Below are 72,089 nucleotides of genomic sequence, written 5' to 3'. Positions count from 1 at the left end.
TTACAAACAGCAAAAGTACCAATCAAAATCTGATTAGGGCCAAGTTTAAAAGGGGCTTTTCCCTACATACTGCAATTTAATAAAGTTTGTTTGAAGACTCAACTGATAAAAATTCTTCTGATCAATCCTCTGCTAATTAAGACATACTCGTGAGGAAAAGCGGTAATATGAGGTAAGAGAACATATTGGGGAGCATTTAGGTGAAGATCATTGGAGGGATAAAAGAAAGGTAATGTTGTTTCCAGAGTATGGTACAGACCACCTGGACAGAAGGAAAATATTGATGAGGCATTCAGGAAACAGACTGCAAACCTGCAATGGAAGTATGATGATGTAGTGACATAGAATTTCAGCTCTCTGGATACCTGCTTGTAGTTTTCTCTCTGTCAAAGGGAGAGAAAGTAATGCATTCCAGATACCTTAATAATAACTTCATTTTTTTTTTTGACGAATGGAGGGGATAACAAGAGTATATGGGACCATGTTTCTTTCATCAAAAAGGGACTTATTACAGAAGGAGAAATACTGGGAATATCGAGGAGGAGTGACTACTCCATCTTAGATATTTTGATAGAAATAAAAATTTCTTTCAAAAGAAAGGAAATCTGAGCACACTTTGGCATGCCTACTAGATGCTGCGAATGTTGTTGCAGTGTTCAGAGACAGAATAACTAGGATGGCATGACCCAAATTTAATACAGAACATTGACACAAAGAAGATAAAAACTCTCAAGAATGAAATATCTAGTGTAGATACAAATAATTCCCATGAAAATTAAAAAGGAAGAGCTATTTAGAGATACCTTTAATAAATGAAAATTGAATTGAATTGATACATGGGAAACTCACCTCTTATTTACTTGATCTTATTTTTAAATGACAGAATGCTCAAAATCCTTTACAAATACAGATTGGCACATATTCTGCAACTTATAGCCTTAGAGGGTTGCCTGGGACCACATGCACATATACATATATGCATATGTGTGTATATACACATGCAGATAAATTCATGTGAACAATGTATGTATTACATATGTAACCTATGCATTTGCACATGCTGCCCTTCCATGTATATATGCATGCACATTATGTATTGTATAAACATATGTATATGTATACATTTTCAAGTCTGTGTTTCTATATATATAAGTATTATATGTATGTATGTATGTATGTATGTATGTATGTATATGTATGTATGTATGTGTGTATGTATTCTCAGGCCAGTCTCTAAGACTCTAAGTTGCAGAACATATGCCAACTCTATTGGTAGAGGGGTTTTTTTTGTTGTTGTTTTGTTTTGTTTTGAATTTTGAATTCACTATACTCGTAATTTCCAGTAGTCTGTCAGTTAAAAAAAATGAGCAAGTATACAAGCTATAGACATATTTACTTATTTCTGAATTTATTTATATGTGATCTGTGTGGTAGACTTTTGGAAGAACATGGACAAAAGAGACTTATGAAAGATGTATAGGGATTGATGATTTGTGATCTGCATCATTAGAGAGAACTCCTGAATTGATGAGATCACAGATTCATTTGAGGATACATGTCCTAATAATTGTGTGTGTTGTAAAACACAGCAATAAAAATCAAAGTAAATACTGTTAATGAGAGCAATATAATTGAGTAAGCTGTACTGTTTTTAAAGAATTTGGTTTAAAATTTTCTAATACAGCAACTTGAGGTTCTTGTTCTAGGTTGAGTTTATTTCGGTATTTGGTTTCAATGGCTATATTTCTGTGCATATGAGATAATGGCTACTAGAAAGGACATGGAAATGTGGGGCTACCATGTGTTCCATGTATGCTAACTTACAATATTAACTGCAATCAAAGCTAACTCTTTTTCATTACCTCTGATGATTTTGATGTATAATCAGTTAATCAACAAATACTTAGTGCTTGCCATGGCGGGGGCGGGGGGGGGGGGCCTGCACTAGATGCTGGAGATACAAAACAAAGCAGACACCAAACCAAACCAAACAAACCATTGGCCCTGCTCTCAAGGAGCTCATGTTCTAAGGCAGAAGACATCATACAAATAACTATGTAAGTCCAAGACATCTGTGATGTAAATAGTAGGTAATTTTAGAGGGAATAAGGTGGGGTGTACACAGAGAAATACCTCCTGCCGTAGTTAGTGTTTGACTTGTGTCTAGATGACACCCAGAGAAGCTCAGAGTTAGAAGGAAAGTGGTAAAGAGTTCAAGGCATAGGGGACAGCGAATGCAAATGTGCTCAGTTCTGTGTGAGGAACAGCCAGTAGACTGGATCACAGGACACATTTAAGCATAAGAAGTCAAGAATAGTGGAAAAGGGCCAGATTAGTAAGGGTTTTAAATGCAAACTTTAAGATTTTATACGTGATCCCAGAGGTGATGGAGAGTCCCTGAAATTTAATGAGTAAAAGAACAACATGACCAGATCTATGTTTAGGAGAATTATTTAGGCAGATGACTGGAGGATATGTCAGAAGGGGAAGAAACTTAAGCCAGGAAAAAAAAAAACGAAATAAAACAAACAAACAAAAAACCAGAAGGCTATTGCAATAGTCCAGATGAGAGGTGATAATGATCTGTAAGAGGATGGTGGCTATGTAAGTGAAGAGAAGGGGACATACAGGACAATTATGGTAAAAGCAGAAATGACAAGATTTGACAACAGAAGGGCCCCAAAGTATAGATCTTAAAGCTGAGCAATGAAAATATTACCTAGGTAATCTGTTGGGTGGCTTCCAAGTATAAAATCACAAAGACCAAATTGTCTGTACTGCTTTGCCCATGAATTGTTTCTGCTTTGCTTTAGTATTGAGAGACTCAGAAATGATTCTTAGGGGAAATGGAACACACATTATTCTGGATACCAGAAGCAACTACTCTTATCCTACACCAGACTGGTGAGCTCTGGTTGTGTATTATTGAGGGTATCATTAATTGCAAGTGAAACCAAGGACAAACTAATGTTTGTATTCCTTTATTTCCATGCTGATAGGAGCATAGCCATGAAAACTTATTTGATTAGAGTGATTTTTTTCACTTATAGACTTTGGTGAAAACAGAACATCTGGCCTCTTCTCTCTGGAGCAGTTCAATAAACTCTCACAAGTCTCAAACTCAACTATAGAAGATGAGGGTAAAGCAATGAATATAAAGGAGTGGGCATTGTCCTATAAGAATAGGATCAGGCATATAAAAGCATAGAACAAGCTGAATCTGGTGATGAATGTTCAGTACAACAAAAAAAAATGTGGAGATTTTTTGTCTGATTTTTTTTTGCTATATTGAGAAAGAGAACGATCATAGAATGGAAAGGACTTATCTACTTAGGTAGATAAGAATGATAATAGATGAAAGAGAAGGCAGGACTACTCAAATTATGTTTTCTTTACAAGGAGAATATTTTATTGCTTGGAAAGAACAGATAATAAAGGGTTAATAAGGAGTTATAACCCAATGTAATTCATGAGTAAAAAGAACAAACACCTGGTTTCCCTCCTTGAGTACAAGTTGTTAGGCATAGGCACACTACATATCAGGATGCTCAAAAAACAGGTGGATATGATTATTGAACCTTTGCCAGGGATCTATGAAGGATCCCTGAGAATGGAGGAGGTGTCATTGGAATGGAAGAGAGAAAATATATGTTTTTGGATTTCCAGAAAAGGGAAAAGAATTTGGAGGATTCAAATGCTGGGAAATAAGTTTCACGCATGTTCCTGGAAAGATTCTAGAATATAAGGTTAAAAGGAAAGTTTGTAAACACCTAGAAACAAAATATTCAGAACAAGTCTTGTCTTGCTAACTTCATTCATTTCTTTGACAGGATAACTATAGTGGTAGATCAGGAGAATTCTGGCCAGAATAGCTGCCTATATTTCATCAAAGAGTTTAACAATCTCCAGTTTTATCCTTCCATAATTTAGGATTAAGAAACTTTTCCTTATAATTCTATACAATGATGAATCCATTGTCTCCATCAGTATGGAATGAAAATAATATTTTGTTTACCAATCCCATGTGATTTTTATCTAAAACTGATCTGACCAAAGTAAAGACCAATGGAACCACTTCCTCCACCCCCCCACCTTTTTTTGACAACTAGAATAATAATAATAATAATAATAATAATAGCAATAACAATAGTAATAATAACAAAGTTAATATTAGCTCCTTTGGCTACCATATATTTTAGATGTTGACTCACTGCTCCATTTTTCTACTGCTGCTCAGCTTTCTTTCATTGCCTATCCATGTTCTCCTTGTCTTATACCTTTTTAATTGACTTGGAAAAAAAAATACATGCAATGTATTGTTTCATGAGAGGATTGCTTTTATCATAGAGTAATACATTTAAATCTGGAAAGGATCTTAGATTTCCCCTGGTTCAACTTCATCATTTTACACATGAGAAAACTTGGGCCTACAAAGATTAAGTAACTTGCCCAACACCACAGAGGCAGTGAAAGGGAGATTTGGGATTTTAGCCTATGTCTTCCGACTCTGTATACAGCTTTCTTTCTATTGTACTCTACTGTGTCATTATATCTATATCTAAAAGAAAAAGAATCATCAGGCCTTCAAGGTGCTTGAACTTCAATATTAAATTTCAACTTCAGTAAAGTTAATTAAGGGCCCTCTGTGTGCTGAGAGCTATTGTGAGCACTGGGCAACCTACAGAGGTCCTTGTTCTAATGATCTTAAAAATCTAGTAGAGAAATATGATATACAAATGAATGGCTACAGTAAAATTATTCATGGTAGCTTGAGAAACAGGAAAGGTATAAAAATTTATGTTTTAAATCAGAACTAGGAAAAGATTATTACCAGCTTGGGGAATAAGGTAAGTTTTCATAAAGAGGATAGGACTTGAGCTTGTTCTTAAGATGTGAACAGGTAGAGATGAGGAAGAGGGCATTTTTAAACATCAGAAGTAGCATAAACAAAAGCAAGTTGGATTTTCTCATACTGATAACCTTGCTTGGACTTTTATCTCTTCTCCATCTATTTAGCTCTTATTCGTGTAAATTCTTCTTTGCCCTAGTTAAGTCATATGAGGAATGTCGTGCTCCATTCTCAATGCCACTTTTTAGGAAAAGCATTGACGTGCTGGAATAAATACAAAGGAGAACAATGGGGATAATGAGAAATCTGAGAAACAATTAAAGCAACGGGGTTTGTTTAAGCCTAGAGAAGAGAAAAATAAAGAGAGGCGTGATTGTCCCTTTTAACTATTTGAAGGGCTATCATGTGCAAAAAAAGATTACGCTTAATCTACTTCATTCAACAGAGCAAAATAAGAAGCAGTCAGTCAACAAGCATACATTTATTACCTACTATATGTCAAGCACTCTACTAAGCTCTAGGAGCAGAGGTGGGAAACCTTCAGCCTTGAGGCCACATGTGGCCCTCTAGGTCTTCAGGTGCAGCCCTTTGACAGAATCCAAACCTCACGGAACAGCCACAGGTTCCCCACCCCTACTAGGGTATCCCTAGATAAGAAAGTTTTGTGTGTGTGTGTGTGTGTGTGTGTGTGTGTTTTAATACAAATTTATTTGTAGTTTTCAACATTTACTTCCACAAGATTTTGAGTTCCAAATTTTCACCCTATCTTGCCCCTCCCCCCACCCTAAGATGGCATGCATTCTGAGTACCCTTTCCCCTTCTATTTTCCTGTAGGGCAGGATAGATTTCTGTACCCCATTTCCTGTATTTCTTATTTCCCAGTTGCATGTGGAAACATTTTTTTTTAAACATGTGTTTTTAAAACTTTGGGTTCCAAATTTTCTCCCTTCCTCCCACCCCACCCACCCTCATTGAAAAGGCAGGCAAGTCAGTACAGGCCATACATGTGCAGTTATGCAAAACACTTCCATAGTAGACACGTTGTGAAAAACTAACTCTATTTCCCTTAATCCTATCCTGCCCCCTCCCCATTTATTCTATTCTTTCTTTTGACCCTCTCCCTCCTCAGAAGTACTTCCTTCTGATTACACCTTTCCCAATCTGCCCTCCTCTCTATCCTCCCCCTGCTCTCTTGTCCCCTTCTCCCCCTATTTTCTTGTAGGGTAAGACAGATTTCCATACCCAATTGAGTGTGTATGTTATTCCCTCCTTAAGCCAAATCCTGTGAGAATAAGATTCCCTCATTTCCTCTCACCTTCTCCTGTTTTCCCTCCACTGTAAGAACCTTTTCTTGTCTGTTTTGTGTGAGATAATGTACCCCATTCTACTTCTCCCTTTCTCCTTCTCCTAGTATAATCCTCTCTCACCCCTTAATTTTATTCTCCAGATATCACCCCCTCATCTTCAACTCACCCTGTGCGCTCTCTCTCTCTCTCTCTCTCTCTCTCTCTCTCTCTCTCTCTCTCTCTCTCTCTCTATCTGTACATACATATAATTTTTCCCCTCCCACTACCCTAATACTGACAAAGGTCTCATGAGTTATAAATATCATCTTTCCATGCAGGAATGTAAACAGTTCAGTCTTAATAAGTCTCTTATGATTTCTCTTTCCTGTTTACCTCTTCATGTTCCACTTGAGTCTTGTATTTGAAAGTCAAATTTTCTATTCAGCTCTGGTCTTTTCATCAAGAATGCTTGAAAGTCCTCTATTTCACTGAATGACCATTTTTTCCCCTGAAGGATTATACTCAGTTTTGCTGGGTAGGTGATTCTTGGTTGTAATCCTATCTCCTTTGCCTCTGGAATATTATATTCCATGCCCTGTGGTCCCTTAATGTAGAAGCTGCTAAATCTTGTGTTATCCTGATTGTGTTTCCACAGTACTTGAATTGTTTCTTTCTGGCTGCTTGCAATATTTTCTCCTTGACCTGGGAACTCTGGAATTTGGCTACAATATTCCTAGGAGTTTTCCTTTGGGGATCTCTTTCAGGAGGAGATCTGTGGATTCTTTCAATTTCTATTTTGCCCTCTGGTTCTAATATATCAGGGCAGTTTTCCTTGATAATTTCTTGAAAGATGATGTCTAGGCTCTTTTTTTGATCATGGCTTTCAGATAGTCCAATAATTTTTAAATTCTCTCTCCTGGATCTATTTTCCAGGTCAGTTGTTTTTCCAATGAGATATTTCACATTGTTTTCTAATTTTTCATTCTTTTGGATTTGTTCTACTGTGTTGTGATTTCTCATAAAGTCACTATCTTCCAATTGCTCTATTCTAATTTTTAAGGAAGTATTTTCTTCAGTAAGCTTTTGGACTTCCTTTTCCATTTGGCCAATTTTGCTTTTTAGGGCATTCTTCTCCTCATTGGCTTTTTGGACCTCTTTTGCCATTTGGGTTAGGCTATTTTTTAAGGTGTTATTTTCTTCAGTATTTTTTTGGGTCTCCTTTAGCAAGCTGTTGACTTGTTTTTCATGATTTTCTTGCATCACTTCATTTCTCTTCCCAGTTTTTCCTCTACTTCTCTTACTTGCTTCTCAAAATCCCTTTTGAGCTCTTCCAAGGCCTGGGACTGATTCATATTTTTCTTGGAGGCTTTGGATGTAGGAGCTTTGACTTTGTTGTCTTCTTCTGGTTGTATGTTTTGATCTTTGTCATCAAAGTAAGATAATATCATCTGACTCTTTTTGCGAGGTTTGCTCATGATCCCAGCCAACTACTTGAGTTTTAAACTCTTTGTTAAGGTAAGAGTCTGCTTCCAATGTGAAGAATGTACTGTCCCAAGCTTCAGGGGTTTGTACAGCAGAGATACTTGCAGAGACCTGTAAGTTTTCAGTTCTTCCAAGGTGGTATGATAAGGGTCGAGGTGTTAACTCTTTTCCTGGCCTCCGCTCTGGTCTTGGAGTGACCGGCCACAAGTAGTCTTTTCTCTCTTGGAACTGTTAGGAGGGTTTTCTCTTCACCACCATTGCAAGCTCCACCAGGCCAGCTTTCCTCCGCCATCCAGAACTGTGACCCGGATCCAAGCACGGGCAGAGCAAAAGATTTCTGCCTCAGCACTGGCAAAGAGATCCCTGCAGTCCCCCTCTGATCAGCCACTTGATTCCCCCTCAGTTAGGGGGCCGAAAGCTCAGGACAGAGCCACCACCCCAGTGCCCGTGCTCTGCGCTCTGGAACTGGCTCTGACCTAGCTCTTTTCTCACTGAAAAAACAGACTTTTCCCATTGACCTTCTAAGTCGTCTTTGGCATTCATGGATTGAGGAGTCTGGAAACCACCACAGCTGCCTGTGATTCGTTCCTGTGAGGCTTGCTCCAGGTTTGTTGAGGCCTGCGCGCCCGTGCCAAACTGTGCTCCTCTCCCCACCCGGTGTGATACGCCTTCCCAATCAACCATCCAGGCTGTCTTGGGCTGGAAATTTGTTTTACTCCTTTTCGGTTCTGCTGCTTTAGAATTTGTTTAGAGACATTTTTTTACAGGTATTTGGAGGGGTTTGGGGGAGAGCTCAAGCAAATCACTGCTTTCCCTCTGCCATCTTGGCTCTGCCCCCCCAGAAAAGAAAATTAACAGATGAGAAAATTACAGACAGCCCTTGTTCTCAAGAAGCTAATGTTAGAAAGTCTAATTAGGGAGATAACCTGCAAGGAGTTACACACAAACAAACTATATGCGGGATGGATTGGAAATAATTGGCAGAAGAAAGATGCTAGCATTAAAGGGAATTTTGAAAGACATCTTTCAGATGGGATTTTAGCTGAGACTTGAAGGAGATCAGGGAAGCTGGGATACAAAAAATATAGGAGGGAGAGAATTCCAGGCATGATGGACAGCCTGTGAAAAATAAAGATTTTGGAGATGGAGTGTCTTGTGAAAGAAACAGCCCGGAGGCCAGGGTCTCTGGATCAGGGAATACATAGGATAAGTGAGGAGATTATAAATCAACTTTGTCCTTTCACTGTTTTTTCCCCTTATAATTCCATAAGTCACGGTTCTTGGTCTCTGAACTTAGTTCAGAATTCAGCCAGCCTATGATGAGTTAATTTTAGAAATCCAGCTCTCTTGCTAATCACTGATTTATTATTGCCTCAAGGAATTTGATTGACTTTGAGGGATACATGTGAACACAAGGGAGCTGGGCCTAATATCTTTACACCAGCAAACTATCCTTTAAGGTGGGAAGGGGCTTTGAACACCAAAGAAAAGATTTTACATGTGCTCCTGATTGTGATTGTTTATTGAATTAGGCAGTGTGGCAACAGGGAAGGGCATAGGTGATATTAGACCAATACCTCAGGAAGATAAATTGGAGTGGGAGCAATTTGAGATAAGGAGACCACCAACCAAAAAACTATTACAACGGGTAAAAGGTACAGAAATATAAACATCAGCTCGGCACAAGGATGAACTTCTAAATAAATACAGCTGTGTAAAAGTGGAATGGGTGACAAGAGATGGTTCCTCATCACTGGAGGTCTTTGAAGAGAGGAGAGATTTGTCACTTGTCTGTGATGACGAAGATGGGATTCTTGGTTAATATAAAGGTTGTACTTCATGATATCTAAGGGCCTGTCCAACTATGAAGTTCTTTTTCTTTGAGTAGTCCAAGAGAATGTCTGAGAGAATGCCAACATCATTTCTGTATTCATCCATGGTAACTCAACATGGTAACACAAATTGTTTAGGTGCTTATCTCAGAGGAATCATAGTTAGAGTAAAGCAATCAACTTGTGTGCCTCACCACAGGAGAACTAGGTAAGAGAAGTCCAAGCTGGAACAAGGGGCAGTTGCAGCACTTTTTACAAGAGGAAGAATGTGAGCATGGACATATGTCACAAAAGTTTGAATAGGCACCCCTGCCTCTGCAGCATCACACTAAGTTAATTTGGTTGCACTACAAAATATCTTTCCTATTTTACCCAATATTGGTGAGTTGTGCAGTACTAGAATCCATATTGCTTACCTCTCAGCCCAGTGCTTTTTTTGCATATAAGAAAGTACCTCTGATAATTTATAATATAACTTGGGTGGTCACATATATGATGAATTGCTTTGCATTCTCTTTAATGAAGAGAAAGAAAAACAATTACTTGTAGAAAAAAATGTGATAAGGAAATTATGCTGTACAGTAGTGGAGTTAAGAATCAATTCCTAACACTTAAAACCAATGCACACAAGTACATTATGAATGCAATCAATGAATATATTTACCTGTGAAACACATTAGTCATTTGAGAACAGAGTGATATACTTGTATGTGCAAAGAGGAAATTATGAAAAAGCTTATCCCTGCTTCAGCATCCTTACCTACAGGAGAAAGGGCACTTGATAGCTTGTCAGAGGGAGAATGATATACATCTCCTAGAACAGCTCAGAATGGGCAGCAGAGTCGTTAAAGGAAACAACGGAAAAAACTCCATCCTGTTTTTCCACAGATTCCAAAGATAAGATTTGTCTTGGTCACCAGAAGATACATTTTGCTTCTTTGCCAATTAATTTGGAAGTCACTAATCTATGTATTGTCCTTTCATTAGATGAATGTACAAATGACTGCCTCATTTGCTCCATTGCTGAGCAGAACTTTGTCTTGTTTTACATAGGGCTGTCAGGAAGGTGACTTCCAGTTTGACAAATTATTCTTTGTTTTATTACATTTAAGAAGCTGTGATTCACTCTGCTGTGTAATTAGGAGAAGCTGAATATTTTCTATTCTTTGAGAGTATGGCAGAATTGTGAACAAATTGCCTCTTTCACCCTGTCTCTACGTCTGCAGTCCTCATTAGCTGTAAGTCAGTCTCTCTGATAAAATGATCCTTTTATTCATAAGAGGCTGCCTTTTGTCTTGGATTTCAATATTAAGTAAAGGGTCATCCCCGTCTCTGTTTCCTGGGGAATATGTTATTCAAAATATTTAGGTTTCTATTAGAAGAGAGTTGATGAATAATCACTTATAAAATAATAGAATAAATAGGTATATTAAAAGGGGGGAAGCAAGGTGATGCAATGGATAGAACATGGGGCCTAGAGTCAGGAGGATCTGAGTTCACATTCGGCCTTAAACACTTACTAGTTCTGTGATGCCAGGTAGGTCATTCAACCCTGTTTGCCTCAGTTCCTCACGTGTAAAATGGGGGTATACCAGGGAAGGAAATTACCAGCCACTGCAAGTATCTTTGCCAAGAAAACCCCATGGACAAGCCCATGGGTTCATGAAGAATCAGACATGACTAAACACCTGAAAAACTGAACAATAACAATGACAACAATGTTAGTGAAGAGATAAAAAAAACACATCCTTGATAAAAATGATAGTGACAATAATCAATCAAAGCAACAATTAGGACATGGATCATGTTAACATTTGCAAAGTAATTTGCATGCACTATCTCAATTGACCCTTACAATAATTCTACCCAGTTGATAGTAATTTTATTTCCATTTTACACAGAAATTAATTTGCATGGCTTGATTTTTTTTTACACCTCACTTGATCTCATATTTACTTCTAAATATATTTATTTATCTCCACTTTTATGACATGAAAACTGTGGATTTCAAGCTGAATCACTTGAGTTATGAATCATGTCTTCATAATTTCGAAGATTTAGAATGGGGAAAACTTAGAGATCATCTGATACAAGCTCATTTTATAGCTGAGGAAGGTAGAGCCTAGAGTAGTTTAATAACTTGTTCAGCATCTCACAGGTACTAAATGGCCGAGGTAGAATTTGAACTCAGGGCCTCCGAATCCAAATCCAGTGTCCTTCCCACTGTACTATAGTCCATCACCAAAACTAGATTTGTTTTTCATTATTCATATTTTAAAAATATGATTTATTGCTATCTTTTATCTTTATTTTACATTCGCTTAACACTCTTTCCTCCAGATTGAACCCTCTCCTTTGCAAAGGAAAATATCTGAAGACAACAAATACAGAGATCAATTCTGAAAATGGAGGGCCACAGCCAAAATAGGAGAATAGAGGAAGCAACCCAACTGAACACTTCAAATATTCCCTTCTAAACATCTTTAAAATAACAATTAAAATTCGATTGTGGAGTGGCATAGTTAACAGATGGTTAGTTTTAAGCTCAAGGTAACTTAGGAATTTTCCTGAGAAGTCTGTCACACTGGGGTAGAGATGAGTCCATCTTCGAGTTCCTGTAACAACAGTGAAAAGCCTTTGGATATGGCTGTAACAGCTGCAAAGGGATTGGACAAGTTCTCAAAAACAGATTAAAGAGAACCCTGAGCAGTCCCTGGGCAGAGGACCCAGCAATGTTGGCAAGTCCATTGCTTCTGTGTGGTTCTGTTCTGGGTCACAGTTCCTGGAAAAAGAAGAGTACTTTTCATTGGTCACAAGAGGACAGGGGCCCCAGTCACAGTTTCAGGATAGAGAAGATATTATTAGCACTTGAGGCTCCAGGAGAGAAGCAGACCTGGTCACAGTCTCATGGCCAAGTGCTTGTGTCTTCAGGAAAGCAGGAGCCTTTCATGTATAACAATCAGAGCATAGAACAGGACCACAGTGACCACACATTACCCAGGATAGCATGAACTTGGAAACAATGAAAACTTGCAGGCTCCCAGAACTAGCTCTGAAAACAGCAGTGTAAAAATCCCTAAAGCTTGGGGCAGTACTTTCACACCCCCAGGTGAGCAAAGCCCAACTTTAACAAAAAATTCAAAGTGAAGAAATAGGCTGGGAAAATGAGCAAACAACAACCGAAAAACCTGACCATAAAAAGCTACTATGGTGACAGGAAAGATCAAGACACGAACTCAGAAATGTGAAAACAACTATAAGCAAAATCTCAGAAAAAATGCAAAGTGGACACAAACCTAAAAATAATCCCTAAATGAGTTAAATAAAGAAATTAGTAGTCAAGGAGAATTGGAAAAAAAAATTAGAATGGTGAAAGAAAATTATTAAAAAGAGAATTAATTGCTTGGTAAAGGAGGCACAAAAATACTGAAGAAAATGACAGCTTAAAAAATAGAATTGGTTAAATGGTAAAAGAGAAACAAAATGCACTGAAGAATAGAACTACTTGAAAAGTAAAATTAGCCAAATGGAAAAAAAGGTAAAAAAATTCTAACTGAAGAAAATAATTCCTTAAAAATTAGAATTGGGCAAGTGGAAGCTAATGACTTCATGATATATCAAGAAATAATAAAATGAAATCAAAAGAATGAAAAAATGGAAGAAAACATGAACTACATCAGAAAAGTAACTGACATGAAAAATAGATCATAAACAGATAATTGAAGAATTATAGGAGATTTTGAAAGTCATGATAACAAAGAGCTTGCACATCATATTTCTTTCTCTTTTTTTTCCCCCAATACCTTACAAGCTTTATTATGCATAAAGCAACTACCAAACTTCAGACACAGAATCTAGGAGAAAATCCTTCCAAATCTAACTCTCTTAAATGATAGAAATGTCTCCTTGCTGGGATAAAGGAGAAACTCTTCTTACATCACAAAGTCACACCACATCCCATTACTGAAGGAGTGGGCTTCTTGGCAGCAAAAAGAGAAAGTCCACATATGTCTTCATCCATTGCCTGACATTCCCTTCCCACACAAAATCCATCACGTCCTTGAAAACATGGCTGGCTCTTCATTTGGATTGATTTCCTTGAGTACTGAAGGAAGTTCCAAGAATGAGCCTTGATTCCTTCTTAACTTTCCTTCCACCAAAACATTCTGTTGCTTTTTTACCCCTAAATTTCCAGCAACCAGTATTTTTTAATTTTTTTTTTTTTATTTTTAACATATGTTTTTGAAACTTTGGGTTACAAATTTTCTCCCTTCCTCCCTCCCCACCCACCCTCTTTGAAAAGGCAAGCATCTCAATACATGCCATAGATGTGAAGTCATGCAAAACACTTCCATAGTAGTCCTGTTATGAAAAACTAAGTATATTTCCTTTCATCCTATCCTACCCCCCCATTTATTCTGTTCTCTCTTTTGACCCTGTCCCTCCTCAGAAGTGTTTGCTTTTGATTATCCCTCAGTCTGTCCTCCCATCTGTTAACCCCCTGCTCTCTAGTCCCCTTCCCCCCCCCCTTTTATTTTCCTGTAGGGTAAGATAGATTTCTATACCCGATTACACATCATATTTCAAGAGATTATAAAGCAAAATGGCCCAGATATCTAAGATCCAGAGAGTAAAACAGAAATTGAAAGAATCCACCAATTATCTCTTGAAAGAGATCCCAAAATAAAAATTGAGGAATATTTTAGCCAAATTGACTTATTCAAGTCAAAATGAAAATACTTCAAGTAGCCAGAAAGAAACCATTCAAATACCATGAAGGCACAGCCAGGTTCACACAAGATTCAGCAGCTTCCATGTTAAAGTATTAAAGGGAGTGGAACATGATATTCCAGAAGACAAAATAGCTAGGATTACAACCAAGAATGACCTACCCAGCAAAGCTGAGTGTGATTCTTCAGGCGAAAATGGACATTTAATGAAATAGCAACTTTCACGCATTCTTGTTGAAAAGATCAGAGTAGAATAGAAAATTTGACATCCAAACACAAGAATTAAGAGAAGTATAAAAAGGCAAACATGAGAGAGAAATGGTAAGGGACTTAGTACAGTCAAATTGTTTACATTCCTAAACAGGAAAATGATACATGTTCTCCTAAAAAATGTATTGTTATTATGGAAGTTAAAAAGGAGTCTACATAGGCAGAGGACATAAATGTGAGTCAATTATGTTGGGAAGATCTCAAATAAATAAAGTATAATAAATACGCATGCACTGGGACAAGAGGGAGGAGAGCAGAAGGATGGGGAAAGTTGGCTCACACCAAAGAGTCACAGAAGGAAGAGCTTTTACAGTGGATTTGGAAAATGGGGGTGGGAGGGGGAGGAGTGACAGCAAACACTTGAACTTCACTCTCATCAGAATTGGTTCAAAGACAGGAGGATGTATGTATATGTCAATTCGTTAAAGAAATCTCTCTTACCCAATTGGGAAGTAGGAGAAGAAGGGGATAAGAGAAAGGAGGGGTGATAGAAGAAGGTAGATTAAGGGAGGCAGTGATAAGGAGCAAAACCGACTGTTCAGGAGATACTGGGTAAAAAGAGAGAGAATGGGATAAACTGAAGAAAACAGGATGGAGGCAAATACAATTAGAAATCCTAACTATGAATGTGAATGAGATAAACTCACCCATAAAACAGAAGTTGAAAGCAGAATGGATAAAAACCCAGAATCCAACAATGTGCTATTTACAAGAAACACTTGAAATAGAAACACAGAGAAATCGAGGGAGAGTTAAAATAAGAGGTTGGAGCAGAATCTATTATGTTTCTTCTGATGTTAAAAAAAAAAGACACGGTTAACAATCATGAAAGGCAGCTAGGTGGTCAATAGAGTGAGCACTGAGGCTGGAGTCATGAAGACTTGAGTTCAAATGTGACCTCAGACACTTACCAGCAGTGTGACCTAGGGCAAATCATTAACCTCTGTTTGTCTCAAACCATTGCAGAAGGAAATGGCAAACCACTCCAATAGCATTGCCAAGAATACCCATGGGCAGTATTGGTGTGCGATGGTCCATGGAATCAAAAAGAGTCAGACACAACTGAATGACTGAATAAGAACGTGCAATCATTATCTGAGACAAAGGAAAAACAGAAATAGATCTAATTAAAAGAAATAATCAGGGAAACCACATTTTGGTGAAAGTCATCCTAGATAGTGAAGTAATATAATTTTCATATTTTTTTTTGATAAAGATCTATTCTCTCAAATATATGTAGGAAACTATCAAACTTGTAACAATAAAAGTCTTTCCCCAATTGATAAATGGTCAAAGGATATGAATGTGCTTTTTTTTTTCAGAAGAAATCAAAACTATATATAATTATATGAAAAAAAAATCTCTAAATTCTATTGATTGGAGAAATGCAAATTAAAACAACTATGAAGTACCACTTCACACCTATTGGACTAACATGATAGAAAAGGAAAATGAAAAATGTTCATTGAGATGTGGAAAAATAGGGACATTTAATGCACTATTGGTAGAGTGGTAAAATGATCCAACTACTCTGGAGAACAATTTGGAATTATGCCTAAAGGGATCTAAAACTTTGCCTAGTCTTTGACCCAGGATTCCGCTATTAATTCTGTATCCCAGAGAGGTCAAAGTAAAAGGGAAAAGACTCATATGCACAGAAATATTTCTAGTAGCTCTTTGCAGTGACAAGAAATTGGAAATTGAGGGGATCTCCATTAGTAGGAGAATGGTTGAACAAGTTGTGGTAGATGACTTTGATGGCATACTGTTGTGTACAGTGAAGTGAGCAGAACCAGGAGATCATTTAACATAAGTACCACCAATATTATTATGATGATCTACTGTGAAAGACTTAGCTATTCTCATTAACACAGTGATCCAAGACAATTCTAAAGGACTCACAATGTAAAATAATGTCCCCCTGCAGAGAAAGAACTGATTAACTGTGAGTGCAAATTGAAGTATTTTTTTCACTTTCTTTATTTTTTCTTTTCTTTTTTCTTTTTTTTTGCAATATGGCTAATATGGAAATATGCTTTGCATGACATCACATGAATGATATCATATTGCCTGCCTTCACAATGGGTGGAAGAGTGACTAGAGAGAGGAAGACAATTTGGAACTCTAAATTTAAAAAAAATGGCATTAATTAGTTGAGTGATTTGTTAATGATCCTTTAAAAAACGATAGTATACATCATATATGCTAGCTCTATGGAATGGGAAGGGTAAGGGATAAAAGAGAAAAATATAATGATTTTAAAAATACAAAAAGACTTCATTCAATAAAGACTTATTTTTTTTAAGTCTGAAAATGAATACAATATTTTTTTTTCCCTAGTAGTTCCCAGCTTCTCTGCTGTGAGGGAAGATATGACTTTCATTATCTCTTTGTGGGGACTTTCATTAAATTTCCTTTACTCAGAGTTCAACTTCCTTTTAGTGATCAGTTAGTTCATTTACATTGTTGTGATCATGAATATTGTTCTTTTCATTCTATTTATTTCTATCTCTATTAGTTAATACAACTTTTCCTATATTTTTTTCAGAATTCCTCATAGGAATAGGAAAAGAGATAGGAATAAATATAAGGATAGAGATAAGGTTAGGAATAGAGATAGCAATTAAGCCTGTGATTCCACTCCTGTAGAAAATTCTCAGGGAGGAAACTCTCTCTACCAAAAGAGGCAACTTTTCTGAAACAGAGCTGCTGAGAGGTGAAATGACTTGCCGTAGTTCAAAGAGGTAGTATGGGACAGAGACATCATTTAAATCTATATTTTCCTAACTCTGTCAGTCAGTTTCTATTCACTAGAACATCTGCCTGACTTTCCAATATCCATAATTTTATTATACAATAAGTTTTTATTATAGTCATATTAAAGAAGTTTTTGTAAGTTTTTTCATCCTTTTGAACTTTTTTCAGTTTAGGAGTACATTATTTCTAATTCTTTGTTTCTATAAGGTATGTTGCTATAAATATTTTGGTACATATTAGACCTTTGTTTCTCTCTTTGACCTTATTTCTTCGGGTATTGTGACCAGTAGTAAAGTCCTTGGATCAGTTTGTATAGATTTTAGTTGATTTTCTTGTATCTGTCAAAAATTTAAGTGTGAATTAGATAGCTACATTGTGTTAAAATTATGGAGAATATTTAAGAATTATAGGAACTACTCCCTGCCTTTGAAAAGCTTGCAGTTTTTAAGGATGATGAATTTAATATGCATAAGCAATTAGAGAAAAATGTAAGACTACATGATGAGTTTCATGCTTCCAATACTATTCAGTCTGATGACAATGGGCTCCTCACTGTTCCACAAACAAGTCATTTCATCTCTAGGCTTCGGCAATTCTTTCTGTGTTTTTTTTTTCCTATTCCTAGAATACTCTCCAATTTCTGCATGACTTCCTTAAAGTCCCAGTTAAAATCCCATCTTCTACAGGCAGACTTCCCAAAAATCTCTTAATTCTAAAGCTGAGCCTCTGTTAAATATTTCCTATTTATCCTGTATATAACTTGTTTGTACTTGTGTGTTGTCTCCACCATTAGAGTAGGCTCCCTGAGGGCATGGAATATCTTTTTGCCTCTTTTGTATCCCTAGCCCATGTATATCCCTAGTACATGGCCAGAGTAGGTCTTTAATAAATGTTTATCAATCAATATCAATCAATAATTGATTGAATCATGGGATCAGAGAGTTAGGGTTGAGAGGGACCTTAGAAAACTTATCCAACTAGTCTATTTTACTTATAAGGAAATTGTGACTTAGAAATTAGGTGAATTGCCCAAGATTATATACACATTACAGTTTTCAGAATGATTTAGTTTAAGGTAGACGGGGAAAATTTTCATGAAATAAAGAATAGGTTAAAACTGAATAGGAGCAAGGAGGGTATTTTATTTTAAGAGCATATCTACCAAGAGAGTTTTATTTCTCCCAAAATAAGAGGCAGCATGCTATAGAAAGATTGAACCTTCTCTGTAAAATATGTAGGGAACTGAGTCAAATTTATAAGAATATAAGTCATTCCCCAATTGATAAATGGTTAAAGGATATGGACAGGCAGTTTTCAGATGAAGAAATTAAAGCTATAGCTACTTGAAAAAAATGCTCTAAATCACTATTGATTAGAGAAATACAAATTAAAACAACTCTGAGGATACCACATCATATCTATCAGATTTGCTGGCATGACAAAAGAGGAAAGTGATTAATGTTGGAGAAAATGTGGGAAAATTGGAACACTAATGCATTGATGATGGAGTTGTGAACTAACCCGAGCATTCTGGATAGTAATTTGGAGCTATGCCCAATGGGCTATAAAACTGTGCATATCCTTTGATTCAGCAATATCACTTCTAGGTCTGTATTCCAAAGAGATCATAGAAAAGGGGAAAGGACCCACTTGTACAAAAATATTTATGGCAGTTCTTTTTGTAGTGGCCAAGAATTGGAGATTAAGGGGATGCTCATCAGTTGGGAAATGGCTGAACACATTACAATGTATGAATGTAATGCATACTATTTTTTCAATAGGAAATATGAGTAGGTGGACTTCAGAAAAACCTGGAAAGACTGACATGAACTGATGCTGAGTAAAGTGAGAACATCGTACACAGTAACAGCAAGATTGTGTGATGACCAACTTTGATAGACTTAGCTCTTCTCAGCAATGAAATGATCTAAGACAATCCCAACAGACTGTTGGTGGAAAACGCTATCCACCTCCAGAGAAAGAACTAAGGAGTCTGAATGCAGATTGAAGCATACTATTTTCTCTCTTTTTTTTTCTTTCTCATGGTTTTTCCCTTTTCTTCTGATTCTTCTCTCAAAATGTGACTAAAGTGGAAATATGTTTTAAATCATTATACATGTATAGCCTATATCAGATTTCATGCCATCTTGGGCAAGGGTTAGGGGAGGGAAGAGGAAAAAAATAGAACTCAAAATCTTATAAAAGTGAATGTTGTGGGGCAACTAGGTGGGACAGTGGATAGAGCACTGGCCATGAAGTCAGAAGGACCTGAGTTCAAATCCAGTCTCAGACAAAATACTTGATACTTACTAGTTGTGTTACCCTGGGCAAATCACTTAACCCCAATTGCCCCCCCCCAAAAAAAGTGAGTGTTGAACACTTAAAAAATAGACAAATTAAAAAATTATTGAAAAAGAAAGATTGAGCTTAGTCCTAGCTCCATCAGTTGCTGTACTTCTCTGAGCTCCATTTCACCAAAAGGGGGGAGGGGAAGGAAGAAAGAAAGGGAAGGAGGGAAAAGAAAGAAAGGAAGGAAAGAAGAGGGGAGGAAGGAAGGAAGAAAAGAAAAAAAAGAAAGAAGTTTGGAGTAAATGATTTCTAAGGTTACTTCCAAATTTAGCATTCTGTAACTCAGTGATTTTTATACCATAGGAAATTCCAACATTATGATTTGAACAAACTTAACTTTTATTTTCAAAGATGTGACGAGTCAGGGAATTCATTCTCTCTTTTTCCCAACTTTTGATCTATTAGTTTTGCCAGTTCTTTTTTTTTCTTTAACCATAATTTTCTTGAGGTAGTGTGAGGCTTTAGATCTGAAGTTAAATTAAACAAACAAACCAACCTACAAAATATCACTTAGGGAAGGGATTGTCAACCTATCACTCACATGTTAATTTTCAGCCTTGCAAAGATGAATAACTCATAGCTAGGGTCATAGTCTCCCTTTCCTTCTGTTTCTGAGACTCCTTTACCCCCTCCCATTACTTATTGTTTCTTCTTCCACCCCCAAGAATCCAGGTACTTCTCTACCCTTTGAGAGGATTAGCACATGGTCCCAACACATGCTGATGCTCAGTTGGGGGGAAGCATATATACAGGAGGGAAAAAGAAAAAAAAAGTGTTCAGCAAACAAAAAAAAGGGTTTCCTTTTCATTTTTTTAAGTGGGTGAACATCAATTTGTTGTGTCATATGAATCTTGATGATTACTGATAAATGGATCTTTCAGTGAACTCTTATCATTTACTTTTCATCATCATTGGATTTCGCAATTAAAGAAAAACCCCACAGCAATTGCTTGTCAATTGTTTTCAGTTTCAGCTTCCTTGCCGCAATGAGCAGTCCTTCTTTTCCTGTCAATCACCTTTTGTAACCTGAAGAAAAGGGAAAGTTACTGACTGACACCAAGGAGAATTTCTTTACATTCCATTCTCAGTATCCGAGGGGTTCTGGGATTTGAGACTATCAAATTAGTGTCAATTTGAGGTATTTCTAAGAAGAGGAAGAAAAAAAAATGCGAGATTACCTGAATTCATCTTGCATGTGGACCACTGTTAACTCCCAATCACAGAGGCTGTCACTCACTGAGAAGGACACTATATTTCAATGACTGGTATCTCTTTAATTACAAAGATGAATAATCCATCTCTCTTCTTTCAGGCTTCAACCCATGAAATGAAAGGGTTGAATTTGAAGCATCAACAAAAAACAGAGTTTGCAGCAATTTCTATTACTAGTCTCTTTTACTATTGTCTGAAAGCAATATTTCCTTACTGACAAAGGAAAATGAATGAAGTCTGGAAATGCTTTTTTTCTAAGCTTCAGTGGCATTTAACAGCATTCCTTTCACCTTCTAAGGCTTTGAGGTTGTGAATAGCTTCAGAGATCGATGGTCTATTCCTCATAGGCTTCCACCCACCTTAAAAAGAGAGAGAGGAAAGAAAACACCCCCAAATTGTAGCCAGTGCAGGGAACTTGAGAGTTGCATATTATCAGAGAGCCAGTGAAGGTGGCGCTTGTCCTTTATTTCAATCAAAGAATGGAATAGGAAATTGATTGTTCTTGGCACTGTTGGGACTTAGAGATCTAAAAAGTATTAGAGTTCATAATCATAGATTCAGTTTTTAAAGAGAACTCATTGGTTAGTTTTTCCATTCCTCTCATTTCATAAAGAATGGAACTTAGGTCCTAAGTAATTAAATGGCTGATCCAATGTCTCACAGGCTATAAGGGCAGAGCTAGGATTTGAACTCAGATCCCCTGACTACAAACCAGTCACATAGTTGTTATCCCCAAGGAACTTGGAACTCCTCCTCTTCCTCCTTCTCCTCCTCTTCCTTTTCCTCCTCCCCCTCCTCTTCCTTCTTTTCCTCCTCCCCCTCCTCTTCCTTCTCTTCCTCCTTCTTTTTCTCCTCCTCCTCCTCATAGGGAAATATTTAATGTACACAATTAAAATACTTGGAATTATGAATATATGAGGGGAATACAAGAGGCAGCATATTGCCATGTATAGAGAGCTGTTATTAGAATCAGGTAGATGAGTTCAAGCTCTCTCCAACATATATTGACTACATAACCCTGGAAAAGTTATCATCTTTCATTTAGTATAGGGCCCTGTAAGGTCTGAAAGGCAGATGCTATCATTCCCTTTCAAAGCACTAGAAGAGTCAGATTACCTGACCAGTTACAATAAATCTGTACTCAATGGAGATGAAACATTAATAATGAGTAGTCTTGTTGCTACTGTCCCGAAATGTTGTTTTGGTGAGGCAATTGGGGTTGTGACTTGCCCAGAGTCACACAGCTGATGAGTATGATGTGTCTGAGACAAGATTTGAAATCAGGTCCACCTGACTGCAGGGCCACTGCTCTATCCACTGCATGATCTAGCTGCCCCTGTCCCAAAAAGTCTTGTAAACTAACCTCTCTACTAATTGTAGTCGTTTGATGATATTTTATTCCTAAACATTACGTTTTCTATGTGGGAATAAAACTAACTTTTCCATAACCGATTTGTGTTTGCATCTGGGTACGTTATTTTTTCTCTTCTCCCTCCTTATTGGAGAGCACCCACAGAAAAGAGTAAAAAAGGAATTGTTACTCAGGAATCTGAGGTGTGAGGGAAATTAAAGCACATATGGCCTAGTTCCCCCATTGAGGAGACAGACAGGGGAATCAACAATGATTTGTCCAGTACAAACCACTGGAGTTGAGAAAGGATAAGGTTTAGCAAAAATTTTCCTCTGTCCTCACCTTAGTGATTCCCTGTTAGATTCTTCTTTTTTTTAAAAAAAATGATATTTTATTTGTCTCCCATCACATCAAAACAATTTTCAACATTCGTTTTTAAAATTGACTTTCAAATTATCTCCTTCCTTCCCCATCTAGCTTATTGAGAAGGCAAGCAGTTTGATATAGTTATACATGTGTAATCATGCAAAACAGATTTCTATATTAGTCATATTATAAAAGAAAACATAGACTAAAATAAAAACCCAAGAAAATAAAGTTAAAAAGTATGCTTTGATCTGTATTCAGACTTCATTAGTTCTTTCCTGGGGATGGATAGCATTTTTCATGATAAGTCCTTCAGAGTTGTCTTGCATCAATGTATTGCTGAGAATAGCTAAGCCATTCACAGCTTATCATCTTACTAGATTGCTGTTACTATACATAATGTTCTACTGGTTCTATTCCTTTCATTTTACATCAGTTCATGTAAGTCTCTACAGGTTTTTCTGAGAGCATCTAGCTCATCATTTATTATATCACAATAGTATTCTGTCATAAATCGTACATCACAAATTGTTCAGCCATTAATAGGCATCCCCTGATTTTCCAAATCTTTGCAACCAGAAAAGAGCTGCTATAAATATTTGGGCATAATTCCAAATTGCTCTGCATCAGACCTGCACAACCTGTGGCCCGCCAAGTGATTTCAGGGGGTCCATGAAAAATGTAGAAGAAAACATGCTCTACATTTTTCATGGGCAGCCCGAAATCCTTTGGCTTGCCCATGGGCCGTAAGCAGCCTACGGGCTGCAGCTTCTGCAAGCCTGCTCTACATAATGGTTGAATCAGTTCACAACTCCACCAATAGTACAATAGCATCTCAATTTTCCCACATCTCCTCCAACATTTATCATTCTCCTTTTCTGTCCTATTAGTCAATCCATTCATTGTGAGGTACTACCTCAGTATCATTTTAATTTGCCTTTCTCCAATCAATAGTGATTTGGAGCATTTTTTAATATGACTATAGAAAGCTTTGATTGCTTCATCTGAAAACTGGCTTCATATTTTTTCACCATTTGTCAGTTGGGTAGTGGCTCTTATTTTCATAAATTTGATTCATTTTTTAATGTATCTGAGAGATGAGGCTTTTATTAGAGAAACTTGCTTTACTTTTTTTTTCACAGTTATGACTGCTAAATGTATTTCCCTCCATCCTATTCCCTGCCCCCTGATTTTTGTATTCTATCTCTCCTTTCACCCTGTCCCTCCTCAAAAGTGTGTACTTCTGACTATTGCCTCCCCCAATCTACCCTCCCTTCTATGAGCATACCTCTTTCTTTTATCTCCTTACCTCCTACTTTAGATAGATAGATTTCAATACCAAATTGACTATGTACGTTATTCCCTCTTTGAGCCAATTCTAATGAAAGTAAGGTTCTGGTGTTCCCTGCTACCTCCCTCATGTTCCCTTCCATTATAATAGCTCTTTCTTGCCTCTTTTATGTGAGATAATTTAGCCCATTCTACCTCTCCCTTTCCCGTTCTCCCAGTGCATCCCTCTTTATTATCCCTTAATTTTATTTTTTAATATAAATTTATTTATTTTTAGTTTTCAACATTCACTTCCACAAGTTTTTGAGTTCCAAATTTTTGCCCCATCTCACCCCTCTCCACACCCCAAAATAGCATGCATTCTGAATATCCCTTCCCCTAGTCTGTCCTCTCTTCTATATCTATGTCCTTCTCTTATCCCCCTTCCCCTTCTGTTTTCCTGTAGGTCAGGATAGACTTCTACACCCCATCTCCTGTATTTCTCATTTCCCAGTAGCATGTGAAAACGTTTTTTTTTAAACATATGTTTTTAAAACTTTAGGTTTCAAATTTTCTTTCTTCCTCTCTCCCCACCCACCCTCATTGGAAAAGACAAGCAACTCAATATGGGTTATACATGTTTAGTTATGCAAAACATGTCCATAGTAGACGTGTTGTGAAAAACTAACTCTATTTTCCTTAAGCCTATTCTGCCCTCCCATTTATTCTATTCTTTCTTTTGACCCTGTCCTTCCTCAGAGTTATTTCCTTCTGATTACCCCCTTTCCCAATCTGCCCTCCTCTCTATCTTCCCCCTTCTCTCTTGTCCCCTTCTCCCCCTATTTTTCTGTAGGGTAAGACAGATTTCCATACCCAATTGAATGTGTATGTTTTTCCCTCCTTAAGCTAAATCCTATGAAAATAAGATTCACTCATTCCCTCTCACCTTCTCCTGCTTCCCCTCCACTGTAAGAGACTTTTCTGTTTTTTTTTTTGTGAGGCAATTAACCCCCTTCTACCTCTTCCTTTCTTCTTCTCTGAGTATAATCCTCTCTCATCCCTTAATTTTATTCTCCACATATGACCCCTTAATCTTCAACTCACCCTGTGCCCTCCATCTATCTATCTATCTATAATTACATATAATTTTTTTTCCCTTCAACTACAACTAATACTGACAAAGGTCTCATGAGTTATAAATATCATCTTTCCATGCAGGAATGTAAACAGTTCAATCTTAATAAGTCTCTTATGATTTCTCTTTCCTGTTTACCTCTTCATGTTCCACTTGAGTCCTTTATTTGAAAGTCAAATTTTCTGTTCAGCTCTGGTCTTTTCATCAGGAATGCTTGAAAGTCTTCTATTTCACTGAATGACCATTTTTTCCCCTGAAGGATTATACTCAGTTTTGCTGGGTAGGTGATTGATTCTTGGTTGTGATCCTGACTCCTTTGCCCTCTGGAATATTAAATTCCATGCCCTGTGGTCCTTTAAGTAGAAGCTGCTAAATCTTGTGTTATCCTGATTGTGTTTCCACAGTACTTGAATTGTTTCCTTCTGGCAGCTTGTAATATTTTCTTCTTGACCTGGGAACTCTGGAATTTGGCTATAATATTCCTAGGAGTTTTCCTTTGGGGATCTCTTTCAGGAGGAGATCTGTGGATTCTTTCAATTTCTATTTTGCCCTCTGGTTCTAACGTATCAGGACAGTTTTCCTTCATAATTTCTTGAAAGATGATGTCTAGGCTCTTTTTTTGATCATGGCTTTCAGATAGTCCAATAATTTTTAAATTCTCTCTCCTAGATCTATTTTCCAGGTCAGTTGTTTTTCCAGTGAGACATTTCACATTGTCTTTTAATTTTTCATTCTTTTGTATTTGTTTTACAGTGTCTTGATTTCTCATAAAGTCACTATCTTCCAATTGCTCTTCTAATTTTTAAGGAAGTATTTTCTTCAGTAATCTTTTGGACTTCTTTTCCATTTGGCCAATTTTTCTTTTTAGGCATTTTTCTCCTATTGGATTTTTGGACCTCTTTTGCCATTTGGGTTAGGCTTTTTTTAAGGTGTTATTTTCTTCATATTTTTTGGGTCTCCTTTAGCAAGCTGTTGACTTGTTTTTCATGATTTTCTTGCATCACTCTCATTTCTTTTCCCAGTTTTTCCTCTACTTCCCTTACTTGCTTCTCAAAATCCCTTTTGAGCTCTTCCAAGGCCTGGGACTGATTCATATTTTTCTTGGAGGCTTTGGATGTAGGAGCTTTGATTTTGTTGTCTTCTGGTTGTATATTTTGATCTTCTTTGTCACCAAAGTAAGATAGTATCGTCTGACTCTTTTTGCACTGCTTGCTCATGATACTGGCCAATTACTTGAGTTTTAAACTCTTTGTTTAGGTAAGAGTCTGCTTCCAATGTGGAGAGTGTACTGTCCCAAGCTTCAGGGGTTTGTATAGCTGTTTTCAGAGATACTTGTAGGGACCTGTAAATTTTCAGTTCTTCCAAGGTGGTATGATAAGGGGCAAGGTGTTTACTCTTTTCCTGGCCTGTGACCACAAGTACTCCTTTCTGTCCTGTAACTGTGAGGAGGGGCTCCTCTCTCCAGCCACTACAAGCTCCACCACGCCAGTGCTTCTCCTCACCCCAGCACCGCCATCCAGAACTGTGACCCAGATCCAAACATGGCAAAGCAAGAGATTTTTGCCTCAGTACTGGCAAAGAGATCCCTGCAATCCCTCTCTGATCATCCACTGGATTCCCCCTCAGTCTGTGGGCGGGAAGCTTGGGAAGCAGCTGCCCCTGCCCAGGGCCACGCTTTTGGGGAATGGAGCTGAAACCCCACCTTCCTCTCTGAGCTCTGCAAAAACTGACTTTTCCCACTAATCTTCTAAGTTGTCTTTGGCGTTGGTGGATTGAGGAGTCTGGAAACCACCACAGCTGCCTGTGATTCAGTCCTCTCCGCGCTGTGCTCCCAGCCTGCTTTGATATACCTTTCTGATCAACCATCCCGGTTGTCTTGGGCTGGAAATTTGTTTTACTCTGTCTTTTTGTGGATTCTGCTGCTTCAGAATTTGTTTAGAGCCATTTTTTATGAGTATTTGGAGGGGTTTGGGGAAGAGCTCAAGCAAGTCATTGCTTTCACTCTGCCATCTTGGCTCCCCCCCCCTTAATTTTATTTTTAAAGATATCTTCCTTTCATATTCAACACACACCTATGCCCTCTGTCTATATATATTCCTTTTAACAGTCCTAATAATGAGAAAGTTCTTATGAGTTACAAGTATCGTCTTTCCATGTAGGAATGTAAAAAGTTTAACCTTATTAAGTCCCTTATGATTTCCCTTTCCTGTTTACCTTTTTATGCTTCTCTTGAGTATTGTATTTGGAAATCAGATTTTCTATTCAGCTCTGATCTTTTCTTCAGGAATAATTGAAAGTCCCCTATTTCATTGAATGTCTATTTTTCTCCTGAAGGATTATACTCAGTTCTGCTGGGTAGGTAATTCTTGGTTGTAATCATGGCTCCTTTGCCCTCCAGAGTATCATATTCTAAGCCCTCCAATTGTTTACTGTAGAAGGTGCTAAATCTTGTGCTATCCAGATTGTGTTTCCACAATACTTGAATTGTTTCTTTCTGGCTGCTTGCAATATTTTCTCCTTGACCTGGGAGCTCTGGAATTTGGCTGTAATATTCCTGGCAGTTTTCATTTTGTGATCTCATTCAAAAGGTGATTGGTGAATTCTTTCAATTTCTATTTTACCTTCTGGTTTTAGAATATTAGGGCAGTTTTCCTTGATAATTTCTGATGACTACACTCTTTTTAAAAAAATCATGGTTTTGAGAAGTCCAATCATTTTTAAATGATCTCTTGTGGCTCTGTTTTCCAGGTCAGTTGTTTTTCTAATAAGATATTTCACATTGATTACAAAATGTAGAATAGATCATTTTGATCATATGAAATTGAAAAGCTTTTATACAAATAAAACTAATGTAACCAAGATTAGAAGGAAAGTAGAAAGCTGGGAAACAATCTTTACGGCAAGTGTCTGATAACAGCCTCATTTCTAAAACATATTGAAAACTGAGTAAAATTTATGAGAATACAAGCTGTTACGCAATTGATAGATGGTCAGAGGATATGAACAATCAGTTTTCAGATGAAGAAACCAGAGATATCTATTGGTATATGAAGAAGTGCTCTAAATCACTTTTGATTAGAGAAATGCAAATTAAACAACTCTGAAATACCACCTCACACCAATCAGGTTGGCTAATATTACAAAAAAGGAAAATAATAAATGTTGAAGAGGATATGGGAAAATTGGGACACTAATGTACTATTGATAGAGTTTGTGAAGTGAACCAACCATTCTGGAGAACAATAAATATGAGGGAGGGTGCAGTCCAGGGTTTTTCTGTTTTTCTTTTTTCTTTCTATTTCCTCTTTCAAAATCTAGCCTAACAAGGACATTTCTGACCCTAATGAAAGTATTCACTCCACCCAGACCATCTTATCTACGTGAAATTCTGACCCTACCACTGTTAATTGCCTGACTCAGGGAGAGGGGCCTGGGTGGAAGATGTGAAGGATAGATCTTTTTGTATAGATTGCCTGAGGCAGGAATGGTCTGGCTTAAGATGAGTCTCTTGGTCTAAGAGTGACATGATCCTTATTAGAATAGTCCTTCTCATTATAATAATCATTCTCTCTTTAATTGTTAACCATTCAGAGATAGTTTCCACTTGTTGGGAACACCTACTCTTCCAAGGGTGTAGAAATGTTCAGTGGCCCCCAAAGTTCATCTCTGGCTTCTGAGGGTACAATTGATCTCATTTCATTAATTATTTGCAAGCCATAATTAATAAAATGATCAGTGGTTGCCCAGAAACTATGTCTCTTAGACTTTTCATACATGACAGTTTACTAGAAACCAATCAGGGTTTATTGAGTTTCACCAACAAGGGAGCCCTATCTGTGGAGGTGGAGACTTTCCAAAAGAACAAAAATACAAAGTTTACATAAGTTTCAATTTGGGCAGGTGGTGACTTGAGTATGGGGTACCTTAGGATTGGATGAGGCCTGTTGCTGGGGTCTGTCAAGGTAAGAATAGGGTTTGTGTTATCCCTTGTGTGGATAAGCTTGTGCCTGGGCTAGTAACAGGAAAAGCTCTTCAAGTTAGTTATCTCTTATAACTTTACCCTAATAGATAGGACTGTCCTAGCTATTTCAGTAGTAAGGAAGGTGTGGTTTGTATTACATACAGGGTCAGGAGAACTTTTAGAGGAACTACAAACAAAATGAAGTTGCTTTAGCTTTCTCAGCTATCATTTTAGTAGATGGTTTTCATCAGTTACTGGGAATACCATACAACAATCACCTAGTAGCCAACATTTTGGTAATGAACATTTCTGAGCTTAACTGTGCTGTTCATCAGACTACAGACATTTCAATCTACCTCTGATTCCATTCTCAAAGCCTTTCCAAACTGACAGAGCTTTTATTTTACTTTTGTTGCCTTTTAGAGAATTGAGTCTTCTCCACAACATGATAATGCATCACAGGAGTACTTTAGTAAAAGAAATTATTAAGTAAATATACATTTTTAATCAAATGGTTCTAAAAGCCACTATACTGGTCATCTTCATCTGGAAAAATAAGGCAAAAACTTATGCTCACCTTGCTCAAGAGGGAGTACTGGCCAAATTCTGCATAATTCTCACAGAGTCAGTGACCAGCTACACCACATCTCTTCCTCTTCCATAAAGGACATACTGTGCTGATTACCTTAAGAGGTATCATCAGTATGGATTTACCAAATTACAATTAGCGCTTAGGACACAATTTGCCAGAAGACCCAAAATTTTCATGATTGTCCTATATCTCAGTAAGCCCTGGGAACATGTTCTTTGTACAGTAAGATGCCCTTCTACCATGTGAACAGACAAGTATGCTTGTATATTACTGTTTTACTCTTTTCCATAGAATAGATAAAAAGGAGAAAGAACATGTAAAAAAAAACATCTTCCCTGTGACTTTTAAAGCACGCATTGTTTTCAACCTTTGTTGGCAGAAACACTGCACAAATAACATCAGAGATCCTGGAAATTTTAATGTAAATATTTAGCCCATTACTATTTGTAGTAAAATAAGACACTGCCTATATCTCAATTTTCCACTAAAGCCCTACTGATATGCTTGATTATGTTTTGATGATAAACCTAGGTTTATAAAGGCTTTCACAATGGCCCAGAGGCCCTGGCAAAACTCTTTCAAAGTGAAAAACCTTCTAAAATTGAGGCAGTGGTAGAGTGTACATCTGTGTTATGCATCCCAGTCTAGCTAAATTCTCCAAGAGCCGATCATCAGGTTAGGCACAGCACTTCTCAATGACTTTCTAATAAGTCATTGCCAGTTATTTTTTTTTCATATTTCTAAAATGAAACAATATTTGAGAAGACTTAAATTCACCTTGATTATGCTAAATTCACCTTCCTCTGTGTTTTCCTACATTTTGCTTAAACAACAAATCACAGAATTTCCTCTAGGCATTTTAAGCCCCTAATAAAGAATTAGAAATGAACATTGCTTGATTGTCAATAAGAAAATATGCAAAAAACTAAGGAACCAAACTTGGGTAATAAACCAAACTTGGCTGCCTCAAAACCTTGAGCACAAATAGCAGAACCTGTAATCACAATGTTCTTTTTAATAGATCTTCAAGCACATTTGAACCACATTAAATAACCCAACTATCCCATGGAGTCTAGTTTTACTCCCTTTTTTGCAGATAGAGAAAGGAAAATCAAGTGTGGGTAAGCTATTGATTATATAGGGATTAGAAGACTTGACTCAGCACCATTTTTAACACTAACATTCAGCATGCTTTTTGTGTCCAATCAATATTATTGCTATCAGATAATAATGGGCCTGATCTCCTAGGGAGCAGAATATTCCTTAGAACTAATGAACTCAACCCTGTGAAATAAATCAAACTATCTCTTGGACCTAAATGATGAATTAATAATCTCTAGATAACTATATTCCAGTTTATTGTTATGGATATAGTCAAGTGAATTTCATCTAGAATCTTTTGCAAGCAGGTTTTCCTAAAGGAAACAAATACAATTTAGCTCTCAAACACTTAATTATTGTACTGTATCTTTCTCTAATCTCCTATTCCCTTTGCTATAAAGAACAGCCATGAAAAAGGTAAACATTTCATATGTATAGTGGCAAATCAAACTATTCCAAAGTCATCTGTATAGTCAATTAGGAAGACAAATAACAGCTACTGTATTTTTGCCATCTGCTTTTCTCAGTGACTCTTTCAATTAATTTGGAACAGGTCTTTGGTGAGAGCAAATGTCTCTAAAGAAAATGTTTTTCTTCTTAATTATAGACATTTTGTTGCTTTATATATGTACCATGTGAAGCTATACTGGGTTAAATTCCAAATGTGATACAGTTTAAAGCTCTCGGAATTTGGAGGGATTAGACAGGGGATGTCATTTCAGGCAGATAATTTGATCTAAATTCTGGAAGACTGAAAGGTTTGTAGTTCGCAAAAAAAAAAAAAAAAAGAAGCTAGTACTTTCATTATGTAATGGTTATTCTTTGGTGGGAGGGAAATAATGCTTCTTTCAAACATACCAGAAAATATGCTATGAAAATTATGTTAATGTAGTTACCCTAGAAGAATTCCACAATGTATTTCCATATAGGAAAGAATGGTGAATGAAAAAATCAAATAATTTGTGAGAATTCTACAAACTGTCTTAGAATATTTTATGGAAGTTAGTCCCATTACTGATAAATTTCCAACAACTTTTTAAAACACTGCTGAGAACCTTAATTAAGGGTAGGTAAACTATAGCACATTAAATTATTACCCACATTTTTGTTTCTCTAATACATTGGCTACACTTGTTTTAAAAAGTGAATATCTTTTCAAGGACCTTTCAAAGTCTTTGAAATAAGAAAAAAATAACTATAACCTCAATTCCTTCAATCTTTGAAAAGTGACAGCAGACATAAACAGTAAAAATAAGTGTAATCCCTTTGTCCAACCTAGCAGAGAAAAAGAATAGTGTTGATTAAATGAGAAAAGGTGATTTGCCCAACAGACCACGTTCAGTTGTGATTCTGTCTCCAAGGCCAATTTTACACAGAGTAGTCACCAGTAGTGCATGTTTTGAATGGTATAAGGAAGGTCTTTTCCAAAATGGGTAATCATAAGGTTTCTGGTTTTTCTTTTTCTTTTCCTTTTTGAACCTTTTTTTTTTAAACCACAAGCATTTATTTTCTCTCCTACCTCTACCTACCCCAAAAGGGAAAAAAATAGAGAAAGAACAACAACTACAACCACAACCACAACAACAATAACAACAACAAACCTGATCACAATTACACACACATCAGCTAAACAAAAATCCCCATTTTCCCCTTGTCCAAAAATATTGGTCTCAAACTGTACCTCAGGTCTATCATCTCTCTGCCCAAATGTAGCCACAATGCTCCATCAGACTTCTGGAACTATGGTTGTTCCCTGTACTGATTAGAGTTTTTAAGGCTTTCAAAGTCATTTGTCTTTACAGTGTTGTCATTATTATAAAAATTATCCTCCTGGTTCTGCTTACTTCAGTCTGCATCAGTTCTTAATAGCTTTCTCAGTTATCTCTGAAACAATTCCTTTAATCATTTCTTTTTGTAATGCTATTATATGACTATACCATATACCATTACATGAATATACCATAATTTATTTAGCCACTCTTAAATTAATGATTAACGCTTTATTTTCTAGTCCTTTGCCAATAAAAAAAAAGTATTATTATTAATATTATTGGTTTTGGTACATGCAGATACTCTTCACCTTCTTTTGTTCTCTTTGGGACCTCGGCCTAATCCAAAGTGGTAGCACTGAATCAAAGGGTATAAAGAGCTTGATGACTTTGGGGGCTATTATTCAGAATTGTTTTCCAGGATATGTGGACCAATCAGCTACAATAATAAAGTTATAATTAGACTTGGAGCTGGACTTCAGAAATCATCTAGTCCAGTCCTTGCATTTTATAGGTGAAAAAATTAAGGCCCAGGGAGGAGAAATGACTTGCCCGACATCACACAGACAGTAATTATCCAGTGGGGATTTAACTTCCGTCTCCAGATCTTTCTGTCTTTCTTCTTTACTTCTTCCCAGCCTCTTCTCTACCAGCATCCCAGCTTCCTGAAATCCAACCATTTAGAATTAAGCACTAAATATTAACGTGTATCTTCTTTCAAAATGACATTAGGAGAAAGAGCACATTAAATTATTATCCCCCATTAACATATTAGAGTGAATTGTTTCATCAATTCTTTTCTCAGTAGCAGAGAGTAGAGCAAGGGGCATCTGGAGAAGAGGAAGTTTATGGAAGAGAAGATAAAATAATGAATGGGAGACTTCTTTAAAAAAAGGAAGCCCTCAGTGTTTTATGCTTCATTTGTAATAGCAAAGGAAGATGAGGAGGGGCTGAAGAACTAATTCACAATTTTGCCTCAGGCCTGGTTTCTGTATGTTCTGAGCAACAGGATTTTAAATAGCCTTGAACTTGATTTCCATACAGAACTAAATTATCTCTGAAATTCTCTAGGCCCAATAATGTTATTGGTCACTGACAGGCTAATAGATGTTGAGGCTCCTGCTTCATGAATCCTGGACCTTTTCAATATGGCAGGAATCTGTGGCACGTCCAATATAATCTATATGAGGATACGACATCGTGCCATCTCCAGTGAAATTCAGCAGGAAAGAATTTTTATGTGACTGCTTTACCCCCTGTCTCTGTCTTTGTTTCTTGAAACTGTGTTTCATTTATACCTAAGATTAGCATGTGAGGTCACTGAGAAGATGTTTGAGTTTCAGAAATCTTCATTCCTAGAGGTCAATAGACCAATTAAGTTGGGCTCACCTCTCATTTGTTTCATCAGTGTTTATCCTTAAACTAGAAGAAAGCTGCATTGTAATTTAAAGGTTAAGGCCCAGTGGAGCATATGGTGAGCCTGAGAAATATAGCTTAGCAGCTGAAATTACAAAAAGCCAAGTAACATCAGCAATTGTGTCTCTTCAATATGGATGCTCTTTGCCTTATCATGCTAATTATCACAGTTCAATGATTTCAACAAAATGATTCCATAGTATTTAGACCTCTTTTTTTTTTTTTGGAGTGCAGTTTGTTTCACAGTCTCCTATAAGTTTTCTAGTTGATAGAATGCATTATTCCTCTGAGTTACAGTTCTGATATGGTGAGGTGCAGGGAGATTTTCATATGCTTGTTTATTCAACAAAACTTCGTTAAACACCTCTTCTTCCTAGTGTATGCTAATGGTCTTTAAGACAGATTTTATGATAAACAATACATGATCTTTGTCATCATGGAGCTTTTATAGATCTATACAAAAAAAATCCAAAAAAAACAACAAAAAACAATAACATGTGGCCACTTCATATAATAAGTACAGAGTGATATGGTAGCTCAGAAAAGTAAGAGATCCTTTTTAACCCAGGGGAACAGGGCGGGATCCATGAAAGAAATGACATTTGAGCTTGAAGTGGGAACAGACAATGATACACCTGTTTATACAAATGGACAGAGTGTTAGGCACAGAATTAAAAAGGAGGAGGTCTAATAGGAGAATAAGCTGAATTGCTTTCCAGAAATTGAAAGATTAATTTAATTCCATTGGAAAATTAATTTCCAGTGGAAATAAATTTACTCTATGACTCTCTTCCTAGTTTTGTGTTCTTAGCATAGTGTAGTATAGAATAAACTGGCCATAGGGTGAGAAAGATTTGGTTTCAATCCTACCTAGGGTATGACCTCTAGTGGGCCCATTCAACTCTCAGTGACTCAGATAGTCCTCTAAGAACATCAATTGCATTACAGTTGTGGATCAGAATTGGCAGTAGAAGCTCCTCACTGGAAATTACTTGGGAAGTTTCTTATATCAATGAAATGATACATCTGGTGAAAAACAACCCCTTTCCCTCCCAACCAAAAAAAAAAAAACAAAAAAGAAAGAAGGAAGGAAGGACGCAAGGAAGTAGAAGACAAGACATTGTGCTATGTGCTGCACATACAAAGACAAAAATGAACAGCAGCTATCCCTAAGTAATTTGCATTCTAGGAAAACTTAAACAGATATGGGACCTCTGTTTCTTCTTCACATGCAAAACCAGCCATCATCATTTATGGGAACACAGATTATTTACCACATAAAAGAATACTGTGTTATGCAACCATAGAATGTCGGAGGCAAGAGAAACACTACAGACAAATCATCTAGGCCAAACTGTGAAGGCTGGATATGTCAGAGGGCCCCACTTGAGGACCTAGAGGGCCACATGTGGCCTCAAAGCCACAGGTTCACCTCCCCTGATGGGTCATGCCTTACATTTTGCATATCACTGCCAATAAGTCGACTGATGCAGTTCAGAAACAATGTATTCTCCAAATCTAAAGAAATTGCTAAAATAAGTGAAGTATTTTTCTCTGTTAATAGGATATACAATGTCTCTTTTAATCTCTCATTCTGAGATCCAAAAAAGGTCTCTTTGCCCTAATTTCCCTCCTCTTGTCTATTTAGTAACAAACTCTGTTTGTTATATACCATTTTTGCTGTCCTTTTATCTGATTTTTTTTCTATTTCCTGACTATTATGTGTGTGTGTGAAGGTCAGGGGTTAGCTATGGCAAAACAAACAAAAAAAAAATAAGACAGAAAACATACAGATGTTAGGAATTTCCCCAGTTAGGGGCTCCAAGTTATTTTAATTATAATAACTTTTTTTTCTGATGTAAATTCCATAAAACCGAGAAAAGGACCACAAGGATCTGAAGAACATTATGTTGTCTCAAGGATGAAAACCAAGATAATTACTATAATAGGTGTTGCTTATTAAATCTTCAGAGAAAGGAGGTCAGGAAGTGACCTGAAAAAAGATCATTCCCTAAACCAAACTCATGAAGGACACAAGAGAGGCATAGGAAAGATCCAGCTTTGTTTCAATTCTTCTAGAAGGATAAAGTGAAAAAGATCTAAGATAAATCATCCAACTTTATACTCCACAGTGACATCCACCTTTGAAAAAGTCATTCAGTTACACTGTGAAGTGGTTTCTTTATCACTCAGCTTCCATCCTGTTACCTCCCCAAATCAACTTAGACGAACCAGTTTGGCTTTTCTCCCCCTCCATTGCTGCCTGGGTACAGTTAGCTTGGTAGACAGCATAAATTCTGATAGGAGGCATATGGCAGACCTGCTTTTCTTTCACTTTTTGACTCTCTATGTCAGTGCCTAGCCGGCTACTTAATTTCTCACCAGTATCTCACCCTAACTAAATGAGATCTTCGGGCAGCCCTTTGATTTCCCATAGCACAAAGATGACTCTTTAGCTAGGTATGCTGCCTTAACCAAGATAGTTTTACATGCAAAATATATTCATAACATTCCTTTTTGCTATTCTGTATGTATATTTTATGACTGGGCGTTATGCAAAGATTAAAAACAATTCTCTCTATCTCTGTCTCTCTCTTTCTCTTTTCGTTTTCCCCTTCTCCCTCTCTCCTCTCTTTCTTTAATTACATAAGGAACATTCCATAAGGACTAAGTTCTCTGGATACATGTGCTTGGTTTATGAAGGATCATAACTCTTCTATGTCTGTGGACCACCAAAAATTGAATCAATTGAGACTTGACAATAATCTTTTATGTCCCTACAGTATTCTTTAATTAGTGCACTGTGGGGGTTTCAAACCCCAAGGTTTATTTGTCACATTGTGCAGTATGCTGCTTGAGGACTCATTACAAATTAGGAAATAAAATGCAGAATTAATTTTGTCTTGAAAACCCAAGATATTGATATTTTGCAGTAATATGGGCAAAAGACAACTATAGAGCTACAATTAGTGTAAACATTTCACTTCACATTTATTATTTTGAATGATAACATTGAATAACAAGCATGACATTAAGAAAATAAAAAAAGTAGATAGAAAGTGAGTTTTCTTTATATTACAGAATTCAAAGCACATAAAGGAACTTTACATTGTTCAGTTGTTTTCAGTCCTTCCTGACACTTCTTGAGTATGTTTGGGGTTTTGTTGGCTTTCCATTTCCTTCTCCAGGTAATTTTACAGATAATGAAACTGAGGCAAACAGAGCCAAGTGACTTGCCCAGGATCACATAGCTAGTAAGTGTCTAAGGCCAGATTTGAACTCAGGAAGATAAGTCTCCCTGAATCCAGTCCCAGCACTTGATCAATTGTGCCACCTAACTGTCTAAAGGTGGCTTAAGAGAGAGATAAACATGGTGAGGAGGAGAAGAAGAAAAAAAGAACAAGATGGTTTCTGTCTTGAGGAAATATTCCTGTTATCTGATAATTCCTAAATACAGTTATTGCTTTTCTACTATCACCTGACAATAGACTGTCTTTCATTTGGTTATGACACCAGAGTTATGTTTTCTCCATATATTTTCAAATGATGCCACTGTAACACATGAAAGCAATATGCTTGTATTTTGATGTATATGTGTTCTAAGCACAATGGGTTTCCTCTCTGGGAATGGATATTATTAGAAAATAAGATATGGACTGATAATGGAGCGTTATGTCATCTTTACCCTGCCCACTACCACCTTTCGCAGCACTAGGGGGTAGTACTAAATTTTAAATTGCCAGAGTGACTTTTGCAACCTAAATTAGAATCCAGCTTTGACTTGTACAAAGGAAAATTATTAGAATAGAGTACTTGGGAAGGTCTAAAGTTAAATCGTCTCAATTCATTTCCTAGTAGACCTTAGACCTTATTGCACATTCACCAGAAAACTGTCATATTGCAGTCTAGCTAACTCTGGAGGGAGTAGGGTCTGAAAAGGATGAAGAATGGTGAATTTTTCTCTTGTAGGCAATCTTTTCCAATAAGATTTAAGTTCTTGGTGTTGTAGTGAGAGATTGCTAATATTCATCTGTCTGTCTGTGCTTACAGAAGCTTTTATTGTCATTAATATTTAACATTGGCTGAGGACCAACATTGCCTTAGGTGCTGAACACAACATACAGTTAGTCATGGTCTCTGTCCAGCTGGATTCTTTCCAAGAATCCCAGCTGAGAAATAAAACTTGTTTTTATAAATGCAGAGACAAACAAGATGTTTGGGAAGAAAACGTGTTTTATTTCTGGACTTTCAGAGCACCATTAGAATTAAATTTTGATTAGTTTTCCATTTAAAACTTGAAACATCTGACTAATTTACTAATTTATATATATCTATATATCTATATATCTATATATCTATATATCTATATCTATATCTATATCTATATCTATATCTATATCTATATCTATATCTATATCTATATCTATATCTATATCTATATCTATATCTATATCTATATCTATATATATATATTGACTTTTTGGTTATATGACTTGACTGTTCTCTGTCATTAGAAAGTTTGCTTTCAAATTGCCAGAGGAAGATGTTTTGAAATTTGTGTGGCTTCATGAGTTTCAGAAAATCCCATATATAGAGGTGCCAGAAAAGATTTTACATGTTTATTTTTGGGAAGCTGGCCAACAGAAATTCACACTCATATTCTGATGTAATTTATCATCTTGATAAATATTCCAGAGCATCCTTGCAAAATGTCCAAGTAAAGCTAGGTTCTTTTTCTTTTCAACTGTTCTTTCAAAGATGTAGCAATCACTTTCTCACAAAAACCAACACGACATACATATTACCTGATCTGCTTCTCCACTATCACTGCAAAAAAAAAATCTATTTACATGTTGCTTTTTGCCAGTTTCCTTTATTAACTGATATGAAGCAGAAAGAAAACAATCCATTGTTAGGCATGAGTGTGGTTTTAAAGTAAATGGAGATATGAGAAGATATAGGAGGTATGGAGATAGGAAAATATAATGGAGATGTGACAAGCTTCCTATAAATAAACAGAAATTATTTGTTAATAATTAGCCAGTAAGGGGAAAAATAGAGGAGTCATCAAAGTCATGTCTAAGATGTGTCTCCTGAAGCTTTCTGAGGAACATTCAGAATAGATTTTCCCATCTTCTAGGATATATTTGCAAAATAGATTTATAAAATCATTCCCAAAGGCCCCAGATCTAAAGTTAGAGTAGTTGGAAGATACTTTGTTTTGGTGAAAATGAATAAGATATAACTTTTGGATTGGCTTTAATGTAATTGTATTTGGGCAGGGCCCAAATTTTAGAGTTCCTATGCAATCTAGCTTTGCCATACACTACTTTTTATTGGTTGTAGTTTGGTTTTAAAGATGAAAGGGATCAGGGAGCACCATGGATAGAGTTTTGGAAGTGATCTTATAGGTCATCTTGTCTAGCAGCCTCATTGTTTTTGAAATGAGGGAACTAATCCTCAGAGAAGCTAAATGGGTTGTTCAAGTTAACATAAATAGCAAATGGCTAAAGAAAATAAGGAAAGTCAAAAAATATGAAATTAGCTTTTCAGAATGGTTATGTTCTTGAAAAGTGACTTTTTAAAACTTTGGTATTTTATCTTTTCCCCAGTTACATGTAAAAAACATTTTTTTAATATTCATTTTAAAAACTTTGAGTTCCAAATTCTCTCCTTTCCTTCCTCCCCATCCCCTCTCATTGAGAAGACAAACAATTTGATCTAGGTTATACATGTGTAGTGGTGCCAAAATCTTCCATAACAGTCATGTTGTGAAAGACTAACTGTATTTTCCTCCATCCTGTTCTACCTCTCATTTATCTGTTCTCTTCTTTCACCCTATCCCTCCTCAAAAGATTTTGCTTCTGATTATCCCTCCATCTGCCCTTCCTTCTACCACCCCTCCTTCTCTCATACCCTTCCTTATACCTTTCCTGTAGGGTAAGATATACTTCTATACCCAAAGAAGTGTGTGTTAGTCCCTCCTTAAGCCAAATCCTATAAGAGTAAGGTCTGTTCATTCTCTCTGACTTCCTCCATCTTCCCCTCCACTGCAAAAGCTTTTTTCTTGCCTCTGTTATATGAGATAATTTACCCCATTCTAGCTCTCCCTTTCTCTTTCTCCCAGTACATTCCTTTCTCACTCGTTAATTGTCTTTTTAGATATCATCTCTTCATATTAAACTCATACCTGTGCCCTCATCTATAATGAGAAAAGTCTTATGAGTTACAAATATCATCTTTACATGTAGAAATGTAAACAGTTCAACTTTAATAAGTCCCTCATGATTTCTCTTTCCTGTTTACCTTTTCATGCTTCTCTTGAGTCTTGTATTTAAAAGTCAAAATTTCTATTAAGCTCTGGTCTTTTCTCATGAATGCATTAAATTCCTCTGACTCATTGATGTCAATTTTCCCTCTCATGGATTAAACTCAGTTTTGCTGGGTAGGTAATTCTTGGTTGTAATCCTACCTCCTTTGCCCTCTGGAACGTCATATTCCAAGCCCTCTGGTCCCTTAAGGTAGAAGCTGCTAAATCTTGTGCTATCCTGATTGTGGTTCCACAATACTTGAATTTTTTTTTTTCTGGTTGCTTGTAGTATTTTCTTGGGAACTCTGGAATTTGGCTATAATATTCCTGGGAGTTTTCCTTTGGGGATCTCGTTTAGGAGGTGATCAGTGGATTCTTTCAATTACTATTTTACCCTCTGGTTCTAGACTATCATGGCAGTTTTCCTTGACAATTTGTTGAAAGAGTATGTGTAGGCTCTTTTTTGATCAAGACTTTCAATAATTTCAAAATCATTTTTCCTGGATCTATTTTCCAGGTCAGTTGTTTTTCCAGTGACATATTTTACATTGCCTTCTATTTTTTTTTTCATTCTTTTGGTCTTGTTTTAAAATTTCTTGATTTCTGAATAGAGTCATTAGATTTCATTTGCTCAATTCTAATTTTTAAGGAATTATTTTCTTCAGTGAACCATGGCCAATGTCTATTCAATGGCCAGTTCTGCTTTTTAAGGCATTCTTCTCTTCATTGACTTTTTGAACCTCTTTTGCCATTTGGGTTAGTCTATTTTTAAGGTGTTATTTTCTTCAGTATTTTTTGGGTCTTCTTTAGCAAGCTGTTGACTTGTTTTTCATGATTTTCTTGCATCACTCTCATGCCTCTTCAAATTTTCCTCTACTTCTGTTACTTGATTTTCAAAATCCTTTTTGAGCTCTTCCATGGCCTTAGACCAATTGATATTTTTCTTGGAGGTTTTGGATGTAGGAGCTTTGATTTTCTTGTCTTCTTTTGAGTATATAGAAACTTACCAAAGTAAGTTTCTATAGTCAGAGTTTTTTGCTGTTGTTTTTTTTTTCTCCCATTGTTTGCTCCTTTTCCTAGACTATTATATGACTTTCTAACTCTTTGTTGAGGTAGGGCTCTGTTTCCAGTGTGGAGAGCAAACTGTCCCAAGCTTTAGAGGGTTTGTGCAGCTGTTATCAGAGATACTTCTAAGGACCTGTAAGTTTTCAGTTCTTCCAAGGTGGTGTGATCTAAGGAGAGGTGTTTACTCCTCTCCTGGCCTGTGCTCTGGTCTGTGAGTGACTACGAGCACTCTTTTCAGTCCTGGAACTATGAGGAGGGTTCTCTCTCTACTCCTGCCAGAAACTCTGTTATGCTATGTTCCTCCTTACCCAAGACTGCCATCCAGGACTGTGACTCAGATACAAGTTGGGCTAAGCAATAGTACTGCCTCAGTGCTAGCAAAGAGATCCCTGCAATCTCCTTCTGACTAGTTGTTTCATCCCATCACTGTCTGAGAGCCTCAGAAACAGCTGCTGCTGCTGATGATGATGATTCAATCAATTCCCAAGGCTTGCTTCTGGTTTGCTGGGGCTGTGAGTGTGCTGGGGCTGAGAACAGACCGTGCTGTTCTCTCATGCAGGTCTGACTGACTTTTCCTATTGACCTTGTAAGTTTCCTTTGGCATTTATGGGTTGAGAAGTTTGGAAACTGCCACTGATGCCTATGATTCAGTCCCCTGAGGCCTGCTCTGGGTTTGCTGTGGTTTGGTCTATGCTGGTGTGGCATTCTCTGGACTGTGCTTCTGTCTCACCCTGGTGCAACAGACCTTTGCTGTCAACTTTCCAGCTTGTCTTGGGCTGGAAATTTATTTCTGTCTTTTTGTGGATTCTGCTTCTTTAGAATTTGTTTAGAGTCATTTTAAAAGGTATTTGGAGGGGTTTGGGGGAGAGCTCAAGTGAGTTTGGGCCTTTAGTCTGCTGTCTTTGCTCCCCCCCTTGAAAAGTTACTTTTAAAGCAATTTCAAAAAGCCAAAATATTGTTTCCAATTATTGTTTTTAAAATTTAGTTATATTTATCATTTATTTAATAAAAATTATATCTAAGAAGTCAAATGTTTTAAAAATCATATTTCTGAAGGAAATTTATAAGATTTTCATATAAATTTATACTGAGAAGTCTAAGGACTTTTTTTTTTAATGGGCTCATTTTTATTTGGGACATGATAACATATAGATCCCCTAAAATACTTACAATTCCACTTACTAAAATATATGTTCAATTTTTTTTCCAATTCATCTTATTTTTGACAACTTAGCTTCTTGAATGGAGATTTCTTGCCATGATTCATAGTTTCCCTGGACACTTTTAGAAAAGAACAGCCACCTGATTAGAAATTGACAAGAGATACTGAGTGGTATAGCAAGGAATAGTGGAATAATGAATAGAGTAAAGGATTTGGAAGCAGAAACCTTGATTCAAATCCTTGCTGTGATACTTCTTGGATAGGTGACCATAGACAAGTCATTTCAGTTTTTAAAGCCTTAGTATCCTCATCTATAAACTCAGAATAATAACATCTGTACTAACGGCTTGGGCTTTTTGAAGCTCAGGTGGGATACTGTTGATAAAGCAGTTTACAAAGTTAAAACACTATTTACTGATTGGTTATTATCATGAACAACTATAAAAGAGCCTAAGGACTCAAAATACAGTTATATGGAGAAAGAAGCGAAGCCAAATAAACAAAGAAGAGTGAAGACAATATCATGCCATCAAAGTGACTGCAGGGAGAGAATACAGCCATACTCTAGGAGCTTTTTGTCCCCCCCTGATGATAGTGTTGGAAATCCAAAATTAGAACCAGGAGTGTACAGGGTGATGACATTATCTTCTCTTAGCTTTTGCTCTTGATTGAATTTATTGTAAGTCAATCAAATAGAAACTGACAAATTTATCTTGATAAATTTGATTATTTTAATTGATAAATTTAGTTTATATCATCTAGATGTTGATGATTCTCAAATCAACTTATCCAACCCTAATATGTCTCCTACACTCCAGATTCATATCTCCAATTAGACATATGAAACAGTCTATCCTATAAACATCTAAAACTCAACATGTATGAAAATCGAATCATTAATCATCTGTCTAAACTGTCCTCTCTTCTGAACTTCCCTATTAAGGTTGAGGGTATCACCATCCTCAAGATACTTATTAGGGATTAAATATAAATTATTATTTTTAATTTTTAATTAATTATTTTATTTTTAGTTTTCTGCATTCACCTCCACAAGTTTTTGAGTTTTCAATTTTCTCCCCTTCCCTCCCCTTGCCCCATCCCAAGACAGCATGCAATCTGATATAGGCTCTACATATACATTCAAATTAAACATATATTCACATTAGTCATATTATAAAGAAGTATTAGAATCAATGGGAGGAATGAAAAGAAAGAAGAAACAAAACAACAAAAGAAAAAATGAGAAGCATATATTATGCTTCGATCTTCATCCAGACTTCATTTTTCTTTCTCTGGATATGGATAGCATTTTCCATGATGAATCTTTTGCAACTGTCTTAGATTGCTGTCTTTTTGTGGGTTCTGCTGCTTTAGAATTTGTTTAGAGTCATTTTTAAAGGTATTTGGAGGGGATTGGGGGAGAGCTCAGGTATGTTCCTGCCTTTATTCTGCCATCTTTGCTCCACCCCCTTGAAAAGTTACTTTTAAAGCAATTTGAAAATGCCAGAATATATTTCCCAATTATTGTTTTGCTTTGCTGAGAAGAGCCAAGTCTATGAAAGTTAGTCATCACACAATATGCCTGTTACTGTGTACAATGTTCTTGTGATTCTGCTTACTTCACTCAGCATCAGTTCATATAAGTCTTTCCAAGTTTTTCTGAAGTCTGCCTGTTCATCATTTCTATAGCACAATGTATTCCGTTACATTCATATACCACAACTTGTTCAGCCATTCCCCAGTTGATGGGCATACCCTCAATTTCCAATTCTTGGCCACCACAAAAAGAGTTAATATACATATTTTTGTACATGTGGGTCCTTTTCTCATTTTTATGATCTCTTTGAGATACACCCCTAGAACTGATATTGCTGGGTCAAAAAGTATGCAGTTTTATAGCTCTTTGGGCATAGTTCCAAATTGCTCTCCAGAACGGTTGGATCAGTTCCACAATGCATTACGGTTCCAATTTCCCCACACTTTCTCCAATATTTATTGTTTTCCTATTTTTCCATGTTATCTAGTCTAATAGGTTAGAAATTAAATTTTGACATACTAAGCCACCCAGAGTCACTGTTAGACTCAGATTCACTAAATATTTATTAATCATCTACTTTGTCATAAACATTGTATTAAGCATTGGGGATACTAAGACAGGCCTAATAGAATCCCTTCCCTCAAGGAGCTCACAATCCAGTGAGGGAGAAAGGGCATAAAAAGAAGTTGAAAAGGGATTGGGGGTGGGAAGGTTACCTAGCTACATGATGAAGGCCTGCAGCATGGGTGGGAAAGGATCTGAGGAATTATGAATTTCTGAGTTGATTTTACCTTGTAGAATGATGAGTTTCCAAATATGATGAAGTCAGGAAAGTATTTGGGTAAGAAATTATAAAGAGAATTTCCTGAGTGCTCTCTTTAAATGAAAGAGGATCTGAGAGGAGCTCCCAGATTTCTGCCTCCCACCCTCTCCAATGCCATTGAATTAGGTTTTTTTGTGTGCATCAAAATAACCTCCATACTCAGGACCTTATTCCCTACTGGAAGATTACAATATGAACAGAGATTAAATAAATATAAATTAATCTCATGAGGAACAGCATAATAAAAATGGGAATCCATAGACATATAAAGGTATTACAAAAACCATATAATTTTTAAGTTATAAGACTCCCTCAGAGATAAACTAATTCAACATGAACAGAAAATCCCTTTATAATATTCCCAACAAGTGGTCATCCAAACTTTAGTTTAATATTACCAATAGTAAGCATTTTTATGTCCCAGTGTAACTTGTTTTTCTGGTCCTATCCAACACATTATACCAGGAAACCAAAGTTGACTAAGACATCTTGTCTTCTGCCCTGCTGCCAAACACATACTCTGAACCTAACTCAAATCTTGATTTCCTTTCCTTTCTGTATGAATAGTAATAAGAGGAAAACCTTCATGGCATGACAATCAGTTGCTGTATGGTTACACACAAAAAATCCTGTGACTTGTCATACACAAACTACATTCTCTAGCTACTACTCCTCTCTAAGTATTGTCTCCTCCAATTAGAATGAAAGGTCCTTAAAAGAAGAAGATACATTATTTTTTGTATTTGCATGACCAGTACTTATTCATTAATTTTGGAACACTTCTAATTTTTGTCATTTTTTTAAAATCATTTACAACAAACTGAAATCTGACTTTATATGACTTTCAATGTGTTGTTTCTAGTTCTCTCTAGAGCAAATAAAAATAGATCTTCTATGTGAAATCCATTAAAACCATTAAGGACTGCAACCTTCCTCCTCCAGCTCTTCTCTTTTCCAGATAAACATGCCCAATTCCCTCGATTGACTTCTGTGTGGCATATTTCAAATCCTTCCAGCTTCTTGTCTCATACTGCAGTTTACCATCATTATCCTTCTCAAAACATGGTGCCCAAAGCTAAACAAAGGGTTAATGCATTCTGATTAGGCAGAATGAAATGAAACCAATACCTCCTTTGTTTTATACCTTGTAGCTCTGTTAGTATATTCTGTAATCATGTTACTTTTTTCTCTATTTAAAATTAACCCTCTTCTCCCCCATACTGATAAAAAAAAAATCAAGTTATCATCCTTATTAGTCACAAAGTTAGAGCAATCACATGCTTATGTAATTATTTTGGATCATGCTCAAACTTTTCTTGATTGTACTGTGAAGGAAGTACGTATAAAATAAATCAATACTAAAGAAATGCCTCTAATCTCCATTGAATTTTGTGTGATCCTAATTTGGCAGATGGCATTTTCTAAAAATTAATTTCTTTAGCAAAAACACAACATTTTAAATATTTTTTATTCTCAATTTTATATCTCTCAGTGAAGGACTCCTTGCAATTTTAGATAATTCCATTTTTTTTTTTGAGATCAGCAAATATTTTCTCCACTCTATTGATTTCCTGCAATCAACTAGGGTAGAAGCAGTGTCAGATTTTATTTCTCTGAATTAGAGTGAAAAATTGCATGTGCAGAACAGTCCAACAAACCAAGAAACTGTCAACAAGCATGCTGGCTTCAGCGGGGAATAGGGCAAATACAAGACTTGCTTCTCTCCCTATAGGTCTTTAATCTACAAGTACAGGGCAATTTATGAAAAACCCCTCTATCCTGCCTTTACTCCATCTTGCTCTGTCAGACCTTACCTTTACATATAATAGTTTGTAATTATATACACACCTATGTATATATATGCATATGTATTTATATATGTCATGTACACATATGTGTTTATATTTGCTTCTGCATATATATGCAGGAGAGAGAGATTGAGAGAGAGAGAGAGAGAGAGAGAGAGAGAGAGAGAGAGAGAGAGAGAGAATTGGAGAACATGATAATATCCATCCTTCATTTCATTGAGGGCTAATGACATCACAAGGTTATGTCTTGACTTGCACATGATTTGGATTTAAGTGAGGCAGAGTTGTATAAAGTTATCAGACTCATTCTCTCTTCTAGAGTTACCGAAATCCAGTGGCAAGGCAAAAGTAAAGATGACTGGAAATAGCTCAGGATGCAGTGATGACTTTGTCATCTTCAATGTCTGACCAAACTCTAAGAACTCCACAGCACCTGCTTCAGCCACCTTCATGGTAGTTGGAATAAATCATTCTCACCTGTCCATTCCACCATGTTAAGTTTTGAAATTCTTGGGGTAGATTTTGAGGCTTGTAAGTTACCCTCAACCTGGTTTGGCCCATCTACTGTGATGGTTTTACTGGGGTGTAGCAACTGCACTTGGTACAGCTACTTGGAGCTACAGGTGAGAACTGGGTGAAAGATGGTGATCAAAACCATATCAGCAGCCCTGAAAAGGGCTCAGTAGACTCTCACACCAGAGGTGCTAGTCCTCCCTGAATACCCCATATACCTCAATATACCTCAATAAACCTCATAAAACCAAGCATCTCCCTAGATCACACCATCATAGAAGCACTGAAAACTTACAACCTAGGTGAGAAACCAGAAGTTCATAAATGTTGGAAGAAAAAGTCTTATATTTCCCCAGCCCAACCCCAGAGGTAAGAGGAGCCCAACTCTAATATAAAAGTCCATTGAGAAATAGACCAGAAAAATGAGCAAACAACAACAAAATAATCTGATCACAAAATGCTACTTTGATAACAAGGGAGTTTGAGATACAAACTCAGAAGAAAAAAAAATAACTTGGAAACATCTACAAGCAAAGTCAGAAAAGAAAATTCAGATTAGTAAGAGACCCAATAAGAATTACCAGGGGAGCTAAGGAAAGAGCTAAAAAAAAAAAAAAGGAACATTTAAAAAAATCTCATAATAGTGGTAAAGAAAAAACTGGAAAAAAAAAGAAATGAGAGCAACGCAAGAAAAATGTGAAAAAAGAGTTAACAACTTGGAAAAAGAGGCACAAAAATACTGAAGAAAATAAATCTTTAAAAATCTGACTTGGCTAAGTGGAAAAAGAGGTACAAAATTTCAATGAAGAAAATAACTTTTTAAAAATTAGATTTGATCAAGGGGAAGCTAATGAATTCATGAGACATCAAAACATCAAGAAACAATAAAATAGTCAGAAGATGGAAAATATAGAAGAAAATGTTAAATATCTCATCAGAAAAACAGCTGACCTAGTAAATAGGGAAAACAGGATGAGGAGAGATAATTTAGGATTTATTATACTTCCTAAAAGCCATGATAAAAAAAGAGCTTAGACATCATATTTCAAGATATTATAAAGCAAAACTGCACAGATATCACAGAACCCGTGGGCAAAGTATAAAAAAAAAATCACCGGTTACCTGCTGAAAACTTTCACAGATGGAAACTCCCAGGAATATTACAGAATGCAAAAAAGATAGGATTACAACCAGCAAAATTATTATCCTCTTGAGGGGAAAAATGGATATTTAATGAAATAGAGAACATTCAAGCATTCCTAATGAAAAGATGAGGGAGCAATAGAAAAGTTGACATTCAAACACAAGAATCAAGAGAAGCATAAAAAGGTGAACATGAAAGTGAAATCATGAAGGACTTAATAAGGTAAAAGTGTTTCCATCCCTCTGTGTGGGAAGATAATACATGTAACTGCTAAGAATTATATTCTCAATAGGGCACTTAGGAGTCTAAATAGACAGAGGGCATGAATGTGAATCCATAATGTTTTGATGATCTCAAAAAATATGAAGGAGTGAAAAAGAGGCATGTACTGGGAGAAGGAGGAGAGAGGAAGAATGGGGGGGAAATTAGTTCACTTAAAAGAGGAACAAAAGGGAGAGCTTTAAATCGGAGGGGGAAATGGGGTAGCGACAGGCAACACTTAAACCTCACTACTGTCAGAACTGGTTCAGAAAGAAGAAACAAAATAGTGTCTATGTATATGTACATATATACACACACATACATACATACATACATACATACATACATACATACATACATACACGCTCAGTTTGGTAAAGAAATCTATCTTACCCAGTAGGGTAATCAGAGGAGAAGGAATAAATGAATGGATGGGGGTTTAAAAAGAGCATAGATTAAGGAAGCCAGATCAGAAGCAAAATAGAATTTTGAGGAGGGACAGGATAAAAAGAGAAAAGGATAAACAGAAGAAAACAGTATGGAGGAAAATACACAGTTAGTGGATCAAAAATACGAATGTGAGTAGGATGAATTCAGCCATAAAATGGAAGCAGATAGCAGAATGAATTAAAAACCAAAATGCAGCAATGTGTTGTTTACAAGAGACACCTGAAACAGAAACACACACCAGGTTAAAATAAAGGGCTGAAGCAGAATCTGTTATGCTTCAGCTGAAATAATAAAGGCAATGGTAGCAATCGTGAGCTCAGAGAAAGGAAAATCAAAAAAAGACCTAATTAAAAGAGATAATCAAGGAAACGACTTTTTTTCTAAATGCTAGATGATGAAGTAATATAAAAAAGTCAAGTTTCTCCAATAAATGCCTTATTTCTCAAATATATAGGTACTATGTCAAATTTATTTTAAAAATGAGATTAATTCCTCAATTGACAAATTACCGAAGGATATGTATAGGCACTTTTCAGAGGAAGAAATCAAGGCTATTTATAGTTATATAAAATTATCTAAATCAATATTGATTAGAAAAATATGGAGGTAGCAGCTTATTCTAGAAAATAATCTGGCAGAAAATAGGCATAGACAAATATTTCATACTGTGTACCAAGATAAGCTCAAAATTTTATATATTTTAGACATAAAGGGTGATATCAAAAGCAAATTATTACAGCATGAAAAAAAAAATGATGTGTCAGATCTACGGATAGGGGAAGAGTTCATGACCAAGAAAGAGACAGAAAGGTTCACAGGAAGTTAAATGCATAATTTAGGTTACATATTTTTTTTTTGCACAAACAGAACAAATGCAGCCATTATTAGAAGAAAAGCAAGAAACTGGAAAAAATTGCAGCAAGTTCCTCTGATAAAGACTTCATATCTCAAATATATACTGAGTATAGAACTGAATCAAATTTATAAAAAATAAAAACCATTCCTCAATTGAGATAAATAGTTTTAGAGAAAGTAATCAAAGCTGTCAATAACAATACGAAAAATGCTCTAAATCACAAATAATTAGAGAAATGCAATTTAAAACAATGCTGAGGTGCTACCTTAAACCCATCAGATGGGTTAAATGAAAGAAAAGGAAAATGACAAATCATGGAGGGGATTTAAGAAAATATCTGAAGTAATGCACTGTTGATGGAACTGAACTGTGAACTTATTTAACTATTCAGTTTGGACCAAAATTTGGAACTATGGCCAAAGGGCTATAAAACTACATATTCTATGGGCCAGTATAATACCCTAAGGACATTAAGGAAAAGGAAGAGCACCCCTATATACAAAAATATTTGTATCAGCTCTTTTTTTTGTGGTGGAGATGTTGGAAATTGAGGGCATGGACATCAATTGGGGAATGACTTAATAAGCTGTGGTATATGAATATAGTGGAATAGTTATTGTGCTATGAGAAATGATGAAGGGCATGGTTTCAGAAAAAACCTGGGAAGACATTGTAACCGATAAAAAGTAAATTGAACAGAAACAATAGGAAAAAAAATCTACACAATATTATCAGTATTGCAGAGATACTCAACTGTGAAAGACTTAACAACCAATCAATGCAATGATCCATCACAACCCCAAAGGACTCATGATGTAAAATGCTATCCACCTCCAAGGGTAGAACTGATGAACTATGAGTGCAGATTAAATATTTTTTCTTCTTTTATTTTTCTTGCTTTTCTTTCAGAACATGGCTAATGTTGAAATATGTTTTGCAGGACTTCATATTATAATGGGCATCATATTTCTTGCCTTCTCAATGAATGAGTTAGGAACTGTACAGAAGGAAATAATGTAGAACTGAAGATAAAAATAAAATTTAAAAACTAAAAAGAAAATATTTGTGGTTCTTGGACAGGAGTTTGCTACCAAGTTTCCAAGCCCTTAGTATTTCTCATTTCCTATTCCTGAACCATGCTTTTAAATATATATTTTCTTCTCTTCATTTTCCCCACAATTGTATTGAAATCATTGGATGTTAAAAAGCATTGAATGACCTAATCTAAAGAGTTTTTATCAGTTTTTTTTTTCATGGAATTTCTCTACCTCCTCATCCTCTGTAACAGATACTGGCATATATACTAAATTATTTTCATTTTTGTCATTTTATAAATGTTTTTCATGAACATTTCTGTAAGAAGTAATCAAGAGTCACATTAAATGATGTTTCTTGTTGCCTCTGGACATACAATAAAACCAACTCGACCATCTCCTTTATTGGCCTCAACCTATGAGCCATTCTATTTAGCTGCAATGTGCATTTAATCTTATTGTTTTATTTACAGTGAAAATGTCAAGATTGATATGCCTCCTCCAGTGGAAAGTCCCCTTTGGGTTGCTGGACAAGGCTCCCACGTTTAGAATGCCAACAGTTGCTAAAGTTTATAAGCAGTCTAAAAATTGTGTGATATTTTAGCAATCTCTGCTCCCTTTTCAACCATTCTTCCATTTTCATTAAAGAATAGAACAGAACGTCACAGGACAGAGGGCTATTCTGATTTTATTTATTTCATAGACTATAATGGCCAAAGAATCCATGACGAATTGCCAAGCTTTAGTCAACTGCTGCTGGGCCTTTCTGTGTTCAGCATACAAAAAGGTAAGTCCTTAGAAAAAGACATACTTTGCTGCCAGAACTATACAAAAAAAACTTTCCATCTTGTAAAATGACAATTTTTGAATACCAGCTGGCCTTGTCCTTAAGAAGCCATGTTTCTCTCCTTCCCAATGATATAATTTTGAGATTCCGTAACATAGGTTTCTGTAGTAGATTGATCTAGAACTAAAAATACACCTGGGATTTTAGTGACCATGTGTTTTTGGTTCTTGTTGTAAATAAGTTGGAGTCCTAATCAGACATCACCGCTTAGCAATGATAGGTCAAATAGGCTGATTCTTCAGAAAGGCACCATTCTATAGTGGGAAGGGTTGGACTCAGAGGTGGGAAAGACATAGATTTATATCCCATTATGGTCACTTATTTGGAAAAACAAAATGAAACAAATCAAAGAATAAAAAAAAAACCCACAACAACAATAAAATCTTGGCCAAATTACTTAGCTTCCCTGAATCAGTTTCCTCATCTGCAAAAGGTAGATTAAAATACCTCAAAGAGCTGTTGAAGCATTATGATATAATACCTGTAAATTGCTTTGTAATTTTACAGTGCCATTTGAATGTGATGTAAATAAATCTTCTTTCAGATAAGTAGGGAGCCACCAGAAAATCAATTCATAGAAAATATTTTGCATGACTTCACATGTATAATTGATAGCATATTGCTTGTCCTCTCAATGGGTTGGGAAAGGGTTGGAGGGAAGAAGAGAATTTAGAACTCAAAATTTTAAAAAATGAATGTTCAAATAAAGTATATTAAAAAAGAAAGATTGCAAAAGGTAAGCAGCACTTGGCCTTTGAGTGTTGGGTGTCTTTGAGCCCCCTACCTGGTAGCACAAGGATGATTCCTGGCAATTTACCAGGGATACTAAATGGTACCTCGTGCTTTAAGATTTTTGTACCCCTTATTTTCAGGTTTTGCAAAGTCAACTCATGAATGAAAGATAACCTTGCTACTTTCCTGAGGCCTGGGAGGTGACTGATTGAAAATGAAGTGAAGCACATAGAATTTGGGGCATGCCCAGAGCATCAAAAACATTTTTTCCTGTGTATGGTGATTTGTAATATGATTTTGGATTTAACTTTGGAGAGGCATTTTCAGAATTTTATTTTTTTAATTTTGTTCCGGGGTACTCAGGAGCACCATTTTGAGGGAAAAAAAATGTTTACAAAAGTAGAAAAATCTGTTTTTTGGAAAAATAAGGGAATAGTTTTGTTCACTGAAAAATTAATAAATAAAGTTAACTATTAAGCTGAATTTTTGTAAAAAAGAAAATCATTTCCTAGATCTAGTGCAGAATAGACCTCAGAAGCCACTTAATCCAACCCAGTCATTTTACAGGTGAAGAAACGGAGGCCCATCAATGTTAAAAGATTTCTTTAAGATCATAAAAATTGTAAAACGTTGGAGGAAGGCTTTGAACCCAGGTCCTTGGACTTCAGAGCTAATACTATTTCCCTCTGCCTTTACTCCTAGTAATTATGTCCATTTTCTGCTCCCTCCCATCCCCCCTGGAAATTTAGACTCCACTCCTGTTATCTGAAAGATAAACTTTTGCTTTAACTGGCCCAGTTATCTAATCTTCCTCCTAGCAATCTCAACCAAGTATCTACACTCCTTTCTAGGTACTCTTTATGCATTGCCTTCTCACATTATAATGTAAATAGAGACCACATTGTTTACATTTGTGTGGTAGGAGGCATATTATGAGTGCCTAATAAATGAATTATCTATCTATCCACAAAAATATTTGTTGGCAAAGTAAAATAAAGACATGATTTCTGTCCTTGCGGAGGTTTATAATCTGGACAAGGCAGATTATAAGTGCAAAGAGTGCTGGACTTTAAGTAAGGAAATCTCTAATCTTGAATCTTATATTTCTTACCCATGGCAACTCACTAAGCCTTATTTTCACTAGTGTAATTCTTCCCTTTTGGACAGTTAGGTGCATAGTGGATAGAGTGTTGGCTGAAGTCAGGAAGACCCATCTTCCTGAGTTCAAATCTGGCCTCAGACTCTTATTATCTGGCTTACCCTGGGCAAGTCACTTAATGTTTTTTCCTCAGTTCCTCATCTATAAAATGTGCTGGAGAAGAAAATGGCAAAGCACCCCAGTATCTGTGCCAAGAACACTCTGAATGGAGTTATAGAGAGTTGCACTACTGAAATGATTGAATTACAGTTCTTCCCTTTAGGAAAACACTATCATAACTGAAAAAAAAATGAGATAAAAAATGATACAAGATATTTCATGTCATAGATTTATTCCATAAAGATGTCTAAGCCTGATTCACACATAAATCCTACCTCTGATTGCTTGACTCAATGTAGGGATTCTTCTCTGATAGGATATCAGAGTTAACTAGAGTGGAATGAAATGATTGAATAATCTGCCCATTGTGTCCCACCATTGTTGAGGAAATAGAAAATGGCAGCTAGGTCAGGGAGGATGAGGATGTAGAGGCTAGTTTTAGATTTTGCAAAATAAGGATCATTGGTAACCTAGATGAGAATGGCTTTGGTCAAGTGGTAGGCTCAGAAGCCAGATTTCAAAGAAAGGAGAAGCTACTGGGTGGTGAGAAGGTAAAGGCAATGGGTATAAAGGATGCTTTCTAGAAGTATGGCAGTGAAAGGAGAAATGTGAGACAGCATGATGTGTCAGGTAGATGGTGCAGTGAATAGAATGCTAGGCCTAGAATCCGGAAGACTCTCCTTTCTGAGTTTAAATACAGCCTCTCAGATGTTTAATAGCTATGTGACCCTGGGCAAGTCATTTAACCCTGTTTGCCTCAATTTCCTCATCTGTAAAATGAGCTGGAGAAGGAAATGGCAAGCCACTCCAGTATCTTTGCTAAGGAAACTCCAAAGGGATCATGAAGAGTCAGACTGAGATCAAAATGACTGAACAAAAACATAATGTGTAGGGTCACCAGGGTCAATTGAGGGTTGGTTGGTTTGTCTTTTTTCTTTTTTAAAGGATGTGATATACCAGATTTGCAAAATATTACTAAAAAGTAGGTGAGCAGGATTAGTGATTTACCAAAGGTCACACAAATACTGGGTATTTGAAACAGAGTTCACTTAATCTAAATCTAATTCTCTTTCTCATGAGGGTTAGTGAAAATAAAGTGATACAGTGAGAATGATATATATCTTACGGTAAGTGAAGTGTTGTCATCTAGAATAGGGATGAGACTTGTTTCACTTAGCCACAAAGAGTAGAACTAAAATGATGGGTGGGACAGACAAGGAAGCATATTTAAACTTGAGATAAAAAAAAGTTTCCTTAAATGTTTAGATTTATCACAAAGAAGAATGAATTGTCACAGGTTCACTCTCAATGCAGCTCAAATCCTACCTTCTTCAGGAGGGAGGCCTTTCTCTTATCCCAACCCTGTTGCTAATGCCTCCCCACTGAGAACTCCTTTCACTTACACTGTATACATCTCATGTGTATGTTTTTGTGGTTCTTGTTGTTGTTATTTTTTTTGGTGGTGGTGTTTTTGTGCATATTGTGTCTTCATTAGAATATGCCCCTTGAAAGGCAGGGGCACATAAATTTCTTGAATGAGCCTCTAAGGGCTCATTTGCCTATGAATCCCCAGGATTTAAAACAATGGTTGACATCTAGTAAGTGCTTAATAAATCCATATTGATTGATTATCTTTCTTTCTTCAGCATCTAGAACAGTGTCTGGCTTAGAGTAGGAATTCTGTGATTGATGTATTGGATGCCCTTCTCTTGGCAATATTGTAGATGGAATTCTCGTTTAGGTATGGGTTTATTAGGCATGCTGTGATTTCCCTCTGAGATTTTATAATAAGCTCTATATCATGATTAGGCAGGGATGGAGAAAACAAGAGAAGGACTTGTAAAGAAATACAAAAGAAACAATCCTGTTGGCAAAATGTTCATTTTGCCACTGGAGAAGGGGTGAAAGGTGGTGCTAGGAATAAGACTAGAGGTGGGGATGAGGAGACTAGCATCACAGACAGTTAGACCAAATGTTCTAATTGAGGGGGTAGTCTGGAATTTGATCCTGGGAGAGCTGAGGGGAAAGAGTCTTAAGAGAGGGTCACTGACATGAAGCTTGGGGAGAGAAAGGGCTAACAATCTGCAAGTCATTAGTATGAATCTGTCAAGGACCATGAGGAAAAACACAAATGTGAAAATGGTTCCTCCCAAGGAAGAACATTTCTACCTTGTGGGTATTCTGATTAAGCAGCACTGACCCTTTCATAGTTATTGTTTTGGATATACTCAGGGGTATGCTGAAGTCAGATGTTAAATTTTCGGTGTCAATATTTGTTTCTCAGAAATTGGGAAGGCTGTAAATCAGGGCTTGATTTATTTTGTTGATTGACTAGACATAAGAAAGTGATAGAGAAAATGTTAATAATGCAGATTAAACTTAAAGTATGTCTTTTTAAAAGTATGTCATTTTTTTTTTCTGGAGAGCCAGGTGATAAATATTTACCAGTACTGCCCTGCTTATACCCATTTGCAATTCCATCTTTGCCCTTTTATTTAAGTACAAAGAAGGCAAAAGAAACACTCTTGTATGCTAAAAAGGAGATCTTATTTTATCTTAGCAGTCTTGTTAACCTTGTGAATGCAGATTTGTAAGCATTTGGAAACTTTCTCCTGAACCTTTATAATCATATAAGTAATGTAAGTAAAATAATAATTAATGCTTTGACAAAAATTTAGTTGGCTATGTAATATATAAATACATTTTTGGTATAAACTACATTTATATATTTGATGACAAGATCAGTCTAACTTAAATGTTGTTGCATATTTTAGGTTTACACAAGCAAGTAAATATTCATCTACATGTTTATCTATATGTTGCAGTTGTTTGTTTTATATTTTTTGTTGTTTTATTTTGTTTTGTTGCATTTAGTTGTCTGTAGCTGTCTGAAGACCTTGGCAAGATAGATAGATAGATAGATAGATAGATAGATAGATAGATAGATAGATAGATAGATAGATAGATAGATAGATTTTAATTCTTATGAAATGTAGGCAAATGTAGATGGTTATTCTTTCCTTCTAAAATATGCCTTTTCTTAATATTGGGGAAAGGAGGGGAGAATTGGGAAAGTAGGCTGTATTTCAGATCATTCAAATGAATTTGACAAAATTTAATTACTCATCTATCAAATACAAAGCGTTAAAGGCAGATGGAGGCTCAGTGGAGTGAGCTCCAGGGCAGGAGTCAGGAAGATCTAAGTATTAATCTGGCCTCAGACACTCACTAGTTCTGTAACTTTGGACAAAGCACTACACCTCTGTTTGTCTCCATTTCCTGATCTATAAAATGGGGACTATAATAATACCTACATGCCATCATTGCTGTGAGGAAATGAGAAAAAATTTGTAAAAAATACATACATGGAACATAGTACATGCAATGTAAACACTTTTCCCCCTTCCCCTACCATAAGAAATACTTAAAATATTAGCCCTTGCCTCACTTTTTTTTTGCTCTATCATAATATATTTTTATAATGCCTTACCATTTTCAAATGACTTCCACATCAATTATTTAACTTAATTCTTATAATAAACTTGGATTAAGGAATGGTAATATATTATCTACATTTTATGAATGAGGCAGTTGTCTCTGAAATATAAATTATAAATTCATAAATCTGCAGCTGAAAGGGACCTAAGGGACCATCTATTCCTACCCCATAATTTTGCAGATGGAGAAACTGAGGCCCAGAGAAGTTAAGTAACTTATGACTAAAGTCATACTGAAAAGAAGCAACAGAGATGGAATTCAAAACTAGGTCCTCTGGCTGGAAATTCAGGATTCTAAAGTATTATGAAATAAGAGTCCTACATTAAGAACTGCAGCAGAGGGGTGGAGCCAAGATGGTGGAGAAGAACCAGGAAGTTGCCTGAACTTTCCCCAGTTTCCCTCAGAGACAACATTAAATCAAGTCTCCAAATGAATTCTGGAGTGATAGAACCTACAAAAAGATGGAGTGAAACAATTTTCCAGCTTATGATAACTTGGAAGGACTTCAAGAAAAGTCTGTCTCACTTGGGTAAAAGGGGAGTGTAGCCCAGTGCAGACAATGCCTGTGAAAGCCAGCAGAATGCTCTTAGCCACAGCACAGATCAGCAACAGAGGCCCCTCAGTCCTGGCTCAGCAGGCTAGGGGCACAGTAAGCCAGCTGTGAGGTCTCCATTCCAAGCATAGAAGCCAAACTGCTAACTGTGGCACTAGAGGCATAACTTTGTAAGGCCTCCTGAGTGCAGTAGGCACAGCACAGAAATCCAGCAACCAGGCCCCTGGCCCCAGTGCAAGAAGTTTGAGACAGTGCCCCCTGCAATCTAGAAGCAGAGATCAATTTTTAAAGTGTCAAAAGAGACTAAAGAAAGTAGTTAAAGAGAGAGAGAGAGAGAGAGAGAGAGAGAGAGAGAGAGAGAGAGAGAGAGAGAGAGAGAGAGAGAGAGAGAGAAGAAAAAACAGAAAAGAAGGCTGGCCATAGAATGCTATTGTGGTAACAGGGAGGGTCAAAACACAAACTCAGGAGAGAACAATTTCAAATGCCTACATAGTAAGGCTCAAAGAAAAATATGAATTGGTCTCAAACCCAAAAAGCCTACTTGGCATTGCTCAAAAAGGATTTAAAAAAAAATAAGAGAAGTAGAAGGAAAATCGTGAAAAGAGAGTTATGCAAGAAAGAGTCAACAGCTTGGAAAAGGAAGTGTAAAAATTGGCTAAGGAAAACAATTCCTTCAAAAATACAATTGGCCAATGGACAAAAAAGGTACAACGAAAAAACAACTCCTTAAAAAGTAGAATTGGCCAAAAGGTAAGAGGAGACACAAAAGCTAACTGAAGAAAATAAATCCTTAAAAATTAGGATTAGGCAAGTGGAAGCTAATGAGTCCATGAGACATCAAGAATCAAACAAAATTAAAAGAATTAAAAAAAAATAGAAGAAATGTAAAATACCTCACTGGAAAAACAACTGACCTGGAAAACAGATCCAGGAGAGATAATTTAAGAATTATTGGACTAATTGAAATTGATGCAAAAATTTAAATAAAATATTAGCAAAGAGATTAATTACAGCAGGTTGGATTTCTACCAGGAATGTAGGGATGGTTCAATATTAGGAAAACTATCAGCATCATTAACCATTATCAATCAGAAAACTAACAAACAAAACCAACAGAAATCATATGATTATTTCAATATATGCAGAAAAGGCTTTTGACAAAATACAACACTTACTCCTATTAAAAACACTAGAGAGCATAGGAATAACGAGAGCGTTCATTCCTTAAAACGATCATCAGGGAAGCCAGACTCCGGCGGGCTATGGTGGGACTGGGCATGTGGCCCGAGCCTCGGCTCAGAGAACTTCAAGGCTGCCGCTTGCGCGGAAGCCTGGCCCCGCGTCCCCTCCTGCCCTGGGCGCGGGGAGCGTTCTCCCTGAGGCCACTATACCGCAGCGCGGGCCACGAGGAGGCTCTGGGCCGCTGTCCCCATAGTTGTCGCGGGTGCCTTCCGCCTCCGCCGTCGTCTCAGCGCCGGCATGTTCTGCACCGTGAAAAGAGGCCGCAAGACTGGCGTGTTCCCCACCTGGAGTAAATGTGAAGCACAAGTGAACCGATTTCCTGCTGCCAGGTTCAAGACATTTGCTAGTGAGGATGAGGCTTGGGCCCTTGTCCGAAATACTGCAGACCCTGATCGTCCGACAGAAAAAGAAAAGTGGCACAGAAGACCCCAAAGTGAAACCACACGAGACCCTGTGAGTCATCAGATAAAAGAGGAAGAGCTTTGCTCAAAACTTAGAAATACAGACTCAGTACCTTCACTGAGCAAAGATACATTTTCTTACATGAGAGATGCAGCTGTGGTTTATAGAGATGACTGCTGCTCCAGTAACGGGAGGAGGAAAGCACAAGCAGTCACTGGTGTTTATTGGGGGCCAGACCATCCCCTAAATAAATGTAGGTGATAGACTTCCTGGGTGACAGACGAACCAAAGAGCAGAAATACATGCTGCCTGTAAAGCGATGGAAGAAGCCAAGAATCAAAATATCAGTAAGGTGGTTCTCTACACAGATAGTATGTTTACTATAAATGGTATAATGAATTGGGTTAAAAACTGGAAGAAAAATGGCTGGAAAACAAGCACAGGAGAAGAGGTCATTAACAAAGAAGAAGACTTTGTTAAGCTTGATACACTTATTCATAGATAGATATTAAATGGGTGCAAGTTCCTGGTCATTCAGGGTTTGCAGGCAATGAAGAAGCTGATAGATTAGCAAGAGAAGGAGCTAAAAAATCTCAAGAATCAACACAGCATAATTTTTATAATCTAGTTAAAAAGAAAACCAAGTGCTCTTTAGTCATTATTTGTGTGAAAATTTGCCTATGAAACAAACTATTGCAGGTGGACTTGGGAACATTCTTGTTTAATCAGAAAGACTGTGTAGTTTTCTGTTGAAGTACGGTTCAGTATATTTAACTACCCTAAACTTTAACCTGAAAAAATAAGTGATAATCAGTATTTATCTACAACCATCAGCAAGCATTACATATAATCTGGATAAGCTAGAAGCTTTCCCAGTAAGATCAGGTATGAATCAAGGATGCCCGTTGTCACCACAACAATTCAATATTGTACTAGAAATGTTTGCTTTATAAATAAAAGAAGAAAAAGAAATTGAAGGAATAAAATAGGCAAAGAAGAAACAAAGCTATGACTCTTTGTACTTAGAGAATAATAGAGAATCAAATACAATATTACTTGAAACAATTAACAACTTTAGGAAAGCTGCAGGATAAAAATAAACCCACATAAATGATCAGGATTTCTATACATAATCAATAAAGCCCAGCAGCAAGAGATAAACTCCATTTAAAATAACTCTAGACAATATAAAATATTTGGGAGTCTGCCTGCCGAAATAAGCCCAGGACCTACAGGAACACAATTACAAAATACTTTTCACACAAATAAAGTCATATCTTAATAATTTGAAAAATATCAATTGCTTATAGGTAGACTGAGCTAAAATAATAAGAACAACAATTCTACCTAAATTAATTTACTTATTCAGTACCATACCCATCAAAGTATCAAAAAATTATTTGATAAAACTAAGAAAAAAATCATCTAGAAGAAGAAAAGGTCAAGAATTTCATGGGGATTAATGAAAAATTAAATGCAAAGGAAAGTGATCTAACTGTACCAGATCGAAAACTATATTATAAATCAGCAATCATCAAAACTATTTGGTACTGGCTAAGAAATAGTTATTGATCAGTGGGATGGATTAGGTACATAAGACACAATAGTAAGTTACTATAGTAATACTAGTGCTTGATAAACCCACAGTCTCCAGTTTCTGGAATAAGAACTCAGTATTTTACATAACCTGCTGGGAAAACTAGAAAATGGTATGGCAGAAATTGGCATAGACTAACATGTCACACCGTATACTAAGATAAAGTCAAAATGGGTACAAAATGGGTACATAAAGGGTGATACCATAAGCAGATTGGGAGATCAATGGATATTTTACCTGTCAGATTCATGGAGAAGGGGAAAATGTGTGACCAAACAAGAGGTAGAGAACATTACAAAATGCAAAGTGAATAATTTTGATTACATCATATTAAAAAGGTTTTACATAAACAAAACCAATGCAACCAAGATTAGAACAAAAGCAGAAAGCTGGGAAACAATTTTTATAGGCAGTGTTTCTGATATTGGCTTCATTTTCAAATATATAGAGAACTAAGTCAAATTTATAAGAATACAAATCATTCCCCAGTTGATGAATGGTCAAAGGATATGAACAGGGAGTTTTCAGATGAAGAAATTAAAGCTTTCTATAGTCATATAAAAATGTTCTAAATCACTATTGTTTAGAGAAATGCAAATTAAAATAACTCTGAGGTGCCATCTCATAGCTATCAGATTGGCTAATATAACAGAAAAGGAAAATGATAAATATTGGAGAAGATATGGGAAAATTGGAACACTAATGGTGGAGTTGTGAACTGATTCACCCATTCTATGGAGCAATTTGGAACTATGCCCAAAGGGAAATCAAACTGTGAATACCCTTTGATCCAGCAATAACACTACTAGGTCTGTATCCCAACAAGAAAACAATAAAGGGAAAAGGACCCACATGTACAAAAATATTTATAGCAACTATTTTTGTGGTAGCAAAGAATTGGAAATTGAGGGGATGCCTATCAACTGGAGAATGGCTGAACGAGTTGTAGTATATGAATGGAAAGGAATACTATTGTTCGATAAGAAATGATAGCAGGTAAATTACAGAAAACCCTGAAAAGACTTATATGAAATGATATTTAGTGAAATGAGCAGAACTAGGAGAATATTGTACACTGTAAACTGTTCAATGACCAATTGTGATAGACTTAGCCGTTCTCAGCAATACAATTATCCAAGACAATCCTGAAATACTCATGATGGAAAATGGTATCCACATCCAGAGAAAAGACCATAGAGTCTGGAATGAAAATCGAAGCAAACTATTTTCACTTTTTTTGTCTCTCTCTTGTCATTCTTTCCTTTCTTTCTGATTCTTCTTTTACAATATGACCAATATGTAAATATATTTAACATGATTGTACATATATAAAAATTGCTTGTTGTCTTGGGGAGAGGAAAGGAAAATAGGGAGGGGGGAAATTTGGAATGCAAAATCTTATGAAAATGGATGTCGTAAATTATCTTTGCATGTCATTGGAAAAGAATTCTGTTAAGTGGAAAAATAAAAATACAATTTTCTCACAAAAAAATGAAAGACTTTAAAAAAACAGACACTAATCTTCCCCCTCCTCCCTCTACTCACACACATAATATTAATTCTCCAGTCTGCTGCTTAAATGTTGATCTTCCAGTAGGAATCAAATTTAATGATTTATTGGGTTGATATGTAATCTCAGTAATGTATGTACTCCTTCCACTAGTTGATATTAAACCACCCCCCCCAGTGCCATCTCATCCTGTGTGATTCTCATCCATATTTTTAAATACATCTTCCATATAAATCCACCTTATTTTCTGGAAATCTTTTGGTCTTTCAATCCTATTAAAGAAATGCACAAAGCAGTAGGGCTATCCATTGCCTCTTGTTCTAAATGCATGATCAGTCTACCTTTTCTTCTAATCCACATATCTTTGAAGAAAACTTCAATATTGACTACATGGATATCAGTTAATAATATATTGTTGTGCCATGTGGCAATTACATGTGGCAATAATTGTGTGATCTTGGATAAATCCTTCAACTTGAACTTCAATTTCCTCAGCTATCCATTGAAGATAAAAATTGTTGTCATGTGTAAGTCATATGATGGTTGAAATGATTAAATGTGATAATGCCATGAAAGTAATTTGTAATTTTTAAAAGTACTATGTACATGTCAGCTACTATCATTCTGTAAGCCCATTTTATTCCCTTCAGAGATGATTGTTTTGAGAATTTGAGAAGCCACAACTCCAGTAATAAAGCAAGTGAAGAACAGCTTGGTTATCGAGTCCTGGGCCTTTAGGAGAGCAGGTAACTTCGAATTACTGCAAGTAGTATGCATTCCCCAAATGTGATCCAACTGGATCCACTGTATGAGTCAGTTCTGGGTGAGATTTTTGTCCATCTGCAGTCACTGTCCAAATTATATATGTAGATGAATTAAATCAATGGGCTGCCTTGCCAGTTGCATGTCATAATCTGGATAATATGCATTTTCATCTACTTTGTTTATTTTTTCAAGTATGGGTGTTTAAGATAATCTCTTTTGAATTATTATGAATTTAACTGAGATTTGTAATTCTTAGTGTTTTAGTTCTCAAAAAAAAAAGGATTAGAAAAGAGATTCAATATCATCTGAATAGGATGATTCTGATAATTCATCAGTATGAAATCCATCTTTTTGAACATGGAGTAGTTTTAGAACATTCCATAATACTGAGTAATACTTTAGGTCATTACATCATAGCTGTTCTCCAATTCTATCCTACAAGTCATTGACCTGTGAATACCCTTTGACTCAGTGATACCAGCACTAGAAATATGCCCAAAGAGGTCAAAAAGTGGGAAAGGACCCATGGGTAACAACATGTTTATGTGAATACCTTTTTATGTAACAAAGAATTGGAAACAAAATGGGTGCCCATCAGTTGGAGAATAGCTGAACAAATTACTATATGAACTAATTGCCACTTTAAGTGAAGAGAACCAAGAGAAAAATTTATACAATGACTATAATAATGTAAAAGAAAATAACTTTGAAAATCTTCAAAACTCTCATCAATGCAATAACTAATCATAACTTTAGAATGGTAAAGCATTGATCTCAACTCTTGGCAAAGAGCTGATGGTTGGAGGTATGGAATGAGATATTCATATTCATAAATAATGAACATTTTGATTTGTTTTGCTTGACCATAAATTGGTTTTTTTACTTGAATTTTATTTCAAAATTTTATTTTTATCATTATTTAAATATTATTTAACAATATATCATATACTAATATTCTATATTATAATAATATTTAATATTATTTAAATAATGAAATTTATTTACTTTTGATATTCTTTTACAAAAATTTGAAGTTCTAAATTCTCTCCCTCACTCAAGTCCCTCCCTCATTCATCCAGAAGGCAAGTAATATGATATCAATTACACATGCAAAATCATTCAAAATACATTTCCATATTAGCCATGTTAAAAAAAAAGCAAGAAAAATAATTAAAGTAAAAATATAAACTTCAATTTGCCTCAGAGTTCATCAGTTCTCTCTCTGGAGGAGGATAATATTTTTCATCATGACATCTTTGGAATTGTCTTGGATCATGATATTGATTAGAGTAGCTAAGTCTCTCACGGTTGATCTTCATTATAATATTGTTATTATTATGTACAATGATCCATTTCTGCTCTCTTCACTCTGCATTTATTCATATAGTTCTTTCAAGGTTTTTTTCTGAAACTATCCCCATCATGATTTTTATAGCACAATAGTATCCCATCACAATCATATGCCATAACTTGTTCAGCCATTCTTCTATTGAAGAGCATCCCATCAATTCTCAATTCTTTAACAACACAAAAAGAGTTGCTATAAATATTTTCGTACATATATTCCCTTTTCCTTTTCCTTGGATCTCTTTGGGATATAGACCTAGTAGTGGTATTAATGAGTCAAAGGATGTGTACAATTTTATAGCCATTTAAACATAGTTCCAAACTGTTCTCCAGAATAGTTGGACCAGTTCACTCTACCAAAAATGCATTAGTGGCTAATTTTCCCACAGCATATTCATAATTTCACATTTTACTTTTCTGTCCTTAGCCAATCTGATATGTTCAAGATGGTACCTCCGAGTTGTCTTGCTTTGAAATTAGAACATTTTTCACAGGACTATAAATATTTATTTTTTTAAAAATTTTTTCTAAAAACTGCCTCTTCATATCCTTGGAAAATCTATCAGTTTTGGAATGGTTGTTAATTTTATAACTTTGACTCAATTCTTTATATTATTGTGATATAAGGCCTTTATCAGAGAAACATGCTATAAAATATTTTGATAGTATGTCATTGTGTATGATAGCTTTTAGCAAGATGTAGTTTTTTTGATTATCTCTATAATTGAAACTTTTTTTTTGCTTTTGCTTTGTCTGAGATCATAATTACTGCTTTTGCCTTTTTTTAACCTCATCTGAAGCATTCTGCCTTCAGTGTCTCATTTTTACTCTGCCTATGTTTTTCTGTTTCAAGTATGTTTCTTGTAAACAACATATTGGTGGATTCTGCTTTTTAAATTCATTCTGCTATCCACTTATATTTTATGGATGAATTCATCCCATTCACATTCATAGTTATGATTACCAACTGTACATTCCCCTCCATTCTATTTCTCATTTATCTTTCTCTCTCTTTTCACTCTGTCCCTCCTAAAAAGCCCATTTTGATTCTTACCACTGTTTCCTTTAATCTGCCCTCTCTTTTATCTCCTTTCCCCTTTCTTATTCCTTTCCCCTCCTACTTCCCTTTTGGGTAAAATGGATTTACATTTTTGAACGTGTATATATTTTGTGTGTATAGATTGTGTGTGTGTGTATGTGTGTATTCCTCACTATTGAACCAATTCAAATCAGAATGAAATTCCAGCATCACCGTCCCCTGCCATTTTCTGCTTCAGTGTAAAAACTTTTCCTTGTGTACCTCTTTTATGTGAGGCTATTTTCCCATTTTTCCTCTCTTGACCTTTCTCCCAGTACACCCCACTTTCTCTCTCTCTCTCTCTCTCTCACACACACACACACACATATTATAACAATTATAATATATAACATTATAATACAGTTATAACAATTATTATATCAAATATATATATGTATAAATAATATTGACTGATGGCTATGCCCTCTTTTTCTGTATATTTCTTTTAATACCCCTAATAATGATAAAATTCTTAGGAATTATATGCATTATGTTCCCATATAGAAATATAAACAATTTAACCTTATTGAATCCTTTATGATTTCCTTTTCTATGTTTACTTACATTTTACAATTTTCTCTTGAATACTGTGTTTAAATATCAAATTTTTTATTTAGCTCTGATCTTTTCATCAAGAATGCTTGAAAGTCTTCTATTTCATTAAATATCCATTTTTCTCACTGAAGGATTATATTCAGTTTTGCTAGGTAGGCTTTTCTTGGTTGCAATTCTAGTTTCTTTGCATTCTGCAATGTCATATTCCAAGCCATCTCGTCCTTTAATGTGGAAGCTGCTAAATTTTGTGTGATCCTGAGTGTGGCTCCATGATATTCTAGTTGTTTCTTTCTGGCTACTTGACATATTTTCTCTTTGACCTGGTTGCTCTGGAATTTGCCTGTAATATTCCTGGGAGCTATCATTTTGGAGTCACTTTCAGGAGATGATCAATGGATTTATTCAATTTCAATTTTTCCCTCTTAATCTAAAATGTCAGGGCAGTTTTTTCTTTATAATTTCTTGAATATGATGTCTAAACTCATTAGTTGATAATAGTTTTCAGGTAGTCCAATAATTCTTTAATTATTGCTCTTTGATCTATTTTCCAGGTCAGTTTCTGATAAGATATTACTCAATTTCTGCCACTTTTTTTCATTCTTTTGAATTTGTTTTCCTACTTCCAGGAGTCAAGATGATGGAAAAAGAAGTAAGTCACTCCGATTCTCCCTTATTGACCTCTGAAAGCCTAGAAAATACTGCCCCAGAAAAAACCCTGAAATAGCTGAGCCAGCAGAAAGATGTAGTGCAGCAGTCTTGTAGCCCAGGAAGCTTGGGGGATTAACGGGAAATGGGCCTCTTCCTCTGGTGAAGGGGGAGCAGTACAGAAGGGGAGGTGTCCCAGCAAGCCAGTGTCAAGGCACATCTCAGCAAACCAGGGGGAGATCTTGAGCCCCAGGATGATGGAGCAGGCAAGCACCAACCAGGACCCCCAAGTGTCTTGGCACTGGCAAGGGAACGCTCTGAAAACCGACACATGTGATGGCAGGCAGGCATCCTCCAGCATCCAAACCTCCTGGTGCTTCAACACAATTCCAGGAGTCACAGCTCCAGGCAGGCAGGCATTCTCCAGCAGCCAAATCTGTGGTTTCCAAGCCTTTCTTTGCCTCAAAGAAGCCTGGGTGAGCAGTAGTCCTCCAGGGGCCAGACTCCACCACCCACCCCAAGAACTTCGGTGTTGCTGACTGTAGCTCAGCACCAAGTAACCTCTCAGACCCCTACAGCCTCCAGGCGCCAACACCTGAAGCCCCAGCGCGCAAAGCCAGTGAGCAGGTTTCTGGTCCCCAGCACAAAAACCTTGTGGCAGTGCCCCATGTGCTCCAGCAGGAGGGCTCAACTTTAAAAGCCATGAGAGAAGCAAGCACCAGGAGGAAAAGGCAGAAATAGACAAAGACCATAGATTCTTACTATGGGGACAGGAAAGATCAAGGCGTAAATTCAGAAGAGGACAACAATGTCAATATAACCACATGTGAAACCTCAAAGGAGAATATGAACTGGTCTCAAGCCCAAAAAGCCTTCTTCGAAGAGCTCAAGAAGGATATTTTTTTCTTTTATTAATTTATTTTGATTTATCAATAATCACTTCCATATGCTTTTGAGTTTAAATTTTTTTCTCCCCCTTCCTCCCCACCACCGTCCTCAAGACTGTGCACAATCTGATATAAGCTATACATTTACATTCCTATTAAACATATTTTCACATTAGTGATGTGGGAAGTAAAAATTAAAACCAATAGGAGGAACCATCAGAAAGAGGAAACAAAACTCAACAGAAGAAAAAAAATAGCTAGCAGTATGCTGCGATCTGCATTCAAATTCCATATTCTTTCTTTGGATGTGGATAGCGTTTTCCGTCAGGAGGCCTCTGGAGACTTCTTAGATCCTTGTATTGCTGGAAAGAGTTGAGTTTGTCAATATTAGTCATCGCATAACATGGCTGTTACTGTGTACAATGTTCTCTTGATTCTGCTCACTTTACTCAGCATCAGACCATGCAAGTCTTTCCATGTTTTTCTGAAGTCAGCCTGTTCATCATTTCTTATAGCACAATAGTATTCTATTACATTCGTATACCACAACTTGCTCAGCCATTCCCCAATTGATGGGCATTCAAGAAAGATTTTAAAGGTCAAATAATAAAGGTAGAAGAAAATTGGGAAAAGAAATGAGAGGTATGCAAGAGAGAGTCAATAGCTTGGAAAAAGAAGGACAAAAATTAACTGTAGAAAACAAGTCCTTAAAAAATACAATTGGCTAAATGGAAAAAAAGTACATTGAAGAAAACAACTCCTTAAAAAGTAGAATTGGCCAAATGGAAAAGGAGGCACAAAGCCTCACTGAAGAGAACTCCTTAAAATGTAAAATGGGCCACATAGAAAAGGAAGTACAAAATCTAATTGAAGAAAACATAATTAAAAATTACAACTGGGCAAGTGGAAGCTAATTTCTCTATGAGACAGCAAGAATCAGTCAAACAAAATAAGAAGAATGAAAAATGGAAGAAAACATAATATATCTAATTGGAAAAACAACTGACCTGGAAAATAAATCCAGGAGAGATAATTTAAAAATTATTAGCCTACCTGAAAGGTATGATGAAACAAACAAACAAAATAAACAAACAAACAAAGCAACTGGATGTATCTTTCAAGAACTCATCAAGGAAAACTACCCTGAGGTCCTAGAGCCGCAGGGTAAAACAGTCATCAAAAGAATAGACAGATCACCTCCCAAAAGGGTTCCCAAATTGAAAACACTAAGATTGTAGCCAAATTCTAAAATTATAGGTGAAAGAGAAAATACTGCAAGTATCCAGAAAGAAACAATTCAAATATCCTGGAACCACCATCAGGATTATGCAGAACCTTGCAGCTTCTACATTAAAAGATTAGAGAGCTTAGAATATGATATTCCATAAGGCAAAGGAGCTTGGATTACAATCAAGGATCAACTACCTAGTGAAACTGAGCATAATTTTTTTTTCAGAGAAGGAGATGGACATTCAATGAAGTAGGAGATTTCCAAACCTTCCTGATGAAGAGAACAGAGCTCAATAGAAAATTTGATTTTCAAATACAAGACTCAAGAGAGTCATAAAAAGGTAAAAAGGTAAACAGCAAGGGAAAAAATGTTATTCAATAACAGCAAACTGTTTACATCCCTACATGGGAAGATGATACTTGTAACTCTTGAGAACTGTATCTTTATTACAGCTTTTAGAAAGGGTATACATAAACAGAGGGTCTGGGGAGGGGGGAAGAGAGGGAGAGGGAGAAGATTTAAAACTCAAAAGCTCATGGAAGTGACTGTTGAAAACTAAAACTAACTAAATATATATATATTTTTAAAAAGCAGAATTTGTTTTGTTGTTTCTTGATGTTTAATAGAGTAATTAGCTTTCTCTTGCCCAATTCTAATTTTTAAGAAATTATTTTATGAAGTGTATTTTTATACCTTTTTTTCCATTTCATAAATTCTACTCTTTAAGGAGGGTTTTCTTCAGTGAATTTTTACATCTGCTTTTTAACATTTGACTAATTTTGTTTTTTAAAGTGCTTCTTCAGTATTTTTTTTGCCTCTTTTACCAAACAGTTAATTCTCTTTTCATTATTCTCTTGCTTCAGCATCATTTATTTTCCCAAGTTTTTCTCTATCACTCTAATTTATTTCCTTAACTTTTCCCAGAATTCTTGTTGGGCTTGTTTCCAATTTACATTTTTTCCCCCTTTGTGGCTTGCTTGTAGCCATTTTTACATTTTTTGCCTTCTTCTGAGTATGTTTCTTAATTTTCCCTGTCACCATAGTAGTTTTGTTTTTTATTGTCAGTTTCTTTTGTTATTGTTTGTTCATTTTTTCCAGTCTAATTCTTCACTTTGAACTTTATGTTAAAGTTGAGCTCTGCTTACTTAGGGTTAGGGAGGTACTGTTCAAGCTTTAGGCTTTTTCATGCTGCTGTTCTCACAGCTAGTTTTAGGGATTTACAAATTTTCAATTTTTCCAAGGAGGTGTGGTCCATAGAAAGGGGTAGTCACTGTTCTTTGGGCTCGCATTCTAGTCTTTACCCAGGAAAGTCCACTTCCTCTCCCCCCCCCCCACTCCTGCAAGCACTAGTGCTTCCTTCTGCCCTGGAATATGTTCAGTGTCCCTTTTCCCTTGGAACCAACAGCAAAGTCTCCTCTCCAACCTGAAGCTGTGTATGGGTGATAGAGTTGTGAAATAGTGCCTAGTCTTTTCTCTGGTATCAGTTCTGTGTCTTCTGGAATCTCTTTCTGAACAGTTATCCAATCCTCTTAGTGGGCTTAGAGCTCCTGAAGCTGCTCCTGCTGTTGCTGTTGCTTTTGTGGCTGCCATATGTGCCCTGGCCTGGGCCCCACTCCATTGTCACAGACCTCTTTTGCCAACCTCCTAAGTTGTCTTTGGCTGGAACAATGTCTCACCTCAACCCTTCTTTGCCTCTGTCACTCCAGCATTTGATTTAAGCCTTTATTTTTAGATTTTTTGGAGGAGAATTTTGGGAGATATCAGCTAGGTTGCTGTCTGTGGTTCATCATTTTGGCAAACCATGCTTTGTTAAAATGAAAGGCTCCTATATCGATAATATGGGATTATTTCAATCGGCAGTGCTAGTGACAAAAAAAGGAAAAAAAAACATTAATTGCGTATTTAAAATGCTGAAAGCAGAAGGAAGTTCAAAAAATAATGTGGATAAACAGGAAGTTTTAATAAAAATTAATTAAATTTACTATGCACCTAAAACTGTAATTAATAGCTCACAGTTTTATTTCTGTATTTCATTCCACATTGAAATTTTCATATGATCATATAGAGATAAAAACAGAGGGGAGAGAGAGAGACAGAGAGAGAGAGAGGACATGAGGATGATGATGATGATAAAAAAAGAAAGGAAGGAAGGAAGGAAAAAAGAGGAAAAAGGCAGGCAGGCAGGCAGGCAGATTTGGAGGAGTGATTAGCATAGAGATAATACTCTATTCTCTGGAGGCAGAAGAGAGCACCAAAGAGGAGAATGTAGAAATGAAGACAAAGGACCAGGATACACATACTTAAGAAATATGAGAGTGATGAATCAAGGAAGAGGAACAAAATTAGAGCAATCTATGGTTATATGAAAAAATGCTCTAAATCACTATTGATTGGAGAAATGCAAATCAAAACAACTCTCAGGTACCACACCACACCTATCAGATTGACTAAGATGACAAAACAAGAAAATTGTAAATGTTAGAGAAGATGTGGGAAAATTGGAACACTAATGCATTGTTGGTGGAGTTGTGAAATGATCCAATCATTTTGGAGAACAATTTGGAACTATGCCCAAAGGGCTATAAAAATGTGCATACCCTTTGATCCAGCAATAGCACTTCTAGGGCTATATCCCAAAGAGATCATACAAATGGGAAAAAGACCCACATGTACAAAAATATTTAAAGCAAGTCTTTTTGTGGTGGCAAAGAATTGGAAGTTGAGGGGATGCCCATCAATTGGGGGAATGGCTGAAGAAATTGTGGTATGTGAATGTAATGGAATGCTATTGTGCTATAAGAAATGATGAACAATCTGATTTCAGAAAAACCTGGAAAGCCTTATATGGTCTGATGCTGAGTGAAATGAGCAGAACCAAGAGAATGTTGTACACAATAACAGGCACATTGTGCAATGACTAATATTGATAAACTTAACCCTTCCCAATAATATAAGGATCTAAGACATCTCTGAAGGCCTCGTGATGGAAAATGCTACCCACATTCAAAGAAAGAACAATGGAGTTTGAATGCAGATTGAAGCATACTATTTGCTATGTTTTTTCTTCTGTTGAGCTTTGTTTCCTTTTTCTGGTGGTTTCTCCTATTGCTTCTAATTCTTCCTTACAACATGACTAATGTGAAAATATGTTTAATAGGAATGTAAATGTATAGCCTATATCAGATTGTGCAATGTCTTAGGGATGTTGGTGGGGAGGAAGGGGGAGAAAAATTTTAAACTCAAAAGCATATG

The 72,089-nt window shown here is 36.3% G+C and overlaps 1 pseudogene; it reads left to right on the top strand.

The window, feature by feature from the left end:
- Positions 1 to 47,001: 47,001 nt before the first annotated feature.
- On the top strand, positions 47,002 to 59,906 carry LOC110212346 (ribonuclease H1 pseudogene; annotated as a pseudogene).
- The last annotated feature ends 12,183 nt before the right edge of the window (positions 59,907 to 72,089 follow it).

This window comes from Phascolarctos cinereus, unplaced genomic scaffold (genome assembly GCF_003287225.1).
Source record: "Phascolarctos cinereus isolate Bilbo 61053 unplaced genomic scaffold, phaCin_HiC Scaffold_2;HRSCAF=192, whole genome shotgun sequence".
NCBI lineage: Eukaryota > Metazoa > Chordata > Mammalia > Diprotodontia > Phascolarctidae > Phascolarctos > Phascolarctos cinereus.
This window is presented reverse-complemented; position numbering and strand designations above follow the sequence as displayed.